Source organism: Orussus abietinus, unplaced genomic scaffold, assembly GCF_000612105.2.
Source record: "Orussus abietinus isolate OABI.00-Male unplaced genomic scaffold, Oabi_2.0 scaffold81, whole genome shotgun sequence".
NCBI lineage: Eukaryota > Metazoa > Arthropoda > Insecta > Hymenoptera > Orussidae > Orussus > Orussus abietinus.
Window position 1 is genome coordinate 385,266 of NW_019394962.1, and position 72,089 is coordinate 457,354.

The following is a 72,089-nucleotide window of genomic DNA, read 5'->3' on the forward strand; positions in this document are numbered from 1 at the left end:
GATATAAACGAAGAAAATTTACAATCGCAAGATATCTTACCCGAGAATAGTAGTAGGTGGTATCACGGTAGTTGCAGGTGCTATTGCTGGTGCCGGTGCCGGAAATACCGGTGGGCCAGGAGGTGGTCGACCACCTCCAACGGGGCTGCAGAAAACATGTAAAATTTTAATACACTTCTAAAATGACGATTTAACATCCATTAAAACGGTAAGATACTACGTAGAAATATATTCAAGAGGTCGACCAAAGCACTTCTCTCGAATAAACGGTAAAAAATTCTGGCGGTAAAATGAAAAAGAATAGTAGAGGACGTTTAATCCCTTTAAGATCAACGATAGTCACCTCGTTAGGATCGGATCGTCGTTACCTTGAGCTTAAAGGGATTAAGCGGTCCAATTGAGAAATATGAAACGGGGGACGGCTCAACGATCTTGAAAGACATACTGCCTCGTTAAGGGCCAAAGGAAAATTAATTGGGAAAAATGGTGAAACGCCTTACTGTAAAGGTTGCTGGTGACGCGGGTTCGGCGGCGGCGGCGCATTCTGAGGCGAGGACGCCGGGGCGTTTGCGCCGCTCACACGATGCACATGGAGTTGGTGGGCTTGAAGTTGCGCCGCGTCTTCCCCGAGGAAGGAGCACCGCGAGCATTGCCTCCTGTTGTGGACCTTTAGCACGTGCGTAGCGAGGCGTTCCGCTCTCGCTGCTTTGTACTCACAGAGAGCGCAAGCGAAAGGTTTAAGGTGTGTGTTCAAGTGTCGCTTCAGGCACCAATTGTCGACCCCGCTCCACGAGCAGTAACAGCAAGTGTACCTATCCCACGAACAGTCCATGATTATACATTGAAGCACAATGATAGGCGAGGTATAAACATTATGATCCTAAGACGCCGGTTATACCGAGCACATCAAATAGCCGCAATACAACGGTTACACTACGCGCTAAGAAATTCTCCACGGCCATCACAAGCATCGGATCGGAATTCATGCGATGAACTCCTAGATTCATACACTCAACAATACTAAACTAGCAGGACAGAAATAATAAATGAAGAATCGGGAATAAATCACTGTAAATAAATGACCGCGTTATTTTGCAAGCTACTTCATAAATCGCAGTATCCTGCAATTGACATTCGGATTTACATAAAAATCCATATACTCGAAAATGCTAATGTTCCATTCCGATGCAGGTAATGTGCCATTTTATATGATATCCGCCGATCCGAAAGTTCACCTTCTTTCTTGGGCTCCTTTCGAACCACCTTTCAGATGACTTTTGCTGTTACATCCGCCATTCTGTATCCTCCGGCCGCATGCCGCTTCCGGTTGCATGATCCCCGGGGCCGGCATCGCCGTCGGCTGGTACAGTCCTCCTCCGTTTCCGGGACTCTGTTGGATCTGGTATCCCTTGTTATTGTTATACCCCGGCGGATAGGTTGTCTGGTGTGTCGCGTTCGTATTGGCATTGGTGCCAGAACCGGAGTCCTGCGGAAGCGGCTTGGGCGTACCTCCGGATCCGGCAGGCCTTCGTATCCTGGAGAGCTCGTAGCCGTGTTCCCGGTGCATCCTGAGGAAGTGCTTCTTCACGTGATCCGCCCGATTAAAGGGCTTATAGCAGATGTAGCAATGGAAAGGTTTCTCCTCGCGGTGGATGTTCTCGTGCCGCGTATAAAGGTCTCTCCGGTCGGTCCCGTACGGGCAGTAAGGACACGTGTAGCGTTTTCCGCTACCGGAAGCGGCCGCGGAGGACGGCATTGCTGCGGCACTCTGAACAGAAAAATAATAATCGTTAAATATGACATGCCGATCTCTTCGCGTGCATAATTTACTCGGAATTAACTATTTCGAAAAGTTTCAGTGGCCCCAAAAAAACCTATTTCATGGAACGAAGAAATTAATGACTCCTCATTGAAGTCATACTCGCATTAAAAAAAAATAAAATTCTTCGTTCAGTCCATGGTACGGTTTTGGGATTTTTAAAAGAAACGTGTATTATTTGAAAATAAACGATACGCATAATCTGCCATTCTTGGAGGGTTACTAGCGACGTAGTAAATTTATGGTTTATTAATAATTTATGGAATCCCCATTATACTAAAATTAGAAAAGTCGCTCCATCCAACCGTTGCGAGTAACGATTCAATGGTAATTACGAACTTTTAAAAGATATACAGCATAACAAATTTGAACGTTCATATGCTCCGATGCGTCATTCGCGCCTACTACAGAAGACGATATACGCTCAGTGGCGTAACCGACCTAGTCGGCTGTGGAATTATCGCTCCTCCAATATGAATACGGAAAAGTTCTGAGTAATTTGCCATCTATAACGCAGAATAAACAATAGAGATAAAATAAGTACTAGCCTTGAGGTGACAGTTGTCACATGTTTAAACTATCAATTTTTGTTTGCCACTCCGAGCAGAGATTTAAATTTCATATAATAATTTTGCAGATAATCAGAAAATAATTAAGCAGATGTTTCAATGAATTCATAAGAGAGAAGCAGATGATTCATTAATCTTGACCGATCGAAAAGAATTGCTAACGAAGGTAAGATTTTTTGAGGTGACAGTTGTCACATATTTAAACTATCAATTTTTGTTTGCCACTCCGAGCAGAGAATTAAATTGCATTTAATAATTTTGCAGATAATCAGAAGATAATTAAGCAGATGTTTCAATGAATTCATAAGAGAGAAGCAGATGATTCATTAATCTTGACTAATCGAAAAGAATTGCTAACGAAGGTAAGATTTTTTGAGGTGACAGTTGTCACGTGTTTAAACTATCAATTTTTGTTTGCCACTCCGAGCAGAGAATTAAATTTCATTTAATAATTTTGCAGACAATCAGAAAATAATTAAGCAGATGTTTCAATGAATTCATAAGAGAGAAGCAGATGATTCATTAATCTTGACCAATCGAAAAGAATCGCTAACGAAGGTATGATTTTTTATCAATTCGTCCCACCAGCGGGATAAAGCCAAAAACCATGCGAAAGGTTTCTCAAAGAAAGTTCGCGCGCGATCGACCCACCCAACCTTCCGCTTCCGGCTCCCCGCTCGACCGAGTCTACGCCACTGAGCCCATCTCCCTCTGTTTACATCAGCTGACCGAACCATCCGACCATCGAACCGGCGTCGCGTATCGAGCGAGAAGCGCGACAGACGGACCAGGAAGAGCCGACTTGCCGTCCTCGTGGCCGGGGTACGGGGATACCTGGTGCAGGTGCTGCGGAGCCGGGGCCGAGGGCAGCTCCTGGAGCAGGAACGTCGAGGTAGCCGGGAGCAATGCCGCGGGTACCGTCTGCGTCTCTTGCGTGCGACGCGACGGTGGCGCCGCCCTTTCGGCGCGGTCCCTAAGCCTCTCGAGGTAGGCGACCACGTCCTCGATCTTGAGCTCGGTCTGAAGGTAGTCCTTCCGCGGGGAGTGGTGCCGGTTCCTGGCGTCGTCCGCCACGATCCTGGAGGAGTGGAGCTCGACGAAGTGCTCGGCGACGTCGCGCGGTCCTCCGCCCATGCAGTCGCCTGCAATCAAGAGGGGCGACCGACCCCCTCCGGTCATTCTCAGGGGCCTTGACTCACCCACGGGCCGACGCCTCTGGGACGCCCCTGGACGCCTCTGGATGCCTCCAGACGCCTCGGATGCCCTTCGGGCTTCCTCGCCCGTCCGAATACGCCTAACGGCTCGTCCTTTTCCAGGACAATTGAAACTGACCGCACTCGTAGCACCTCCAGGTCGACTTCCCGGCGTGGTACGCGGCTATCCTGCTGCCCTCCGTCCCCTTCAGGGGCTCCTCCTCGCAGGTCCAATTCCCGTCGTCGCTCCCGTCGGTCCCGTTTTCCGTGTCCTCCTCGTTCTTGTACGACACCGAGGTCTCGAACTCGTTCTGCACGCTCGACGCTTCAAAGGAAAACCATTGGGGGTGGGTTAGGTCGTTCGGGGGTTGCGACTCTAATTCTCCGGAGACCGCCACTCGAGCACGATCTCTGGACGCAATCCTAACTGTCTCGAACCCACATAATCATACGTAACGATAATTATCCGCTCCAGCTCCACGTTCCCTGAATTTCACTTTTGGTCGCGATCCCTCCAGGACTTTCTTTTCTCGTTTGAGAAAAAATCGACTCGACAAAATCCCGAAATTCTTCTCGCGGTCGGCATACAGGAGTTAAATGGATTCTCCGTACCCATTGAAACCTACCGGTTGAAAAGTTCCCGGCGCCCGGAGCAGATTAATTACCCGGCGTAATCGCGTTATCGCGCGTCGCGTTATTCCACATTTTACGTCGACAGCCTTCGCGGTGCATCGGATCGGACCGGGTTAGGACGCGCCTCGCCGCCCTCTGTCAACCCCTTTTCACTGTTCCGCGCGCAAGAAGAACCCGGAACACCCCCCGGCCCCTGGGGAGCCCTCGTGGCGAGGGTACTTCGAGCTTCGAGTTCTGAGAGAAAGAGAGAGAGGCGGCAGGGCGGCCAACCCCGAATCCGCGGCTTACTTCGGTGGTCCGGATCCTCCCCGTAGAGTTTCCTGGTGATCTCTTTGAACATGTCTTCGTAGCAGTCGAGTCTGCTTATCCCCGTACCGCTACCCTCCATTTCGGTGGGCCCCGGTTGGCAGCCCTGGCTCGGTCGGGTCCCTCCTCTGCGCCGACTCGTCTACCTGAAAAGGCCCCAGGAACACCAACGGTTAGACTTTCTCGGCCACCCTTCGCTTCCCCCACCGCCCCCTGCGCGGCGAACCGTTGACCTGGCCCCGAATTTCGGACTGGGGCCCCCCATCCCCGCCCCTCCCGCTTTTGGGCCCGAAAATTCCGACTCATGCGCCCGGGGGGGCCACGCCTCCCCCTCGTTGCCGATTACGACCGTCATCCAGGTGACGTAGAACCTGCCGTGGAATCCACGGAAACCTGCATTTCGCCGGAATTTCTATTTCCATGGGCCTCGAAAGGGGCTATTACGAATTACGTTTATCAGCGGCTTCCCTTGGTTTCGATGATGCTTTCGCCTCCGATATCCACCCCTGTCCTTTGACCGTGATTACGGAGATGCGCCGAAGAGACATCATGATGAGTCTTTTAAGGGGAAGTGAAACACGTCGAGGAACTTGATCGACGTCGATAAAGACGATTTTTCTAAATGCCTACGTTGCCGACGTTGGTTTTTATATTGACAGCTGGGTCGAATTATATTGGGTATTGTACCAAATGGCATATTCCACATGTCGTTTTCGTACAATAATTATGAAGAAATCGAAGTAAAACTCCAGAAATCCTCTGGATTCATGCCTTCTGGGTCCTAATTGACTGCGGAGGGACCCCCTGCGCCATCTGTGATTTCCAGGTCAATTAAATTTTCACTCCGAGACCTCGTATTACCATCGTTTTAGCAAAGAAGCGCATACAACACTTTTTTTGCCTTTATCCCGTTCAAATGCGAGTTTATCGATTACCAGAGTGTTCTAAATTGTCGTAAAATTGTCCTGACCCTTTCGATTCTCATATCAGAGCCTTCGATAATTGTATATTGACCAAAATATGAGAGCTCGACGCCATTTTGGTTCTGGTCTGGACCGAGTTAAAAAATTTTTTTGAAAGATCCAAATTTTTAATGTGTCAGGACAATTCTTAGCTGATCAGGAGTGATGTGTCAAAGTTTTGGTGTAAACTGGTATGTCGGCCATTTCGACGCTCGGGTCTCTTTGTTAATTTAAATAACGAAGGTCGCCTTGTATTAGGCTCTATTAAATTTTTATATCCCTGCAAATCTCCGGCGGAGACTTCGCATCGCGTTAAGGGCTTTAAAGTGGCCCGGAGAAAGCTTTCACGTTTCTTAGGGGGATACTTCGTTCGGCGCTGGGATGGCGGGAAACGTGCAAAAAAAGAAGGGGCCCCGTTTCCCCACGGCGGTATGTGCCTTCTCTCCCGTAGGATGCATCCTCGAGTGCGGGGGAAAAAGGACGCGAGAGGGATGAGTACTCTCGTGGGTATGGAGTTGCGCGTCCCGGACACCTTTAACTTTTAAGCGAGAGGGTATATTCTTTTTTTTTTTCGGGATTCATCGTTTTTTACCGAGCCTTTCGGGATAGTTGCTTTTCCGGCGGTGTACGAAACAATATGTGCCAAATAACGACCGCGTTTGCCACTTATCACGCCTCTGACACTTATCGCCATCTCTTTTAGACCACCGTGGGCATCGCTCAAACACCCTTCGTCAACTTCTAAAAAAACTTCACATATTTCGACCGTATTTGATCCTGTGGGCGTATTTAAAAAAAAAACAAAAAATATGTCATATCTAAACCTCCCGACCAAACATTTCCTCTTATCGTGTACTTAGCTCAATTAATTGCCAGACCTTGTGTAATTATGAAAAGGCATGCGTAACAAGTAATTGATAACGTTGTAGAGCAAAGAGCGGGAATTGCACGATTTTGGGGAAAATGACAGTTTCACGATACCTGTGCAATGTCTCCCACGTGCTTCGCGCGAGTTAGCGGAGAAAACAGCTGATCACAGGACCTTTCCAAATATCGTCATTTTGATCGTCGATAATTCTCCCTCTAACTTCAGATTATTCTCCCTGGCTCAAAGGGATGGACATCGAAAGATGTCCCGACATTTTGGCACCGACCCATACGTTCCGGGGGGAGGGAGCGAGTGGGTGGGAAAATGATTCCTCCCGTTTCGCGGGGGGTGCAGCACCCCGGGGTACGTCCTCGGCTCAGCCCTGGGGACACGACGGCGGCAGCGCCGACTTCAAAGTAACGAGGTTCCCGTCCGAATACTAATTTCGGCACAAAGGCACCCGGGACCAGGAGGCGGCCCCCTCCCGTCAGTTCGGTAAACCGCAGTCAGCCCGACGCGGTATGCCGCTCCTCGTGGCGGAACGTTAAAGCGTCGCCGAGGAGCGGAACCGGGACCCCGAAACGGCCGGGCCGGCGCGGAACTGCCGCGGAATTGAATCGCAATTCCCCGAAACTCTCCCCCCGAAGGCGGCCGCGGGTAACGACTTTGCGATTACCTGGGGACGGGCGCGATTAGGGCCAGGTCAACGCGGCCTTCTGCCGTAGACGTCGCCGGGGGTGGCGGACGGTTTGGATCGGTTAAGGGGTGCGGAGAAGCGGATCTTATCCGTTATTAAAGCCCCTTAAGGTGAAGTGAAACACGTCGAGGAACTTGATCAACGTCGATAAAGACGATTTTTCTAAATGCCTACGTTGCCGACGTTCGTTTTTATATCGACAGCTGGGTCGAATTATATTGGGTATTGTACCAAATGGCATACTCCACCTGTCGTTTTCGTACAATAATTATAAAGAAATCGAAGTAAAACTCCAGAAATCCTCTGGATTCATGCTTTCTGGGGCCCTAATTGACTGCAGAGGGACCCCCTGCGCCATCTGTGATTTCCAGGTCAATTAAATTTTCACTCCGAGACCTCGTATTACCATCGTTTTGGCAAAGAAGCGCATACAACACTTTTTTTGCCTTTATCCCGTTCAAATGCGAGTTTATCGATTACCAGAGTGTTCTAAATTGTCGTAAAATTGTCCTGACCCTTTCGATTCTCATATCAGAGCCTTCGATAATTGTATATTGATCAAAATATGAGAGCTCGACGCCATTTTGGTTCTGGTCTGGACTGAGTTAAAAAATTTCTTTGAAAGATCCAAATTTTTAATGTGTCGGGACAACTCTTAGCTGATCAGGAGTGATGTGTCAAAGTTTTGGACAGTTTGGCCTAATACCCTTTAAAAAAGTGTTGTATTCGAATCGACTGATTTGAAGGATGTTTCACTGCACCTTAACAGGGATCGCGGAAATCCTGGACGGAGGGAAGGGCGTCGGTCATCCCAACGAGGGTTGTAAACGCGGAGATTCGCGTACTCGTACCTATGTACACTCTCGCTTCCTATACCACTCGTCCCCGAAACCGATTCGGTAGTTTCCATGAAACAATATTTCAATTTCATACGCGACGACGTCCCACATCATGCGCCCTCGCTCGAGACAATGTGACACATTGAAACGAGAAAGAAAGTCGGTGGGTCGTTCTCGCATCCCCATCCCTTAAATTCATTAATTCCCTCTCCCGAGGCGCATTGTGCATCTAACAGCATCAGTGATCAACGCCACAGGAGCGGTAAACAATGTCTAACCGTATGCGACATATCCCTACAGCCCCAGCTAACGAGTCAACATTGTCCATTCCGTTACCGTGGTAATAATTAACAATCAGCTATCGGTTCGAGGTAGGGGGTGGGGAGGGGAGGGCATCTGCAGCCGCAACGTCCCCGTTGTACCTCTGATCGTCCATAAGACGACGGAAGACGGGGACCGGAAATCGATCGCCAATATGGGAGGCTCCTCGGTCTCGCTCCCTCCAGTGGGAGTCCCCGCGAGGGCGAGAGAGACGGTTAAGGTGAAGTGAAACATCCTTCAAATCAGTCGATTCGAATACAACACTTTTTTTCAAGGGTATTAGGCCAAACTGTCCAAAACTTTGACACATCACTCCTGATCAGCTAAGAATTGTCCCGACACATTAAAAATTTGGATCTTTCAAACAAATTTTTTAACTCGGTCCAGACCAGAACCAAAATGGCGTCGAGGTCTCATATTTTGATCAATATACAATTATCGAAGGCTCTGATATGAGAATCGAAAGGGGCAGGATAATTTTACGAGAATTTAGTGGTCTGGACCGAGTTAAAAAATTTTTTTGAAAGATCGATAAACTCGCATTTGAACGGGATAAAGGCAAAAAAAGTGTTGTATGCGCTTCTTTGCTAAAACGATGGTAATACGAGGTCTCGGAGTGAAAATTTAATTGACCTGGAAATCACAGATGGCGCAGGGGGTCCCTCCGCAGTCAATTAGGGCCCAGAAGGCATGAATCCAGAGGATTTCTGGAGTTTTACTTCGATTTCTTCATAATTATTGTAGGAAAACGACAGGTGGAATATGCCATTTGGTACAATACACAATATATTTCGACACAGCTGTCAATATAAAAACCAACGTCGGCAACGTAGGCATTTAGAAAAATCGTCATTATCGACGTTGATCAAGTTCCTCGACGTGTTTCACTTCACCTTAAGTCGTATGGAAAAGCCATATGGAGAAAATGCGAGGGGAGAACGGGGGGAAGGAAGAAACGGAAGGTAAAGAGGGAATAACCGAGACAGAAGCGTAGCCGCGGACGACGAGAGACGCGAAGAGTGGAAGATAGGGAGCCGAGGAGGACGGAAAGGGAAAGGGTCGCCGAGGGAGGGGGAGGGGTGTATTGATCGCTCGGGCCACGAGGGGTGGCGAGAAAGGGGAACTCCGGTGCGTCAGGCCCGCCGGGGGAGGGGAGGAATAAATCAATACCCCCTCTCCCCGAGCCGCTCTCGCCGGACGGGGGTTGCGCCGATGCGCGCGCATCCCGCCCCGGCTCTCGCCCTTGAGAACCCCTGGCGGTCTTACGCTCCGTACGCCATTCAAATTTATCGGGACGTTATTCGTACCTTTGCCGGGCGCCCATCTCGGCGCCGAATCAAATGCGAGCTGAGTACACTTGTCGAAAAAGTGCATTTATTCGAGGTGTTAGGTTCTCAAGTAAGGTTAGAAGGTGGAGGTTCTCAAAGGACCTCGCGCCACGAGGTATTCAACGTTACTCCTTTCCCCGGGAGATATTTACCTTTTCCTACGAGTTAATCGGATTGCGAAGTAACGAGAAACAGTTACCGGGACGCGCGTCGACTTTCGATAACGCGGCCTGCGAGAGTTATGGGTTTCCTCGTTTACGATTAGGATTAACCCGGGATAGGCTTAGCGCGTCCCTTCCTTCGGGACGATTACTCCACCGTGAGTCATGGCGAGGCACAGGTGGCCTGGCGTTCGAAGGTTCCAAGAGAAAGTACGATGAGGACTTATCAGGAATAATTACTTGACCACGTGTACCCTTGAATACGGCTCGAAAAAAAAAACCGATATCGGAATTCCTCCTATCGATATATGCCACATTTTATGTACATTTAACAGTTTCTGAGCTATTTACCGTTCCTCGATCTCACTGTCACTACCCTCCTGACGACTCGGCATATCACTAGTCCTCGGTCACGTGCCTCGTCGAAAATAAAAAAAAAATAAAGGAAAACTACGTTAGGAGTTACGAGACGAACGAGACACCGTGTTAATCATCGTTGGAAACATCCCCCGGTGCGCGAGGAATGATGGAGTTCGAAATTCCTGGTCTCAACGATGCACGTGGAATTAACACTGCACCAAATCCCAGATAATGAACGGTGATAAACATCGACGACATCGTGACGCGAGCGGTACACCCCATAGAAATGTTACCCGCCGTAGATAAGGTAAATCTACCCCGACAATAAAGATGCCTCGGTTAAAAGTTTGACCCACGTGTGGCCCAACCCCGGTCCTCCCTTCTCTCTTTATCTCTACGCGTACCTCAATGGCCATCTCTCTCCAATCGCAAGCGGCGACTCGGTCGCGCTCGCCGCTCCAGCAAGGGCCGCACGTCTCGGTGACCGTCGGGGCGATGCGCGCGCAGCGCCGCCAGGCGGCGCCCGTTGAGAACCTCTGTCCCGCCTCCCATGCGCCATTCAAATTCGTCCGGAAATTATAGCCGCGGTAGAGCCCAAGGACGCCGAGAGCAGCAGGCCCGGCATAACCGTAAACCCGGGATCCTCCCCTCCCCGTTGTCTCTCTCCCTCTCAGGTCTCGCTCTCTCGCCCACTCGGCGGCGGCGCGCGCACGCACGCGGCGTCTCTCTCTCTCGCGCTCCCAGGGGCACCCACGCGTAGTAACGCGCTCGCTCGGCGGTCCTCCGTTCCGTCTATATCCCGCGTCCTCCTCTCTAGATACTTTTTCCCCGCGGAGAGACTCGATCCGCAAGCGCGCCACGGAGCGGCGCTGCGGCGCTTCCGAATTAACCCCGCAACGCGCGCGCAAGAGAGAGGAAGAGGCAGAGCTAGAGAGAGAGAGAGAGAGAGAGAGAGAGAGGAAGAGAGAGTTCGGCTCAGGGCGCGCTGTCGGCCCGCCCGCCCACTAGGGCGCCCCTCGCCGCGGACTCTGGAACTCGGGCGCGTCCACGCACCGGCACGCACGAACACGCCCGAGCGCGCCCGCCACCCCACGCCGCCGCGCCGTCGGGCACGGACCAACGGGCATGAGAGAGGCGCCGAGAACCCGGAGAAACGAGACGCGGGGCCCTCGAGGACGCGGCGACCTCGAGGAAGAGGTCGGCACGACGCGCGTCGCGGCGCGGCGCGGCGGGGCCGGGCGCGCGTTCACTAGGTGGCGTGTCAGTACTCACCCGGACGGCGGCGACGTCGGCGTCGGAAGAGCGCGAGCCTTTTCCACCGGGGAACGTTATGCTGGCTTCGGTTGCAGGTTGTTTCCTCGGCGGCAGTCGGGTGGCGAGTGGGTGGGCAGGCGGGGTGGCCCGGTGGGTGGGTGGGCGAGAGCGTGTGGGTGGAGTGGGGTGAGGGGTCCCGATACCACCCCCTCGCCCATTCAATCCCGCGCCATCGGGGGAGTCGGCTCTTTGTGTGCCGGGATCGGTCGCTCCGTCCCCTCCCCCCTCCTCCCTCCCCCTCTCCCCTGCCGCCGGCTCCCCCTCTGTCTCTCTCCCTCGCTCCGCCGACGCCGGGACGCGCGCTCCCTCGCTCCCGTCGAGCCGCCCTCCGCGCCTCTCCCTCGCGCTCACGGACAGGCGCGCACCCCGCCCCACCCCCTCCCCGCCCGCGCTCCCTACGCGCGCGCGGGCGCTGCGTGTGCGGTGCGTGAGCGGCCGGCCGCGTGTGGGCGCGCCGAGCTCCGCCGGCCCACGCCCGCATCCGTGTGCGGCCGAGCCGGCCGAGACCCGAGCGAGACCGCCGGACTGAGAGAGGTGCCCCGGTGGTGCCGGTTAAATCCTAGGCGCGGGCTAGGCCGACGCTTACTCGCGTACGAGGCGGCCAGCCTTCGATTCTCTTGACGGGCACTCGACGAATGCGAAATAAGCGGTGTCCCTTGCCGATGAATATTCCATTCCCGGTGTACAGACATCGACGTCGCCGTGCGCACCGGACGGCTACGTCTTGCGGATATGCCGTAGAACCGTTATGCAATAAATTGTAAAAATGTGGATTTACGTTAAGGTGAAGTGAAACATCCTTCAAATCAGTCGATTCGAAAATAACAATTTTTTTTAAGGGTATTAGGACAAACTGTCCAAAACTTTGACACATCACTCCTGATCAGCTAAGAATTGTCCTGACACATTCAAAATTTGGATCTTTCAAAAAATTTTTTAACTCGGTCCAGACCAGAACCAAAATGGCGTCGAGCTCTCATATTTTGATCAATATACAATTATCGAAGGCTCTGATGTGAGAATCGAAAGGGTCAGGACAATTTTACGACAATTTAGAACACTCTGGTAATCGATAAACTCGCATTTGAACGGGATAAAGGCAAAAAAAGTGTTGTATGCGCTTCTTTGCTAAAACGATGGTAATACGAGGTCTCGGAGTGAAAATTTAATTGACCTGGAAATCACAGATGGCGCAGGGGGTCCCTCCGCAGTCAATTAGGGCCCAGAAGGCATGAATCCAGAGGATTTCTGGAGTTTTACTTCGATTTCTTCATAATTATTGTACGCAAACGACAGGTGGAATATGCCATTTGGTACAATACACAATATAATTCGACACAGCTGTCAATATAAAAACCAACGTCGGCAACGTAGGCATTTAGAAAAATCGTCTATATCGACGTTGATCAAGTTCCTCGACGTGTTTCACTTCACCTTAAACCGTGGTGGAGATCACTGGAATTACTCTCGCAATGTCTAGAACGAATTTACTTCCTACCGAGTGGCATTGTTTATCGTATGAAATCAAAGACAGTGGATTCAGAATGAAGGATATCGTTTTCACCGATTTCCATGTTGGGGAAGCTCTTGATATGCGTACTTCGATCAGGTGGAGCGGGTGGTTTATTTATATTTGTCGTCGCAGGGTGAACACCCTGAGCGGTTTTTAACCAAATCGGTTTCGTTCGAAGAAGTTGGCAATCCCTTTCACTGCCGACGCACAATGCCTGGCGCCCTTCTAACGACCGCCCCCCACCCCGTGGGTGAACCTCCTGCTTCAAAATGAAAGAGGGTGCATCCCGAGTATCACGGGGTGGGGGAGACTCGAGTACTCTCGAAAAAATGGTAGGCAGAATGGTATATTCCGTGCGATTACGCGATGCAGATTGTAGATCTCCTCGTAGGACTTTTCGGTGCAACTCGTCCTACGTTTCGATTCGATAAGGTCCCGGTTTCGAGTCCATTGCACTTGAAGTATACTTTAAGTATTTGCAGACAAAAGGTCAAAACCGCGCAGTACTAGGAACTGCTAACATGTAACGTAACATGGTCTGAAAATGATTAGGATAACTTTTTTCATGAGACTCTTACTCGTGACACATTCGTATATAACATATCAATAATTCAACCGTTTTGCCCATTAATTAGTCGAAGTCGCTTTTGAGAGAGTAATTCCCTTTATACAAAATGCCACTACAATTATGATATAACCGTAACATGTTACCGATGCATTTGTCGTTAATAGATTTTTATTGCGGTACTTGGGATTTTCTAAATTTCATCGCTTATGCCCCTGGTTAGTCTAACTTGCCTCCTGGCGTTGCAGGTAAGTCGATCCAATAATTATGGGATCTCGGAAATAAATGATATATTCACCATTTTGAACGTCGGTCCTCCAGTGGTACTTCCGGCGTTGTTACGGAACACGTTACAACGTCTCGTTTCCGTTGTCGAGCGTTTCCGAGAGGGCGGGATTTACGGTGGACCTCGTGGTGGGTTCGACACCGCGCGTTTACATTTTTGTCCTCGCGTTTACACCGGAAATGATTTACTGCATAGCGAAGGAGTGTAAGGATGCGAGGATAAAATGCGGGGCGTTGTACCGGCGACTGGCGTCGGCAGGCGGAGGTAGGCGGAGGTAGGCGGCTGCCTAGGCGAGGGCCCTCTGCGGCCTTCAACTCCGAGCCCGGCTTCCTACAGGCTGGTGCACTCTTACCAACCACTGCTTTCCCATCGGACCTACCACCGCCCGCCCAAAAAGGGGTGCATTTCGACCCTCCGAGGGAAAGGGGGGCCCGGGCGCCCCCAGGTTCGGAACCAGGACGACGCTGACTCGCCCAAGGCCGGAAGAGGATCTCGGCTTCCGTTGAAAGCGGATTTATCCTCAAAGACGCGGATGTTACCTCGCAGTAATCGTATCAGATTTACAGAGTGGGCACGATTTCGGGCACTAGGGGTAAAACCGCGCCACGCAGAGGACGACGGTCCAGGAGGCGGAGAAGAGCGACGCATATCTTTTGCTCTTCAATATTACCCACAAACCAGCTTAATTTATTTCCTCGAGTCAGTAACATACGAGCTACGATCTGATTATATGTGCCCATAATTATGAAAGTGGTCCAAGTCAAAATTAAAAAAAAAAAAATGAGTTTATCAGTTATTTCACGCCATATTATCTCAAACGAAATTAATTCAATGTAATTTCGAAACAAAAAATATATGACAGACCACTTTCATAATTATGGGCACATATTTCCATTCTGTGCGCCGTGGCATTGTCTGGAAATTTAGAATTATTGTTTTCGTTATATGGGCTTGTACATCTGTGCATCTAAATCACTGTTTCTGTTGCTATATTAACCCAGTTATGTCTAATATGATTTTCATTCGTTTGCATTCATATATTTTTTTTTTTCTGATTTTCCATGCGCGAGTCATTTCTCCGATTTAAATATTCAATAAATACTGACTAGCGTTATTTTTGGAAATAAACATTAGAACTAAATGTTGTGATAATAGATACTTAAACCTCGTAACGCTAGTGATGTACTATAATAGGATTGCAGTACATATTAGTAGTAATATGCATTATGATTTTTTACCGTATCACTTTTTGACACGATACGGTGAATACTAGATCTCCTACAGAGATTTCTCTGGAAAAGGTGTAAAGTTCGGCGTTGTAACGATGCGAGAAACTGGAGACCATGAGGAAAAGGATACGGTGGATCGAGGAGGTAGAGCGGTCCGCGTCTTTTCCGCGACGCGTTGGAAAGGAGAGACTGGCCGAACGGGCTACGATAGGCGGTGATAAGCGGCGATAGGCCGTGTAGCCTAAGCAAAGGCTTTTCGCGGCCTTCGCCGCAATGCCTCGTCCGCTTCTCCGGCTGCTAGACCCGCACTAACGACCACTCCCCTCCAGGCAGACCTTCGCAACGAGACGCATACCCTCCGGCTGGAAGAGGGTGCATCCCGGATTTATGGGGGAAAAGGAGCCCGGACGCCTCTCGGAAACGGGAAGTCGTCTCCCAGACTGCCGAACCATAGAAACCGCTGGGACTCGGCGAGCGGGGATCTGTTCCGGATGCGGAATTGACGTTGTTCGGCATTACCTTCCGCCGAGAGGAGACCCTCGCTCGTTACATGGGATGCACGAATGGCGCAACGAGTTCGGGGTGCTAAATTGCGGCTACGTATAGAATATGGCCGCCAGGGAGGCGTCGGTGGGCGACACTCTGGCTTGGAATCCGTTATGGATGCGGAATCTCCGTCACGGCATGAGGCTTCCCACTAGGACGGGTCTCTTGCAACTTCCTCGGTGAAAGATGCAAGAGTTGCCCTCGCGGGGTGCAGGTGGACGATATCAAGGGAGTCTTAAGGTGAAGTGAAACACGTCGAGGAACTTGATCAACGTCGATAAAGACGATTCTTCTAAATGCCTACGTTGCCGACGTTGGTTTTTATATTGACAGCTGGGTCGAATTATATTGGGTATTGTACCAAATGGCATATTCCACCTGTCGTTTTCGTACAATAATTATGAAGAAATCGAAGTAAAACTCCAGAAATCCTCTGGATTCATGCTTTCTGAAGCCCTAATTGACTGCGGAGGGACCCCCTGCGCCATCTGTGATTTCCAGGTCAATTAAATTTTCACTCCGAGACCTCGTATTACCATCGTTTTAGCAAAGAAGCGCATACAACACTTTTTTTGCCTTTATCCCGTTCAAATGCGAGTTTATCGATTACCAGAGTGTTCTAAATTGTCGTAAATTGTCCTGACCCTTTCGATTCTCATATCAGAGCCTTCGATAATTGTATATTGATCAAAATATGAGAGCTCGACGCCATTTTGGTTCTGGTCTGGACCGAGTTAAAAAATTTCTTTGAAAGATCCAAATTTTTAATGTGTCAGGACAATTCTTAGCTGATCAGGAGTGGTGTCAAAGTTTAGGACAGTTTGGCCTAATACCTTTAAAAAAAAGTGTTGTATTCGAATTGACTGATTTGAAGGATGTTTCACTTCACCTTAAGGCTTGCTGGGATTTTTAGCTGGAGAGACATTCCGTGGGGTATTCTTTTCCACGCCCCGAAGGCTCTATCATGGGTCGAAAGTGCTCTCATCCGCAGAGAGAAATGCCGAAGGCGCAGGCCAGGATTTTCCGTTTATCAAACTTAAAGTGGACCCCTTTCCGAAGTTTCTCTCTGAAAGATTCTGATTATCTTTCTTTCTCGCTTTTTGTAGATGGAATTACCAGGGTACAGGGGTGGATTAGATGGAAGTTACCCGACTAAGAGTCCGCCCTGGAATTAAGGCGGCTTACTGGTACAAGATTGTGGTGTCTTCTCCTTGGGTACATGTTCCTTGCGCTGCTTGGACTTGTAGTTCCTTCGGCTTGTGGAGATGGCGGTAGAGGACGGGACGGTTGCTGTTCGAGGAAGGGTGTTCCACAAGTTTCTCTGCCTTGCGACTCGATGTCTCTATGTTTGCCTGTATGGTGCGCTGCTAACGAGCTCTGTCTTCCTTTAAATGACCCTCCCATCCCAGCCGCAAACCCTCGGCTTGGGAGAGGGTGCATCCTGGATCTACGAGGGAAAAAGGAACGCAGACTACCCGAGTCCGGCCTCCCAGGCGGGGACGATTAGGGCACAGCTAAAAATAGCTCGAAAAAAGAAACTCCACAAGTTTGGGGAGGAAACACGCTTATTTTCCCCCCATTACCTTTAAGAGGCATGGGGGAATTTCCGAATTCGAATCGTGAACGTTTTAAACGAGCGTTAAATTAAATGTCCTCGGATTAATATTATTCGTCAAGAGCAACGTATATGCGGATGGAACGAGGATATTTTTGTGTAAGACAGACACTTCGTTATTAATGGTGAAAATAATGTTTGATTTTTCCTGCGACATTTTACAGGCGTGCAGCGAATGGACGAGATTCCAAAAAAGGAACTCCACAAGTTTGGAGAGGAAACACGCTTATTTTTCCCCCCATTACCTTTAAGAGGCATGGGGGAATTTCGGAATTCGAATCGTGAACGTTTTGAACGAGCGTTAAATTAAATGTTCTCGGATTAATATTATTCGTCAAGAGCAACGTATATGCGGATGGAACCAGAATATTTTTGTGTAAGACAGACACTTCGTTACTAATGGTGAAAATAATGTTTGATTTTACCTGCGACATTTTACAGGCGTGCAGCGAATGGACGAGATTCCAAAAGGACTACTCGAAATCAGCTTCTTAGAATTTACCGCAACTAAAGGTCTGAAGGCAGAGTGAATAATGGAGATTCTCCTCCCAGAGGAGAGCCTTTTCTTTAGTGGATGTGGGAGAAGAGAAATTGCTTTGGAAACGATACATTTTTGCGCGGTACTGTAGCTGTGACCTGATTAAGGAATGATTAAAAATGAGATATGTCGTGTGGTACTATAAAATAAGCTGGTTATACATTTTATTTAATCAAGTAGTGAAATATGGGGTATTGTTGAATTTGATAGTACAAACCTATTTACAGGATAGTTTCATAGAAATCCTGTATATCCATAGGATTTTTAGGATCAGCATTAAATGACAAACTAAATTTAAAAATGATCCAGTGATTTGTCAGAATTATTAATTTCCTACATTTTTATTTTTCAATACTGTCCTGTCGAGTAGCGAGTTCTACTATACCGACTCTAGACATCTACGTTTTCTTCCACGGCTAATACATACAGCGCACTCTGTCGACTGTTTCAAGTACTAATCGAAGGTTCATACTTGCTGTTTTCAATCTTTGCTGGGTAAATCATGTATTAGAGATTAGCAGAGCTCGTTCTCTAGGATGAACCACAAAAGTTGTTCCCTAAAAAAGGAAAAAAAGAAGATTAATGAAAAACGAAAAATAAGAGAGGAAGATTTAACGTTATATATGATTCCCAGGGCAGGATTTGGTGTATCCTATCTCTGTCGGTATCGGATGAGTTACCTTATGTGATCAACGAGACCGGAGTTGCATTCTGTAACTGGAAGGGATACAATATACCCTACGGCCATTAAAGTAGGATTTGTACCACTGTAGGAGAAGATTTAGTCTATCTCATGTCTATTAGGGTAGGATTTGCTGCATTCTACGACTGCTAGAGTGCGATTCGTTGTTACCTACGACTGTCTGAGTAGATTTTTACGCATTTTACTAGTATGACTGTAGAAAATGTAGAAAGTACCACACGACTGTCGGTCGATCCTATTCTTGTTTCCAGGCAGTATTACCCTATTCAAATATTTTCAATTACGCTAGAATTTTGCGTCTTACTACTATTAGGAATTTTTATTTTAACCGTGTTCTATCCCCGTTTTAACTCCACTCCCTCGATTATACTTACGGCTATATTTATAGTTATAACTTTAAATTCCTACTCATTAGGCTCGACTCAGGTAGAAATGAAAAACGTTTTGAATTTATATATATCGTCTGGACCTAACACTTTAGAAACTTGTCCATGCTAGGCCTGAAATAGTTTCGCCGTTTGGCCGCTAGGCGTCGACAATTCGCCGATACTTGTAAACATTCAAAAGTCAAAAATAGTTAAAAAAAAATAATAAAACAGATTCTAAAGTGAGAAAAGTAACCGAACGAATTTTTGAAACGTTTTATATACTCTTGTGCGCATTTAAAATGTTCGTGATTGAACAGAAAAAAAAAAGACAATGAAACCCGTTACTGAGCGTGGTAGCAATTATTTTTTGTACATTGAAGGATCAATTTATCAATTTACGGGGTCCTTGGTTATTTTGCCTTCGATCATTTCTCATCCGAGGACATTACATGTCCGATATAAATTGGAGAGCGATCGCAATCGATCTTTAACCGGTGGTCTGCGATTTTGCGTCCTTGGAAACAATTGTTCAAGCTCTTATCGCGATCGCTGTAAGTTTCCTTTTCTCGAGTCTTGGCATATGTTTAACATCGTTATAGTGCTACGTTCAAGTTCTCCTTTCTATGCTCATTGATCCATTCGCGGAGTCTTTGAACTCGTACAGTCTATAACCTTCAGCTGCAATAGTACCAGTACCTGTTAGTGCATACGTGCTGTACGCTTATGCTTACGTAACTAGCGGTTCCATGTCGAAGCAACAGATACTGAAAACCGCATCTAACGACGCTAAAACTTTTTTAATATTACTTTCCATTTTACTAAAGCATTCAGATACATCGGGGGTCTACTTTACGATACAGTAAGAGAGAGAGCATATTTTAGTTGTCGAGTACATCGTTTCCGTAGATATTACATGTTTCAGTATTTGAAGTGGTCCATGATGCGATAATTCGACGTGGTATCGAGATTTTTAATCGAGAAAGCAACTAGGTATACATATGTATATTTACATATTCTACCGAGATGACGATCGCAAGCAACGCATCGATAGAGTTTGGGACTTTAGTGTCTTCAAATTTGCATAAAGCGTCATATAAGTAATCGTTATCTATATCGCCAATCTCTTTCCAGACTAAAAGCTTCGCTCGAGTAAGCAGTCATCCGACATGGCCAAGAGCGAACTAATCTGATCGGAAAGTCACGGAGGTGTTAATTAATTTGAACGAAACCCGTAGGCAAGTAAAGCCGGCCAAATCATTGAGAAAGTGGTCGCACCTTATTTGAACGTCTATATTTCATGATTTTAAAAAGAGAAATCGGTCCCCGAGCGTCTCGACGAGGCGAAAGACTAAAAACTGCAACTAGCGAGGGAGGCAAAAATTTCTGCGCAATTTTCGAGTGGAGCAATTTTCAAAAATGAATATCGGGAGCTCGTTCCAACCCATGGCTCTGGGTTCGATAAGTCCTCGAAAGGGCATATCGCGCCTTGCCAATCGCCTAGGCAAATCCAATCCGAAATAAGGAAGAAACGGAGGAAGTCCTTTCGAGGTTATCGATTCCTCCCGATTTCCGCTCTTCCCCCCGGAAGCGAAGTCGATTTTCCGCGATCGGTCCCTCCCGATCTCGGAGGAGGCTCGCCGTTAAATTTTCACGCCTCCGCGCCACATATGGTCCGTAGATCGACATTCGTCCCAATTTGTTCCAGGGCGAATATTCGTCAAGCCCCGAGGGCCGTGCCTCCCACGGGAAAATAAACAAGGATCGATCAACCCGACCGAGGTCGTCGATCTCTTCCGGTCCGCGAACCTCGACCCCGGAAGCGACGGTCGCGCCGGGCGCAAGCTCGGGCCGCGCACGCGCCCCCTCGCGCCTTACTCCGCAGGCGTGCTCGCGGTCCCGCCTGACGTCGGCGGCTTGGCGCGCCGCGACGCCCGCGTCGGCGTGGGCGAGCCGGCAGTGGTGGCCGGGTATCCCCGGAGAGAGAGACGGCCATATTGGCCGAAGTTTGGGAGTTTCGCGCGGCGGCATCGGACCTCGCGGGGCGCGCGGAGCCTCGCCACCCTCGGGAACCGCGACCTCCGGCGGTGTCGTCGGACCCAGTGCGCGGCGCGGCTGCCGCGAGTCGACCTGGCCCTCGGGACCGACGCCCGGGCGAGCCTCGGCGTGCGTCGCGGCCCGCGGTTGCGCGCCCCGCCGCCCAGGTGGCGCCAGCGCGGCGGCCGCCGCGTCCGCCAGGAGAGAGCTCTCTCTCCCGCGGGTGCGGGAGCCGTGGGCCCGCGAAAGCTCGGCTCGCCTCCCCCTCCGCCCGCGTCCCGCGGCCGCCCGGCTCCTGCCAATCGATACGCTCGCGCCCGGTCCCTCGGCCCCTCTCCCTTCCGGGCTCGGCCGCGCGCCGCGAGCTCTCTCTCCGCGCCTGTCACCACCGAGCGGCGGCGGCGGCGGCGCACCCCGCGCGGCCGAGGGACTATTTTTACTCCTCCTCCAGCGCCGTCTCCACCACCACCTCCACCACCGGCAGAGCGCGCGGCGTCCTCCTCGCGAGGTGCGTTTAAGGTTAGACCGGGACCGGAAGATCGGCTCGCCCTCGGATGGGCCTGGCTGCTCGACCGCGCGGGGGGCCCTCCCCCTCGCGGGCCCCGCGATCCTTGAGCTAGAGGGCCCGCAGGGCCCGCACCACCGTGCCCCCCTCTCGCCCCGGTCGGGACTCCCCGCCGGACCCCGGCGCACCCCCGGCGCACCCCGGCGCCGATGGCGGAAGGATGCGCGCCAAGGGTGGAATAACCCGGGCCGAGGGGTGCACCTGCCGCCCGGACCGCGCGAGAGCCTGACTTCGTCCGCACCGCCTCCTCGTCGCCGCGCGGACCAAGGGCATGTGGCCCCGGGCCCAGGCGCCCCAGGTCGACCCTCGAGGTCGGGATAAACATCGCACCCGCTCCTCCACCTGCTAGCCTGACGAGCGACGTGCAGCGACTTCGCCCGGGCTTGAGCGAGCTTGACTCGCCGTCGATCGTATGGAACATGATAGAGGTGAGACGCCGTGGATTGCTCCTCTCCCCGGAAGTGGGTTCACCCTCCTACGGGATTTACACCCCCGTGCCTTGCTCCTTTGTCGCCCTGGCGGGCCTCTCCGGTTTCGAGCCGAATCGGACCTGGACGTAAACACGATTCTTGCAGAGGGGTGGACGGCGGGACAGTTCTTCGTTTCTTATTTTTTTTTTCTTTCGTGGGGAGGGACGGGAGCCTGATTAAGGTAATGGCAATTATTTATTCGGTTCTTCTTTTGTTACGATACGTCCTATGAGATGGGCGAGCTAAGGCAGGTCGGAGGGGTATCGAGCGAATTGGATCTCGGGCAGCCCAATTTTATTTATCAAGGTACTTGGTGCCGTTTATTAATTCATAAATTGAACTTAAGGTTATGAGAATCGCCAGATTTATTGACTTTTCCGTTGCATTATTTCGGGTTTTGTTGATACTTCGCTGGTGGGCGTTTATGCAATGATGTAGAAGCTGGTTAGGTGTTATAATTGATAAGATGTTGCTTTTTCGATATCTCAGCTTTTTGTGTGAAAAGATGCGAGTACTTTATTGATTATCGCGAGAGAAAGTGGAAGTTGCATGTATTGAACTTCATTTTCGATTGGGCACTTCTTGGGAACTCGAGCTATCTGGGGTCTAGAAGTGCGAGATTCCCGCGATCGGTCTAGGGAATATGACCTTTAATGTAAGGTGGATTAAAAACACTTTAGAAGCAGATTCTGGTGCAGCGCGCCGGGCAAAGTATGAGTCTTATCGTCGTGTTGATTGATTAGTACGCAGTGCCGAGTCGTAACAGCCAGGATTGATAAAAATGTCCTGTTTATGTACTTTACATGAAAAGGAGATAATTTGGTTTGTTGGATTACTCCCTTCCTTGCAGTTTATTAATTTCTTCCCTTGCATACATTGAGATCATTGTTAAACTGCAAGATCGGCTTACAAATACACCACGGTTTATCAAATTAATTTATATTTCTGTACCACAGAACCTGTTAAAAAATCTCGGAGTTCACTTTCTAGAAATTTTGGCAGCTTCGAGAGACATTAACCGATTGCTCTGAAGTGAAAGTTCGTTTACTCGGTGCTATATCCAAGTTCTGGAAGTTCGATTTATAGGAAAGGCCAAGTAACGTCCTCCGCTTCGAGGGAGATGTTAATTTATACAAAGACCCTCCTGACGCTGTTAGTTTGATTTTAGAGAGAGAGAGATAGTCGACGTATGTCCAAATTGATATTACGTCTCTATAGGGACTTGGCCGATATGTTCGGAAATATTACATACCAATATCGAGCCGACGAGTCCATGTCGTGGACGAGTTCCAATTTAATTCCAAGGCTGCTTTTCGCGTATTTCGGGGCCGATGGTCCGGTCTTGCCTCAAAGTGGAGTACTTTTCTTCGGTACGTGGGATTAGCTCCCTGTATCGGAGTAATGGTATTCCCTACTAAGATCGAGCGGACACATCCGCTTCGCGTGGCAAGCCCGAGTTTAATCCGGAGCGACATTGTTCCGGAATCCATTCTCTAATCTGTCTGGTTCGTTGATTCGATTTCGCACCTAGTCAGGAAAGTTTTCCAAATTTGTTTAACCGTACTCTCCTGCCGGAGACTTACTCGGTTAGAAAGGCGTTTATACAAAATTTAAGAGAATCTTGTTAAGCGCCCTAGTAACGCAATCCTTGAATTTCATGCCACTTCTCGAAAGGAATTAAGGTGAAGTGAAACACGCCGAGGAACTTGATCAACGTCGATAAAGACGATTTTTCAAAATGCCTACGTTGCCGACGTTCGTTTTTATATCGACAGCTGTGTCGAATTATATTGTGTATTGTACCAAATGGCATATTCCACATGTCACTTTCGTACAATAATTATGAAGAAATCGAAGTAAAACTCCAGAAATCCTCTGGATTCATGCCTTCTGGGCCCTAATTGACTGCGGAGGGACCCCCTGCGCCATCTGTGATTTCCAGGTCAATTAAATTTTCACTCCGAGACCTCGTATTCCCATCGTTTTAGCATAGAAGCGCATACAACACTTTTTTTGCCTTTATCCCGTTCAAATGCGAGTTTATCGATTACCAGAGTGTTCTAAATTGTCGTAAAATTGTCCTGACCCTTTCGATTCTCATATCAGAGCCTTCGATAATTGTATATTGATCAAAATATGAGAGCTCGACGCCATTTTGATTCTGGTCTGGACCGAGTTAAAAAATTTTTTTGAAAGATCCAATTTTGAATGTGTCAGGACAATTCTTAGCTGATCAGGAGTGATGTGTCAAAGTTTTGGACAGTTTGGCCTAATACCCTTAAAAAAAAGTGTTGTATTCGAATCGACTTATTTGAAGGATGTTTCACTTCACCTTAAACAATGAAATTCTATTAGCAAAATTCCATACAAGCGTAGTCCTCTGCTCAAAGATTGAGAAAAGACAGGTACGGGTAGATTTGCACAGTTTATGTTATTTTTATTCCGAACTGGAGCGGAACCGCAGAAAGCACCAAATTTTTTTTTTATAGTTTCTTAACGTAATGATAAAATGAAGAGGGCTTATTTTTTATGCACGTAAAATTATTGCGAAAATGTATCGCACGGGATTCGCGATTTTTCACAGTTTATGTTGGTAAAATGATGTTTAGCGATCGTTTCGCCGTTTTTTTTTTCTTTTCTGGCAAGAGTGCCAGGCACTTGAGAAGTGCTTACCCCGTGCTCTCGTGCACGAGGAATGGAAGGAGGAGGACGTTTTTGCGAAATTTATAGAATTTTTCGAGATTCGTAGAATGAAGTAAGTGCTCTCAGTGTACGTGGAAAGTAGGGTTGAGCACTCTTGCCGGCAAAACGGCGGAGCAATTGCCGGTCATTATTTCGCCGGCATGAACGGCAAAACGGCAAATACGGCAAAACGGCTTAAAAAGAAAAAGGTCTGATAATTCACGAGCCCCTTCTCTTTTTACGATTCTTTTCGGTCTAATCGGATTTTCCGGTTCCCTGATTTTAATTCATCCCTGGAAATTGATATTCACCGATAGTTACGTAATTTAGATCCGTAGGGGATGCTAATTAAACGAAAAGAAGTGTGAAACGTAATTTTGCACTTACCATACTTCTTTTTTCAATAATCGATACGGTATAACTTTTGCAGTATTTGGCAACAGAAATCGATACTTCAATTTTACGTGTCATATATTTTTTCTATTACGGTTGAATTAGAAGAGGTGAAGTGTATCTGTATAATATAAAACCATATTATTAGAACGTATGATCGCAAGAACATGGAATATATTCATGCAGATCATTTTATAATTGATTTTATTAATACCAAGCTGATTTCATTTGATATCTGGGCAATGTATTATTATGCAAAATATTTATAACTTAAAATAACTCTTAGTGGAAATAGTGAAAGCGCATTGTCAAATGTCGGTGGTAAAAATTCTTAAAGAGATTTCGGGAGAAGTTTTAACGAGACGCGAAACTTATGAAAACGGAGACAAGTACTTCTGTCCAAATTTCATTTAAAAAGTGCTTCCGGTGCACCGTCAAAACGACACGACAGCCCCCGGTTCTCTTTGTTAAAAAGCAACAGTGTTGAACAGTCAGTGGACAATTTTTCCGTCCGTCTCAAAGAAGAGATTTTAACAAAGCAATGAAACTTTGAGAGAGTTTCTTTCGGCATAAACAAAACAAAATTCTTTTCGCAAATCTAGTTAGAGCGTGTCTTCTAGCCAGAGAATACTGCAAAGTATACGAGAGACAACTTGGAGAAATAAAAAGTAAAATCACAGAATTGTTGCACGAGACGTTGCTGTAACTTGTTTTTCTTTTTTGTTTGCCAATTTAAAGTAAAGAAGAAATTCGAAAGGAGTAAATCAGTTTCGATGCACCTTTTCGTATTCCAGAGCGTGGACAAACGAGATACTCGATCCTCAACTAGTAAATGTAGGAAAAATAATAGTTAGCTTTCGGTAAATTAAAAGGAACCGTAATTAAGATTTTGAGGTTTAAGTATCAATGATAACTTTAGTAGGATTCATTCCGACATAATTACCGAAACATCGCACGATGTTTTTGAGTAAAAAAAGTGCACGGCGAAACGGAAAAGCAAGTTCCACAAAGGAAGTAAAACAGCTTTTTAGCTTTCGTCCACCACCCGCGTATCCGAATCGCAAGACCATCCAACTCAGAACCAGTCAGTGATAACAGTCAGTCCCTTATTCCAAGTAGTAAACCCATTTAACGGCCAGACACTATCGCGAGCCATAAGTCTTCCCGCCAATAAATACAAGACGGTCTTCCAGACTACAAAACTCCTGGAACCCGAAGAGACACAAATTTTCCTCGACCTCCTACAAAAGGAGCCACACTGAACCTAGCAACTCCGCAGGAATACGAAACTTCCCCCATTAAAAAAAAAAAAAAAAAAATGCGCTATCCCAATAAAACAAAGACAAATCCCAGTATCAAAAGATTCCATGCAAGTACCTCGAAAATCTTGTACTTATTTCCCCTACAACCATTTAATCCAACACAAAGTCAATCGAAGCAAAATAACATGCGTTCCAAAATAAATCGATAAACATTTCGAATAACATGTACCAAAAATTACGAATAATTACAACTCCTGTCTCGTACTCGGAGCAGGACGTTCGTTTAAGGTGAAGTGAAACACGTCGAGGAACTTGATCGACGTCGATAAAGAAGATTTTTCTAAACGCCTACGTTGCCGACGTTCGTTTTTATATCGACAGCTGTGTCGAATTATATTGGGTATTGTACCAAATGGCATACTCCACCTGTGGTTTTCGTACAATAATTATAATGAAATCGAAGTAAAACTCCAGAAATCTGTGATTTCCAGGTCAATTAAATTTTCACTCCGAGACCTCGCATTCCCATCGTTTTAGCATAGAAGCGCATACAACACTTTTTTTGCCTTTATCCCGTTCAAATGCGAGTTTATCGATTACCAGAGTGTTCTAAATTGTCGTAAAATTGTCCTGACCCTTTCGGTTCTCATATCAGAGCCTTTCTATAATTGTATATTGATCGAAATATGAGAGCTCGATGCCATTTTGGTTCTGGTCTGGGGTGAGTTAAAAAATGTTTTCCAAAGATCCAAATTTTGAATGTGTCAGGACAATTCTTAGATGATTAGGAGTGACGTGTCAAAGTTTCGGACAGTTTGGCCTAATACCTTAAAAAAAAGTGTTGTATTCGAATCGACTGATTTGAAGGACGTTTCACTTCACCTTAAAGCTTTACCGTCACGTCCAACCGAAATAGCTAGCCTCTTTTGGGATAGTCCGTGAGAGAACAAAAAGGGGCTTAAACATACGGATGTACGTATGCACGTGAAAAAAAAAAAAACCAGAAGGAGAATCGTTTACGAGGGTGAGTTAAAAAATTATTTCCAAAAATCCAAATTTTCAATGTGTCAGGACAATTCTTAGATGATCAGGAGTGACGTGTCAATGTTTCGGACAGTTTGGCCTGATACCCTTAAAAAAAAGTGTTGTATTCGAATCGACTGATTTGAAGGAGGTTTCACTTCACCTTAAAGCTTTACCGTCACGTCCAACCGAAATAGCTACCCTCTTTTGGGATAGTCCGTGAGAGAACAAAAAGGGGCTTAAACATACGGATGTACGTATGCACGTGAAAAAAAAAAAAAAAGAACCAGAAGGAGAATCGTTTACGAGGACCAGGGCAGCCTGGACGAACCGCGCGTTCGTGTGTCCGACGTACTCGGGGGCGAGGTATGGGTTCGTGCAGGCCGTCGGTGTCTGAAGGGTGCGATTATGCTGGAAAATACTGGCTCTCGTACTTGGAGCCCGATCGATAGACGCGTGTCACACGTTATTGTTCGCTCGCGCGAAACCGGTGTCGCCCGGAATAAAAAAGGCGGCCAAGAGTTTTATTTCGCTCGCGCCTCAACGGATCTCCTAGGTGGAGGCGCAATCGATAAGCGCCTGGGTTGCACCGATGCATTTAACGGCAGCCGGATGCACCGACGCACCAATCCCGGGCATAATTCGGTAAAAGCGCCGGAGTTTGTCAAATAGTCCCTTCCCCGGCCTCCAGGCGCAGTAATGGATGCACCCCGACCTGGCCGACGAGTCGGATTCGATCCAGAAAACGGATAGCCTCGATGCGAAAGGGGATTTCGTGTCACGCGAAGATCCTTCACCGCGATTCCCGTCTGCATCCCCGATTCCACCCCTTTCGCTCTCCGTTCTCTCCACGGCCGGGAAAGCTCGCGTTTGGGGAGGTCTTGTACATAGGTCCGCTCGATCTGGGTCATTGTAACGAGTTTTCAGTTCAAGCTTCTCCGTAAGTCGGTTAGATCGAGCACGCTTCCGAATTACGGGGCTGGTTGCTCTTCCGCCGGGGAATTTTACTCCCCCCTCGGTGCGGATTGTCCCTAGAAGCTACCTCGTCCGAGGTGAATGCAGAACTTTCCGCGCTTTCGGGAAATCCTCAGCTCTAGTATATGGAGATGGTCCATTCAATTCGGATATATGTGCCCATAATTATGAAAGTGGTCTAAGTCAAAATTAAAAAAAAATGAGTTTATCAGTTATTTCACGCCATACTATTTCAAACGAAATTAATGCAATGTAATTTCGAAACAAAAAATATGTGACTTAGACCACTTTCATAATTATGGGCACAATTATCCCATGCGGATAAATCATCTGACAATTTCAGGCGCTATGGGAGATGTTACGGTACGTTTTAGAAGATCGGCTGTCCGAAGGGTCGGTTGAGAAATTCAGGAAAGAGATATCATCCTCGAGGGTTTGATACGTCAGGTCGGGATCTGATCGTTTGGAAAAGACAGGAGGTGCAAAGTAAAGCGTCGGAGCTAGACAAATGGAATGAACGAGAGAATGAAAGAAGGGTTGCCACGATACCAAAGTATCCTAGGAGGTGTCGAAAAGTCGTTACTCCACGAGGACAAGATGGCGTCGAGTCCCTTGCTCCAGATTTCATACACGCCGCTTACTTCATACGTGCCCGAGTCCTCTGAATTCTCTCTCCATCAGGAAATCCCTTTTCCTCGGGTATCTTCGGTGCTCGAGAAATGGGTGGCAGGAAACGTCGAAACGTCGAGGTCGATACTCCGAAAAACGAGTCCGCCTCTCGTCTGCGAGGGACATTACGGTCGGGCCTATCGGGGATCGCTTTTCGCGATCTATGCCGCCAGGCACTCGAGGGAAATTGAATAAATTTCTAAAATTTACGGGCATTAAGGTGAAGTGAAACACGTCGAGGAACTTGATCAACGTCGATAAAGAAGATTTTTCTAAATGCCTACGTTGCCGACGTTCGTTTTTATATTGAGAGCTGGGTCGAATTATATTGTGTATTGTACCAAATGGCATATTCCACCTGTCGTTTTCGTACAATAATTATAAAGAAATCGAAGTAAAACTCCAGAAATCCTCTGGATTCGTGCCTTCTGGGGCCCTAATTGACTGCGGAGGGACCCCCTGCGCCATCTGTGATTTCCAGGTCAATTAAATTTTCACTCCGAGACCTCGTATTCCCATCGTCTTAGCAAAGAAGCGCGTACAACACTTTTTTTGCCTTTATCCCGTTCAAATGCGAGTTTATCGATTACCAGAGTGTTCTAAATTCTCGTAAAATTGTCCTGACCCTTTCGATTCTCATATCAGAGCCTTCGATAATTGTATATTGATCGAAATATGAGAGCTCGACGCCATTTTGGTTCTGGTCTGGACTGAGTTAAAAAATGTGTTCCAAAGATCCAAATTTTGAATGTATCAGGACAATTCTTAGATGATCAGGAGTGACGTGTCAAAGTTTCGGACAGTTTGGTCTAATACCCTTAAGAAAAAAGTGTTGTATTCGAATCGACTGATTTGAAGGGGGTTTCACTTCACCTTAACGTCGCGACCTGTACACACAATAAATGGGTCAAGCGAGGCCGAAGTGTGCCGCTACTCTCGCAATTCGCAATATCAATAAATCGCCACTCGAGGAACCCCTTGGCAATGATAACGAGATTTACTCGGCCGAGGTAGCGACGTCTTCTCCCGGTGTACTTTGCCGGAGGAGAAGTCGCAAAGAGAGGCCTCCTCGCCCCCTGGGCGGAGAAACTCCGTTTTTCCTGGCCAATTCGCGAGATCTAACCGCTTCCCGTTCCGGGACACCTAACTATTTTGGTTTCGATTGCAGATGTCGAGTGGACTCGGTGCAACTGCAATGGGCATCGGTGTTAGTCACGGGCCTGGCGGCGGTGAAGCTGTCGCAGGAGGTTGTCGCCTAAGAGCCCAGGGCCAGAGCCAGACCTCCGGGAACGCCTCCCAGCACGGGAACCAGCAACAGTCCTCCCAACAGCAGCAGCAGCAACAACAACAGCAGCAGCAGCAGCAGCAACAGCGACCGGGCCTGATGGGGCGGTCCAGGAGGGACAACTGTTGCCTCTGGTGGTGCTGCTGCTGTAGTTGCTCGTGGTACTACCGCTCCTATCTATTCTCGTACTTTTGTTTGCCTTACGCCGTTTTTTAGGCCGCCTCGCTGCGCACGTGTACTACTGACAGCTGGCCTCGTGTGCTTCGCTCGTTCCTGCCCGTGTGTCGAATCATTCTGCCCTAGTTGCCGATGTAGTAAAATCCCGAAACCTGCATCGTGGGTGCATTTCTAGGAGAAATATTCTCCCTGTCGATCCAAGGTGCATCTTGGATATTATTGATCTCGGGAATTATTTCTAGAACCCTAGCCACCGTGATAGCGTTAAGTGTTAATTGCATGCAATACGATGTAACATCTTGGACATAGATACAATTTTGTTTTCGCGATATGTCCCGGTTACGAGGTACTGTAGCTGGGGGAAATTGGTAACCGAGGAGCGATATAGTGCTGTTCGAGAAGAGACTTTGCGTTCTGATTCGGCACTTAGGAGGGAATGATGCACCTTTCCACTTGTCTCGTTCAATTAGCAAGATTGCTTGCTTTTTTTTTCGCTTCATAATTTTTTTTTTCCTTTTTTTTCCGCGTGCCGCGTTTACCTTTTATCAATGGCAATCGCTGCGAGCAATCGTTTTGCTCGTGTTCTAGGAAAAGCACTTCGCCTCGGTAGAGACTGCGTGTCTGTTCTGCCTTCCTGTTGGAAGGGAAAATACTTACTTGGTAATCATTTGTAACTGCCATATGCAGAACCAGGTCGGCAGCATTATTCCATTTGATTGCAAACTATTACGCGTAAAACGTTACCTGGGTATTTAATGCACACATAGGCAAATATGTATGTATACATCCCTTTTTTATGTTTCATGCTGCAAGCAGGAATAAATGGTGAGCAATGAACGCTCGACTGATATTCATCTTTCATAACTTTAACGCGGCTCGAGACATGTTTAGAACGCTGAAACGTTATTAATTAATTGCCATGATAGAAGCGGAAAATTATTCTCATGACGTGTCATAGAGAAAATATTTTTCGAACCCTGATATACATTCCTGCAGGCATTACGAGTAACTTTACGTACGATGGACTCGTACAATTGCCTATCCAATAGCAAGCAAATTTGCGGCAATGAAAAAGCTATATGCACGACATAAGCTATGCACAACACAAAAAATTGCTCGTACGTGCACAGTCGGAGATATACAAAAGCATTGCATTGCATTTAATTTATAGTGCATATTGCATATAACCATCTCATACATATATTGCTTCTGAATTTGAACCCATACTTTAAAGAATCTCTCAGTCATGAATTTCATACATTAATAATCATCTACTAATCAGCTACTTATCCTAACACGGGGTATAATTGACCCGAAGCATAAAACATTACATATTGTCCAGATTACGTTCTCCGATATTTATTAGCAATAAAATTTGTACGATGGAGATTTTGACACCGACATACGATCGTATGTTCTCTTATTCTGATTTTTATATCTTCCGTATTATAAATAATTAATAAAGGGTCGTACGAGTACTTGAACAAAATGTTCAGGCAGCAAGTGTAGTACGCTACCAATATTTATTAGCAATAAAATTTGTACGATGGAGATTCTGACACTGACATACGATTGTATGTTCTCTTATTCTGATTTTTATATCTTCCGTATTATAAATAATTAATAAAGGGTCGTACGAGTACTCGAACAAAATGTTCTGGCAGCAAGTGTAGTACGCTACCAATATTTATTAGCAATAAAATTTGTACGATGAAGATTCTGACACTGACATACGATCGTATGTTCTCTTATCCTGATTTTTATATCTTCCGTGTTATAAATAATTAATAAAGGGTCGTACGAGTACTCGAACAAAATGTTCAGGCAACAAGTGTAGTACGCAACTAGTAGTACGATAACGATTTCGAGGACCTTCCTAACGAGATATTAAAATATCGAGTTCTCTTGTTCACAGTTTGGCGGCAGTCGGCCGAAATTCAGGTGGACTCGGAGGTACCGGTGAACGTGGGGGTGTCGGCGATGACGGTGGCGTCACTGAACTCGCGATTGCAGGTGCGGAGAATGGTTTCGACAGCCTGGACGGCTTCGACGGCGGCACCGAGTGTTGCAGCCTGGAGGAGATCAGATCCTGGGGCACGTCCTTCGACCGGCTGATGAAGAGCGCCGCCGGCAGGAAGCTGTTCCGGGAGTTCCTCCTGCGGGAGTTCAGCGAGGAGAATATCGCCTTTTGGCTGGCCTGCGAGCAGCTCAAAAGGGAGAACGATCCCGAGAGGATCGAGGAGAAGGCCCGCCACATCTACGACGTCTACATATCGATATTCTCGTCGAAAGAAGTAAGTTCCCCCGCGGGCCGTGGAAAAGCGCACCTCGGGAGGGCTCCAGCCTTTCATCCCCGGGATATTAGCATCGCGCATCTCCCCGGGTCCTTTCACGGGGTCTGCAGTCCCGAGTTAACGTTTCATATCCCGCCGAATTCCGTAGGGCGTAACAAATTGCGCCATTTGTCTCGCCCAGGGTAAAAGAAGAAGGGTTTCTTACCTCCCGAAAGCGGGGGCGATTCGTCGCCGTCTTCCAAGTCATTTTACGCCGAGTTACTTCTCCGTACCTTCCTTCCTGGTTCCGCTGCAAGTCCTGGAGTGCCACGAAACACGGAATTTCGAAAAACGAGACGGTTCGACCTTATTCCCGTATCACGGTGTGCATTAGAAATCGCATCACCGTTCCCAAGATCCGATGCACGCATTTCAGCGATAGCATGCACTTCGGATCGAATCCCGTCGTTCCTCGCGACCAACGTGGCATAAAGTCAACCTCACCCGTGATAAAGGATTCCCACGAATGCGCGAAGTAACGAGGAAGTAAGGCGGTTTTATTATTCACCCCGTACGGCCCGTCCTTACGCTTTCTTGTCTCTCTCAGGTGAGCCTGGATTCGAGGGTGCGCGAGATCGTAAATCAGAACATGGTGCAGCCGACGCCGCACACGTTCGACGAGGCGCAGCTCCAGATCTACACGCTGATGCACCGGGACTCGTACCCGCGCTTCGTGAACAGTCCGATCTACCGGAAGGTCGCGAGGCTAGGGAACGGCTCGTCGAACCCCAGCGGAGGCGACCAGGAGCACGGCAGCGGGAAGTCCAAGTCCAAAGAGTCCAAAGCCAAGTCCACGGCGACGTAATCGCGGACAGGGTGCCACCGGCGAGGTCGATCGGCGGAGTCGCAGCCTCCCATCCGAGTCCTGGACCGACCCGATCTCGATCCAACGATCGGGCCCGAGGAGTCGCGGGACGCGTCGCCCTCGTCGAGGGGAGCGCGACAACCCGGAGGAGCCACGCCGGCGTCGTCGCATTCGTCGAGGATAACCGCTCTTCCATGCCAAGTCGGGGCCACGTCAACTGCAAACGTGATATAACAATGGACGCATACTCACGAGCACAGGGACGCGCGGAGGCACGCCACGGGGTGTCGCGGGAGTACCCCCGGGGCCGCTCCTCGAGGTCCCCGGAGGTCGCCGCGGAGGAGGCGTCCCGGAACCTCGACGTTCCAGCGGGACTCCTCGACGACCACCCGTCGAGCCTCTCTCCCTCGGGGCTTCCCGCGTCGCTCCGGACTCCTACCAATGGCCAGGTCACCTCGAGGGCGACCTCGCCGGCGGGATGGAACGTCCGGGGGGACGGCGGTCGCCGGAGGAGCAGATTCAGTCCGGTCTGCGGAACGAACGCGCGTCTTCTGTGATAAGCTTCTCCGTGCTTGGGCCCGCTCTCGCGCGAACGATCCGCCGCTCCCCGGACCGTGGCGTCGCCGACGGGCGGTCCCCGCTCCGCGTCTCGACGCTGCTACTGCCACTAACCACCCCAATCGGCCACCCGTGCCGGGCGGCCGCGCGACCGCACACCTACACTCGCACACCCCCGCTCGGGCGCACCCTGGCGTCGCGACGCCGCGCGTGGGCCCGAGCCAAGGCCTAAGAAGCTTCGCTCTCGCGGTGACCGCTGCGACCGAGACGTCCGCCGATTTCGGAGCTCGACCGGGCACCGAGCGAGAGCCGAGAGGGTGGCGTTCCCCGGGCGCCTGCCGAGACCAGGGGCCGGCAAATCTCCGCGCGCGTCCTCGGAACGATACCAAAGATAGGGGATGAAACTCACTCGTCGAACGGCGAAGACCCACTCGCGCACAGTCGGCCGAATGCGTTGCCGACTACTGCCCGTTGTAGATATAGATACGTATACACCGCCGTAACGGGATGAACAAATAATAAATTAATATATAAATATATATATATATTATACATATATACATACATACGTATAAATGTACCGTTCTACGTAGGTGCAGGGTGCGAATCGTGAGAGCCGCGCGTACCTCGGTGGTGGCGTTACGTTTTCTCTCTCTCTTCCTCTATCTCTTGCTCTGTTTCTCTGTCTCTCTTTCTGTATCCGGGTCTTTTTCTATCCGTCTGCCCTTTTCCTTTGCCCGAGGGCGACCGATCGGCCTTTATGTGCCCCGACGTGCCGCGGTTTGGAGAACCATCGGTACGCGGTTCTCCAAGATGGCCGATCGGACCTCCTCGCGCTTCTCCGCGTTTTTGCGCGCACACGACGGAGGACGAGGTGGAGAACGAGGAGGATCGAAAGTATACGTGCCCGGTCGCTCGGTGACGTATCTTCTCGCCTGCATCTTTCGTTATAATAAACGCACAATTTTTCTCAACCTTCAATAGCTCCGGTTCTTTCTTCTGACCCGATCCGCCTTGGCCTTGGTTGCGTTTCCGCGTCCTTTATCGGCGACTCGGCTTCGCTCGCGGTAAGGTAAGTCTCGACTTTCCTCTCTCTCTCTCTCTTTCTTTCTACCTTTCTACCTCTCTCTTGGCTCCGGGTGGCGTCCTCTGTGTTTACCACCGTTTTATTACGCCCTCCTGGGTCTCTCGCTCCGGGTGACCCGACACCCTTAGGAACTCGCGATATCGAGAATCCGTTAGGGGGAGAACATGTATGGGGAGTCGTCCATGCGATGGGGTTACGACGGTCGTTTGGAAAATGCGGATCGTTCTCTCTCTGTTTTAGGACTCTTCGGAGAGACGATGGCCCTTCAGTTCTTTTTTTTTATCGCCTCCAACTCCACAATGCGTCACAGGGACGAACGCCTCTCTTCGCGTTGACAATTGAATGAGCTGTTACCAACGAGTACTCGACGTCCTGTGTAGAGTCCTTCGCTTTGGGGTATTCAATTTCATTTTTGTGAAAAAATAACCCGAGATAGGAATTCTTCAGATATGAACGTATTTCAATTAGCGCTTAAAAGGGAGCGCTTAGGAAATCTATTTAAGGGGAATTTACGATACGTATTAATTTATTATGACCATCGTCCCGTATATACGTGCAATTTAATAGAAATATTATACGATCGGCTTCGAGAGCAAAGCGACGGATATGAAACTTCACCAATGACCTTACGACATGAAGGCGGCAACGATAGAGTTCAATGTCTCGTGGTGGGTGTACTAAGGCTCGGTATGTAAAACTTCCAAAGGTGTCTGCGTGAACGCGCTTAACACCTTTCGAAACTCCTGCTTCGGGAGACCCAACGAACTTCGTAGACTTAAAAGAACTTCTAAAAGTTTCTTCTCAATACCGATCAGGTCGGTCGAAACCGGAGGACGTTCACTCATCTTTTGAGCGAATGAAAATCTTCTCGCCTGGGTTATTTAAACCTATTAATCGGAATCATTGTTCGCACCCTGCATATAGGGGAATACTTTCGTTATGGATCCGCGTGCGTTTCGCGGGTTGGAAATGGCGACGAATCGTTAAAGAGACTCGCTTTAGGCATGAAGTGTGGGTGTATCAGTTCAGACCTTCGATAGTCATAAGAGGACACAAAACCATTACCGTGGATATTAAGCGAGAACCAATGGACAGCTTAATGAATATCAGTGTAATTACGCAAAATGATCCTTTGTAAAAGGCGATACTCGTTCGGTAGACTTACCTGTACGATTATAGTTGAGCGCGTCCGCACTTTGACGGCACAAACCCCTCACGGACATTCTGTGACAATTTCGGCAGTTTCTCCGCAAACGGGAATTTCCATGTGCACAATTCATATATACAATGGGAAGCTCGAAGTGATGCGGCTAAAGAGTATCAAACGTCTAAAGTGACGGAATCATTTGAATATATATATATGATTAAAATATGATTATTAATCGCGGATCTATACATCCTCGAAGTGGGGTCGATTTAGCACCGTTCGAGATACATATACATCCACCCTGTGATTCACATATAAAATCACCCCTAGCTCGTTTCTTTTCATTTCCGGGCGGATTGATTGTAATTATCATTTATCGAAAATGTCAGTGGAAAGTTTGTGCCCTCGGAGGGTTTTCTCAAGTTGCACCCTCGGAATTCGCACCGACGCACCCTCTCGCCTCGAAATGCGCACAATCGCGAGCTGCGCTCGAAAGTCGCCTAATCGCACGCGACTGACATTAGAATGACAAGTCTAATCGCGCGTACAGGCCAAATTACGCGCACTACACATTCATGTACCCTGTGTATCGGTGATATATAAGGTGGTATACGGGTATGTGGGCCATTAAGAGCGCCTACACTTTTCCAGTGAGAATAGAGAATAAAGAAGAAACCTAGCCGTTGTGCGTCGGAATGCAGATTTGTCCTAGGATGAAAATCGGCCGCGCCGTGTCGCCCTCGACTCGCATTTAAAAGAAGCGCTTTGACGAGAGACCATCGAACGAAAAAGAGCGCGTTCGAGTAATTACGAAAAGTGAAGAGTATCCAGAGGCCAAGTAACCTTTCAAGAGGTTGAATAGTCAAACGGTGGAAGAACGAATTTTTATTTCGACCTTTTGTTCACCTACATTTTCGTATATTTCTTATTATTTTTTTTTTTTTTTTAAGCATTTGGTAAAGTATCTTTGCTGATCTCTTGCTGAAGGAACTCTGGCGGGAACTTAGACCCGCTGCACGTTAAACGTAAGGAGGACCAACATGGTCGACATTAAGGACACCTGAGGTTTCTGTAAGATATGTAGTACTTATCGATATACTATTACATTCTATAACACGTTATATTGACACTTTTGCTGAATAAAATGGCAGGGATAACGAGGAGAAACTCGCCTTGTTGACTTTTACACGTTCCTTGTCAAGGAATCCTACAACTTCTTTGTCATTAAGGTATCCCGGTACGGTCGTAAAATAATGATTACGCATTTCGCAGGAATATCTCGATAGGTCAAGACAGTCTCCTCTGGGAGATCTACATCTTTCCGACACCTTTATAAAACGGCATTTCATTTATTCTACTCCTGTTTGTTTCTATCAATATTATTTATATAGAGGAATTCCTCGTTGATTAGAGCGTATTACAGAATCCTCGGTTGCCCTGCGTTAGATTGCGCTTGCACCAATAATTAACCATCTTAGAGAGTTCGCCAATTAATGGACGTTTTTAAGAGGCTTCGTATGGAAATTAGTATATTTACAACTTACTGGAAATGTTGGTTTAATTTATTCGTGCATTGTTATGAATTTAATGTGTAGCGGACGTCTTGGTATTCGTGGGAAAAAGAGAGGTCCTTGTTGGGAGAATCTCTTGTTGGTCCTCGATAGGTAACATCTCAAAATCGTTGGTGACCCGATGCCCAAAAGCCGTAGGAATTGAACGCTATCGCGACGCTCGTTTACTCGTCTTATAAGAATTACGTTTACTGCGGGCAAAATCGAGCGGAACGGCGCGAAGTCAGTGTTGAGCCCATCGCACAATCAATGGTATCCAAAATAACCAAAAGCGACGTTTATATTGTAGTCACGAGTGATTTTCGAGATAACACACTAACCGATACCATGATTAGATATTGTAAAGACATTAATAGATGCATTGTTACCCGGGATGTACTACACAGCAGGTAATTTATGCAACTGATAGTAGATAGATACATTTCCACTGAGAATTACGTTTTCATCCGAAAGTGTTTTGCTCTCAGATCTGAATTTCGAAAATTTTCTCTTTAATAAATTGTCAGAGCGAGAGCACACTTTTAACACACTTGAACGGAAACATTGTCAACGAATTTTGAAATAAGCCTTCCTAAATAAAGAAGTGTGAAATCGGAGGATTGGTCGTTACCAAAGTGAAAGTCGGACTTTCGAAAGTCTGATTTGCAATTGAGCTCTACCGAAACGGTTTATGATAGGACACAACCACCCGAGATTAAATTTCGCCTGCACCCATCAAGCACACTATGTAACAGTTACATAACACAGAAGTAACATAATATGTAACGAAAGTCATTCAAAAGATACGTTGATGTCATATAATGTTGAATTATTCCGTTCCGTGACATTGTTACCAATTTGTCAGCAATGCAGTTACATATTATTAACATATCACATAATATGGTACCGATATGTTAGTGTACATTACACCATTCGTTATATAACTGTGTAGGAAATAGTACCATAAATTTTACGTGCATGTAACATGTTTCATTACATGTTACAAAGACATCTAACGGTTATATATTGTTGTTACCGTGATTGGTGGGCAGTTTGTGAGTTTTTAATTTTTCAACTTGGACAAAATGTTGCCATCTTGCGAAATCAAATCCTATATGCTGTACACGCGTGCTTTTGACTTTACTAGTATGTAAGAGGATCTGGAATTTCGAGAAGAAAAAGTTGTGGACTGTAATGGCTCGGTAATTAATTTCGAATCTTAATCGAAGACTGCATTTTTTATCCTGGAATGAATTTCACTCGTGACTGCTTCGCTTTGGCACTGAGTCTCGCTACACGGGTTCTTCCTTTCGAGAAACTACGTTGATGCGATTTTTTGTATATGTACCGGTTTATTTATAACCGACATAAGCCGACTGTCCAATCGAGGACTCTACGTAATTTCCTAAGATATTCATTATCGGACGATTCTTACGTACTGGTTAAGATTAATCGGTATCACAGTCGTCCGTAACACTTCGGAAGGTGAGCGATAATCCTTCAAAAGAAGCGCGATTGCATATAAATTTTAGGATTGGTCGCGTCGAAACGAGTCAAACAATATCCGAACTATATTTTCATCCCGGGATAATTTCTCGCACCTTACAAAAACTGGCACAAAAGAAACAGGATCAATACCGACCGTGCCAATTAATTCCATTCGGGATATACATTACCATTTTAAATTCACTCTTACCTGATTGCATTAAATTAATCCGTGGATTTAAGGTGAAGTGAAACATCCTTCAAATCAGTCGATTCGAATACAACACTTTTTTTTAAGGGTATTAGGCCAAACTGTCCAAAACTTTGACACGTCACTCCTGATCAGCTAAGAATTCTCCTGACACATTAAAAATTTGGATCTTTCAAAAAAATTGTTTAACTCAGTCCAGACCAGAACCAAAATGGCGTCGAGCTCTCATATTTTGATCAATATACAATTATCGAAGTCTCTGATATGAGAATCGAAAGGGTCAGGACAATTTTACGAGAATTTAGAACACTCTGGTAATCGATAAACTCGCATTTGAACGGGATAAAGGCAAAAAAAGTGTTGTATGCGCTTCTTTGCTAAAACTGGAGTTTTACTTCGATTTCTTCATAATTATTGTACGAAAACGACAGGTGGAATATGCCATTTGGTACAATACCCAATATAATTCGACACAGCTATCAATATAAAAACCAACGTCGGCAACGTAGGCATTTAGAAAAATCGTCTTTATCGACGTTGATCAAGTTCCTCGACGTGTTTCACTTCACCTTAAATCCCTTCAATTAAAACTATGCAAAATACATCTCTTCCTTTCGATAAAAGTACTTCTCCGAGGGAGCGGAATTACGTACACGAGCTACTTTTACAAGACAGCGTTGCTTAATTAACACTTTCTGTGAAAGAAATCGTCACCGGTGAAGATGGATGTATGCGAGGACAATTAAAAAGCCTATATACAAATTAACGCAATATGGGAACAAATCGGGGCGAACCAAGGGAACCAAACGTGATAACGTTACAGCTGGTCATCGCCGATCCAGCGGAACGATCGATTGATCTCCACCCCGTGATAAGCTGACTCGAATCGATGCGACCGGAAGTTGGAGATCGTCGGGCACGTCGCCGGGGCGTTCCTCGGCCGGCGAGCGACAATCGGAAAGATACGATCCTCGAGGACTCGCATCACCTAAGTTAAGGGAAGCTAGTAATAATTAACGGTTACGACAAGGTACTTGTATGCATTTAATAATACTTATATATAAATATATTAACGACGATAGGCTTAAGAGCGATAGTAACAAAACATACGGAGAGGAAGGAGCACAAGGCTGTCGTCTCGATTCCGGTCCTCCGTATCCTCTCTGGAGATGAAACGCGTCCAGACGAGGTTCGGGGAGAAGTGAATAAAGCCGAAGGCACGACGTTTTAAGGTGAAGTGAAACCCCCTTCAAATCAGTCGATTCGAATACAACACTTTTTTTTGAAGGTATTAGACCAAACTGTCCGAAACTTTGACACATCACTCCTGATCATCTAAGAATTGTCCTGACACATTGAAAATTTGGATTTTTTAAAAGAAATTTTTTAACTCAACCCAGACCAGAACCAAAATGGCGTCGAGCTCTGATATTTCGATCAATATACAATTATCGAAGGCTCTGATATGAGAATCGAAAGGGTCAGGACAATTTTACTGCAATTTAGAACACTCTGGTAATCCATAAACTCGCATTTGAACGGGATAAAGGCAAAGAAAGTATTGTATGCGCTTCTATGCTAAAACGATGGGAATACGAGGTCTCAGAGGGAAAATTTAATTGACCTGAAAATCACAGATGGCGCAGGGGGTCCCTCTGCAATCAATTAGGGCCCCAGAAAGCACGAATCCAGAGGATTTCTGGAGGTTTACTTCGATTTCTTTATAATTATTGTACGAAAACGACAGGTGGAGTATGCCATTTGGTACAATACTCAATATAATTCGACACAGCTGTCGATAGAAAAAAGAACGTCGGCAACGTAGGCATTTAGATACATCATCTTTATCGACGTCGATCAAGTTCCTCGACGTGTTTCACTTCACCTTAATCCACGTTAATATGGTAATCTCTGATAAAGGAGGCGACAAGGAAGGAGGCCGAGAAGGAAAGGATAACCGGCCGAAAACTGGAGCTCGACTTCGTCGGACTCTTCCTCGTGGTCCAGTCATCCTGTACATCGTCATGCATTAATTAATCGAATTTCGAAGTCGGATTTTGAACTGCGGTTCATCTCATCGATTAGCCAGTATCTTAAGGGAAGTGCAGGGTGAAACGTGAAATTACTTTCCCTTCGGCGTTACTTTCCGGTCTCGGAACTCTACGATATATATAAATATATATATAGTGTCATGTGGATTAACGTACGAGGATAGGAGTTGGTATTATTTATACCCAAGTTATTACGAGCAATCGTGTTCACGAGGGACCCAGCTTTGACTTACTCCTGGATAACGTCGTAGTAGCTTGGATACAAATTGTATGTCTTTTAAATATACTGCGTCAGTATGAGTGCAAGATTTTCAAAAGGGATCTCTGGTTCGAAGGTCGACCGCTTAATGTATTTCACCGAGAACCATTTGCATCTTGTGTTAACAATGAGCGACTTTTATCACGTAAATAATTGTTTCTATATAGAGCTCGAGGTGGCGTTATTGAATTCGTTGAGTACGATTCTCCGAATAGGAAATTAATAAATGACTGCTGATATTTCATAGGTTAGCGTGGTTATTGATTCTCCTCATTTCCTTTCTTAACGTATCTCTTCCAGAATCCTTGGGAAACTTATATCAAAAATTTGAATAACCTTGCGGTACGTTTTCCGATCGTATACACGCTGTTAACCCTTGCGAAACATTCATTCTTTTACCTAATCATGGTTTTTTAAGCGGGACATCTTCAAAGCAGTGGCAGCTGTAAGAAATATGAGAAAGTCACTATTTTACATAAATGTTTAGATACTTAGTCACGTAATAGGATAAAATTAAAATCTAGGAAATTATGATATCGGTATATTTAGCCTCGGAAAACAGTATCAGTTCGAGGGGAATTCTCAGTTATTGATCCCGGTATTGAGAACGTGGGCCCTTATGGGCGCCTATTTTACCAGCGTAGACTACGATGACGGATTCCTGCGTTACCGACCACGCAGAGTCTCGCGCGCTTCCGCGTCTCGACGCGCGGAGCGTGGGCGACGAATTTCCGAGACGAGACGTTTCGCCACCGGTAAGCGTAGGACTCTGCCTTACCGCGGCCCACTTGCGACCACGCTTGCGGCTACAGCTGCAAATCCCGGCGGGAAAGAGACCGTGGAGAGGCGAGCCTTCGCGACCGTAACCGAGTATCCGTTCCGGAGGAACCACAACCCCGGCTGAAATTCGATGCGATCCCCTTGTCCACGGCTCTCCGAGGAAGCCCTTGTTTGTCCGTCCAACGTAAGTCATGAATCTTCGAGCAGTTACCGGCTCGACGACGGCCATTCGTTCCCCTGACTAATGCTTTTTGCCAGATGGATTGATTCCTCGGTTAACTGGGATTAAAAATAGAAAATATCTCTTAAATGACAACTGGACATATAAACCGAGAAATTTAGTAACTGAAATGACATGCCGAACATTGTCTCGGTACTCATCGACGTCTGTTGTCATCGGACGATTAAGGTGAAGTGAAACACGTCGAGGAACTTGATCAACGTTGATAAAGCCGATTTTTCTAACTGCCTACGTTGCCGACGTTCGTTTTTATATTGATAGCTGTGTCGAATTATATTGTGTATTGTACCAAATGGCATATTCCACCTGTCGTTTTCGTACAATAATTATGAAGAAATCGAAGTAAAACTCCAGAAATCCTCTGGATTCATGCCTTCTGGGCCCTAATTGACTGCGGAGGGACCCCCTGCGCCATCTGTGATTTCCAGGTCAATTAAATTTTTACTCCGAGACCTCGTATTCCCATCGTTTTAGCACAGAAGCGCATACAACGCTTTTTTTGCCTTTATCCCGTTCAAATGCGAGTTTATCGATTACCAGAGTGTTCTAAATTCTCGTAAAATTGTCCTGACCCTTTCGATTCTCATATCAGAGCCTTCGATAATTGTATATTGATCAAAATATGAGAGCTCGACGCCATTTTGGTTCTGGTCTGGACCGAGTTAAAAAATTTCTTTGAAAGATCCAAATTTTTAATGTGTCAGGACAATTCTTAGCTGATCAGGAGTGATGTGTCAAAGGTTTGGACAATTTGGCCTAATGACCCTTAAAAAAAGTGTTGTATTCAAATCGACTGATTTGAAGGATGTTTCACTTCACCTTAATATTTGGAAGAAAGGAATTGTTTTACACGGATTAAAGTAATTAGACAGAATATCGTAATTCATGTTAGGATTAAAAATCCAATCGATCGTGATTTTTCACGGTCATTGAAGAATCGTCGTTAGGGTGACTCACATTGGAACTTTCTCATTCGGGATCTTAACTGACATTCCCAAGTTCTAATGCTCGTTCGTTCAATGAAATCCTCACTGATCAACCATTCATGAAGTGGAACACTAATTTGTCGAGAAAACCCGATATTGTCTCTGGGCTAACACAGTGCACACGGTCCTATATCACGGTGCAACGTGCAACCGTAAAATCACTCATTACAGGAGTAGGCTGTTCCACCGGGTTTTAATGACCCAGACATTGCGGACAACGATAAAGTTTCTACCAGAGAGAAATATCTTACCGACGTTTCTCCCGATACACCTCGTCCGATCGGCGAATTCGTGATAAATGTTGTGAAAGCATCCGCGGTTAAGTTTCTTTAGCTGCACCGAGGCGCATTCAAGCGCACCCATACGTCCTCGACCTCTGCATCCGCGTATAAGTGCACGTAGAATGCACGTAGAATGCACGTCTATGACGCGTATACACGTAAACGGGTAAACACGTGAACGCACCGGGGATAAAAATCCGATCGACGTTGGAATTCTTCTCTCGGCGATACGGCGCGGAAATGATGTTGCAGTGACCGAGAGAAAACCGAATCCGGTCGTGCAGTTTTTCTGCGAGAGCGAGGCATTTTGCGAGGAAATCCCCCCGACGAAGCAGGTGACATCGTTTCCACCTGGTTGCACCTCCCTGGTACTCGCTGCACCTTGTTACGTCTCAGTAGTGCGCATTGTTGCACCTTGTTCCACCTTATTGGACACTAAAACGAGTGGCGGTATTTGATTATAGTCGCTTGGCCAGTTCGCATCTTCACGGTTACGTGCATGGAACTTCTGCAAAGTGGGTCCGTTGGTTAGTCCCCCGTTTTTTTATTTTTTTTTGCAGAAAATACCCGCCGACCGGGGTGTTCTCAAACAATTTCGTCCAATTATGTAAATCCATTGAATAAATCGTGCAATTTGTTTAGGGGGTTTTTCTCTTCTTCTTTCGCTGCGCAGGTAATTTTGTTGGAATTTTCACGGGAAAAAGACTCCAATCGTTTCGATCGATTCGATTTATAGATAGGATGCTGCAATTTAGTCCGTACGAGGCGAGGCCATTATAAGTGCCCGTAATTATGAGTAAGTAATCTATCGCAAAAATCTAAAACAAAAAGGGGAAATTTATTCCATACTTTGTGCTATAGCCGTTTAAATTACAACAACGTTAAATCAATTTCGTAGGTGAGAGGAATTACTTAAGCTATTTTTATAATCATCGGCATGTGTCTTAATGAATTTCTTAAATGCACAGAAGTTAATTCGCATACTTGGGGAGGTTCTATATTAACTGTGAAACAAGGTTAAGCGTTTAAATTTAATTTAGAAACGAATCCTTTTACAGAATAGATTTACTAGTGAAAGAGTTTAAATGTAAAAGAAATGATTTTCATTCCTTGGATTTGCATTCTGCGTATGTGTACAAGTTAATACTAATGAAACCGTTAGTATGAAAATACTTATAAGGGTGCATTTAAATTTCTTCGCGTTCCTTGTTCGGTCCCTATGAGAGGAGGAAAAGCTTTGGCAAAATTAGTGTCGTCCTCGCCGATTACAGGGCGCATTTTACAGAAAGCCGAAGTAATGACCTGAAATGTGGGTAATTTTGAGAAATTTCAACGAAACTACCGTAAGGACGCCTTCATCGCGAGAGAGGATCCGTATACGCAATATAGAGTGTTACTATACCAAATTATTCGGGCTCTCGTCTTCGAACCTTTCGGCCGTTCTCTCCTGGCTATCGTTTTCTTTCTGCCTTATCCTGGATCCGCTCTCCCCATCTCGGTTATTTTTCTCCCTCTCTCTTTTTTAACCTTAACCTTTTCCTTTTGATCCTTTTCTCTCGTTCGACCCATTTACCTGCTTTTCACGAAACCTGCCAAACCAGGAAGCGAAGCTACCTTCGAAATGTCATCGGGGATTTTCTCTGGAAACCGTAATTTTCGGAAATTACAGTGTTGTCATTGCTGTACCGTCTTCATCGAAGAAATTAACCATGCGTGTTCGCCGACGCGTGCAAATTATAATTTTCAAAAGTCCCAAAGCTTTCCAACGAGGGCCCGCTTATTGGATCGTTTCTTTCGAAGCAATTTACTGTAACCACTTGCCATTAACATCGGATATAACTTCAACCATCCGACATATAAAAAAAATTGCACGCAACGACTCAACGGAAATTTCAATACTACCTACAAGACCGAATGCAATTAATAACTCGGCTGAACTTCCGTCGAATTGGTTACATTCATCACATAGAAATCCACTTAACCCACGTAAATGTATTCCGATTTGCATCTGCACGGGTTATAAAATCCGAGATCCGAGAAAATGATATTCATTCCCTCGAAATAATCCTCCTGGTACAAAAGAATTAAATTTTGTCGTGCACCGTGAAGCATCGAATCCATCTTTCGCCTATCAGTTTATCGGTAAGAAATGTCAGCTGACCGGCAAATCTTTTTCTTTCCGCCCTTCGGCACCTTTATACTTTCTTTCAAATCCCGTCCCTCTATTATGGCTCGTTTACCCAAATCTGGAGAATGCCCCGGGAAAGGAAGTTTCCTTGTAGCTGTAGCCGAGTACCTCAGAAATCTGAGCCTGATTTTCGATTTGGGATTCGAGTAGGGTCCCACCTTTCGTGCTCGCCTGTGCCGGTGACTTCAACCGGGCGTTCCAGTCCCTCGATCGAAGATCGAGATAGTAATGGCGGCGACGGCGGCGGCGGCCGAAGAATCGGGGTCATTTTGACCTGAAGGAGGGTCCCCAGGACCGGCTACCAACCCGAGGATGGCCGAGAACATCCAGGTAGGGCAGGCCACTCTCATGAACGAAAAGACACAATGATATCCGATCGTCATTTACTCATCGATCCGCAAATGGCGATTCTCCCCAAGCTAGTGAATTAACTCCTAATCGTTCTAACTTTCCACCCATAATCTTAAGGATTTTTCATTTGTGTCGCACCCCCTTTTCATAACATACTCAACATCGATGCAAACTCATTAGTGACATTCCAATTACTATGCGCTGTAAAAGTTGGAATTATTTCAGAGGTCTGAAAATTAAACTGGAATTGAACTGCGCGTTTCCATCCCATCAGAAACATGTGCAAGATCGGTTACGTTCATGTACTTACTAAAATTAATTAATGAAGTAATTAGTTAATGAATTAAGGCAAACTCTTCGCCGTTTCGTCGGCGCCGCGAAGCGCAGCTTCGCTCCCAAGATGGCATCGATGAAAGATGAAGGGCAAAGCGGGATCGCTTTGCATTCAAGCGTGAATTTCCTAGTCGCGGATTCAGGCTCCCGCGTACGTAGGTAATCCCGACAGACACCGAGATCTTCTCACGATTCCACCTTTCCTTTTGTCGAGCCGCTCCTCGTCGCTCGACATCTTTCGGACAGTACCCGGAGAAAAGTGGCTCGTATTAATGGCGTGCCGGATGATACAAACAAACAAAAAGAAAAACGAGGATGTTAAGCGGAAATGTATTAACGTTCGAGGAGATGGAGTTAAAGACAACACTTTTTTTCCCTGCCGGATTTACATGAAGCCCACGCGCGCCCCGGACGGCGAGCGAAGCCTCCACCCGAAGATAGTTTGTACACCGAAGAGAAAGAAAGAACATCGAGCCATCCCCCCGCGGTTAAACGAGCTAAGCTTGCGAACTCAACGAACCTTTATCTGATTCGAATGGACTTGGCTTAATTCGAATAAACTCCACCGCAACATTGTCCGCCCGATAATATCTCATTTTAATCCCATACACGGTAACACATCGACAGGAAGCGGGAAGCATCATTATCAAGAGAATTTAAATCCCCGCAATTGCCGCTAACTCCGATACGGGGTAGTTTACAATACCGTGTTTAACAAATTAACAAATAAAAAAATTATTAGGTTATGTGTGGTTTCGTTGAAAACGGAGTAGCTGGAAAACACTCCAGTTTCCATCCGCGAAGGCTGTCGGCCCCCGGGGTCGCCGGGGATGAGGGTGGGAAGAGAGTGGTTTTTGCCCCCTTCCGTTCTCCGGCGATCGGGCCGGCGGTGCGCATGCGCGGTTCGGCTGCGCGCGCGCTCGCCGGCGAACGAGCGCGGCGCGTGACGCGCCTCCCGATGCGACGCGACACACGTTCGGCGGCGGCGCGCGCGCGAGCACGCGGCCACGTACGCGGGACCGGAGCGACGCACACGCGCTCACCGCGTCGCCGATTGGAAACCAAGGAACGAGAAGAAGGAAAAAAAGGTGGGTGGTGAGAGAGAGAGAGAGAGACGGCGCGATCCCTCGATGCGGAGAAAGAGCGAGGCAGGGGAGGCGACGGTCGCGGGAGCGGGGCGAGGGGGGATCGCGACGGAAGGGGGGAGGGAAAGATCGACCAAATAAACGCGTCTCGCGGCGCGGGAGATCGCGGCCACGCCCTGCGTCCTCTCCCCCTGCCTCCCTTCCTATCCGCGGCACTCACGGCCGCGTACCTACACACGCTTTACCCGCTTTATACGGGATACGGACTCTGTGGAGTTTAACGCCACGCCGTGACGAGGCGGCCGCGGGGATGTGTTAGGTCCCTACCTAACATTTTATTTTAAGTAATATTAAGAAAGAGACTAAGCAACGGGTCTCGCGCTCCAAAACGCTCCTGGAGACATGCTCTCCCTCGTTTCTTATCTCCCCTTTGTTTATCCGAGTACTTCCGCACCCCAAACTAGATGACAGCCCTGGGAAACGTCAAACATTCAGATTCTCTGGAAAAAGACGCTTTCCACCTGTTTTCCCTTCGACCTGTCCCCAAGCCAATCACATGAGACATTTCCCTCCTCAATCTTAAAAACCCACCAATAAGCATCCTCCTCCACTCCTAGGACCATCCTAGGTCAGTATAAAAAGGCTCGCTCTCTGATCTATCGAAGTTTGAACTGTCTCCATTTCTGTAACCTGTGTGCGAGGCACCTGTAACTCTCGGCGAAAGATAGTCCACTTGAGTTGACCGAGTCTACGAGTCGTTCCTGTAAACCAAGAGACATTGAAAATAAATCGTTACTTTGCTCGACGAGGTCTTTGGCTGGTTTCAACCATCTGGAAGCGAGTCCCAAAAACAAACCCGTGAGGCTTGGTCCGATCGACATCCTCGGGTATTCGCTATCACCGCTCCCGAGTAAACGGTCCCCGACCTAACAGATGCCGGAACGTGGAGAAAGACGGAGAAAGTCGACTACCGGGGAGGATGGCGCGCGAAATAATGCGAGGGATTAGAGACCCCTATGGGAGGGGTGGGCGCGCGGTCGGCGCGAGGCCGCTCGTGGCGCGCGAACGGCTCCGGAATTAACCGGAATCGCCCGAGGGCTTCGCTCGGCTCGCTGACCCGGAAAACTCCTTCGGGGTTGCGGGATTTATTTTCGGGGTCGGAGAACCTTGACGTATTCGCGGAGATGGCAACGTTGGAAGGAGAAGATGGAAAAAAAATGAGGGCGCATAATGTTGCGCTGGTTGAGATATCGTTTAGAGATGAATTAAGGACGAGGGAGATGCGGAAGAACGTGGTTATTTGTAAGAATTTCCATTTTTTTTATGGATAATTAATGCTAATACGCGGCCGCGACCGGATGTACTAGGGAACGCTATCTCGTCTTTCCCGCAAGTTTGATACCTCGATATTTATTATCATTGACATCTCCGTTACGGGAGCTTGCAATTCATGGTCGGGAATTAAAGAGGATTATTTTCGCTCTTGATCAAATAATTATTTAGGTAATAAGAATTCAGGTACCCTCGAGAGCGCGTTCCTCCCGTAGGGCATATTTCAGCGCGGCCAACGTCACGTCGGTACACGTTTTGCGCACTTTATACAAAGATTACGTACTTTACCACCGCGACGTCGGGCCGATGCATGTTTCGCGCACTTTATACAGACATTACGTCCCCTAACGGGCCGACGTCACGCCGACGCGGGCATTATATTTTTTAACACTGCCGTTAGGTGCCTTAACGTTGCGACTTCGGTCCGATACACATTTCACGAAGTTTAAGCGCACTCCACCGTGGCGGCGCGAGTCGGAGGGAGACGGAGAAAGTCGGAGAGAGACGGCGCGACGGGGGAGGACGAGGAGAGTCCAGGGCGCGTCGCCGGATTCGAAGGTGCGCGCATGCGCGGCGAGAAAATTCGAGGAGCCCGCACGGACCGCCGGAGGCGGAGAGGCGCGCACTCGCGAGAGAGACGGAGAGATTTACATGCCTGCCGACCCTGGAGAGAAAGAGACGGAGAGCGCGCGTCTCCTCGCCCTGGACAACGACCCACTCCGCCACGGTCGCCTCCTCGCGCTCGCCATTTGTTAGAATGAAAACGTCATTACCGACCGGCCGTAACTAATGCGCCGGTCTCGTTGCCACTTAGCGGTTGTCCGGCCAGGGTGCGACTTCGGACCGCTCCGGGCCGACCTGGACCTGGAGGACCGGCATCGATAAGGCAGCTCGTAAAGATAACGACGGTGGGACCAAAGGGTACTCCAGGACCTCTCGAGAGTTGCTCATGTCGATGAATTTATAATTAATTGGCTCCAGTTGGTAAATTAATGACAAATCACTCGAGCAACCGCGTCTCGAGGATGGGCACGGCGATAGGGTTAGTTAAGGTGAAGTGAAACCTCCTTCAAATCAGTCGATTCGAATACAACACTTTTTTTTAAGGGTATTAGGCCAAACTATCCAAAACTTTGACACATCACTCCTGATCAGCTAAGAATTGTCCTGACACATTAAAAATTTGGATCTTTCAAAAAAATTGTTTAACTCAGTCCAGACCAGAACCAAAATGGCGTCGAGCTCTCATATTTTGATCAATATACAATTATCGAAGGCTCTGATATGAGAATCGAAAGGGTCAGGACAATTTTACGAGAATTTAGAACACTCTGGTAATCGATAAACTCGCATTTGAACGGGATAAAGGCAAAAAAAGTGTTGTATGCGCTTCTTTGCTAAAACGATGGTAATACGAGATCTCAGAGTGAAAATTTAATTGACCTAAAAATCACAGATGGCGCAGGAGGTCCCTCCGCAGTCAAGTAGGGCCCAGAAGGCATGAATCCAGAGGATTTCTGGAGTTTTACTTCGATTTCTTCATAATTATTGTACGAAAACGACAGGTGGAATATGCCATTTGGTACAATACACAATATAATTCGACACAGCTGTTAATATGAAAACGAACGTCGGCAACGTAGGCATTTAGAAAAATCGTCTTTATCGACGTTGATCAAGTTCGTCGACGTGTTTCACTTCACCTTAACTCGGAAAATCTGATATTTAAGCGTAATCCAGGTTCGGAGGTGTCGTTCACTTCCGTACGTTCGTAGTTCCTCCTGGACGTCCCAGCCTGGACCGAGAGAGCCGAGATGGCACCGATAAGGAAGGTCGTAAAGACAGCTACAAGGTACTAAAGAGTACTTTGTAGAAAGCACCCTCCTTTCGAATGTTACGCACGGATGAGTCCACCGGTCCCGTCTCATCGACATAAATCCCGACGGTTAAGAATCCACCCTGTTGACGACGTTACCAGGGATCTTTTGCGCGGTGATTTAATCAAAGTTAACCTCGGTGAGTAACCGGCGGCCGATGTCTCCGACCGAAAAACCAACGGCTCGAAAATAGTTCGGTACGAGTTACAACATTGTAATTAATTGCAGGGGGAAACCATCGATCGACTGCCGTCTACGTTCATCCGTCCGCGGGAGCATTCCTCGCGTCGCCGGCCTTTGATCGATTCGCCAAGGTTCCTGAAAGTTTCATCGCGTCGATCCCTGCCGCGTGCCATAATTGGTAGGGAAATGTCTGCCGATGGTAGGAACTCCAAGTGGAGACAGCCAATTCGCCGAACTGGTATCTCGCGGCCGTTGCCGAGCGGCATTACCGGGGCGCAACTCTCGAATGCCTAAGTCTGAGGAGTTTTTCCTCACCAGGCCGAGTCAAGAACCCTCGTGTCCCGTGTGCCGTGTGCCGTGTGCTCCGGCACTACGGCGCGCGAGTACCAAAGCGTATCACTACCGAGCAAGACCAAATCGACGCATATGGTGCACGTACACATGCGTCGCCTAGATCGGACGCGCCGTAAGGCTCCTCGATCGAGTCGATGTACTCGATCTGGGATGTGGGCATTTTTTTCCGATTCGCTCATACGGGTCGTCTCATACCCGCAAGTGACCCTTAGCGAAGTTCCTTCGAGGAAAAAAAAAATGAAAAGTGGATTTACCCTCTCGGCATTGCTGCTCCGATGTGTGCATCGAGGAGAAAAACTGCAACCGCGGAGAACGTAGAACGGCAATCAACACTTTTTTTAGAAACTAGCAATGGATGTTTAGTGTCTGGAAAAAAAGATCCCTACGGTCAACGATTTGTATTTTTAACACTAGGTTTACGAGACCTGTCAATTTGACGGAATTCAAACTTCGAAAAGAAATACCGAAAAAACCATAGCATTGATTTTAACCACTTTTGTATCGTAAATTAATCATTTCATCCAAAGAATTTGTACACACAATTACTTTTTCCTAAGCCTTCTAATTATTAAAATCTGTATGTGGTATACCTATCTCTACGAAACCCGTCAAATTGACGGACTAGCTAATTTCATAAACAATCCACATATATCTGCTTCGTTGCAGGGAGTGTAAGGCGAAGATGAGAGTGAAAGTTTGCATTGAAAGTGGAGAAATAGAAGGATTTTCGGATAGTAAAGAGGAAAACTTCTTGAAAGGGTGTCGTAGCAAGAAAAGGATGCGCATTCTTTCTAGTTCCGATTCCGAGGATGAGAGGACGAGCATTCCAATCATTTCCGTGATAATTTTTAAAAAAGGACTTTTTACTTAGTAATAATTTATTTAAAGAAAGCCTAGTGTTATTTAATACAGACTTAATTTGAGTAAATCGATTTTTGAAAGAAAATGTGTGTTTTCGTTTACCCGTCAATTTGATGGGTGCTCGTAGAAACAGGTATATAAAAAACGCCCGTAAACCTAGTATTAAAGAAGTATTTCGAATATTATGGTATTGATTGTCCTAAAATTTGTCTAGTGAATCGATTATTAAGTGGATTTACCTTCTCGGCATTGCTGCTCCGATAATATGTGCATCGAGGAGAAAAATGCAACCGCGGTGAACGTAGAACGGCAATCAACACTTTTTTTAGAAACTAGCAATGGATGTTTAGTATCTGAAAAAAAAAAGATCCCTACGGTTAAGGATTTATATTTTTAAAGAGGTATTTCGAATATTATGGTATTGATTTTCCTAAGATTTGCCTAGTGAATCGGTTGTTAAGTGAATTTATTGGAATAAGAAATTCAGATGCAAATGTACGCTTAAATGGCCGTAGACCCGAAATGAACCTAGTGATTCGATAACCATCGAGGTTTTGAATCATAACACGCTCTCGATGCTATTACATTTGTAGATGCTTATCAGGTATCTTATAGAGTTCTCGATACCTATCAGGTCCGTAGATAATATCGACTTCCTGAACGCGACAAGTACCTACGTACTTCTGATGGTTACATAAATAAACCAAGTTTCTCCTTTCAAAGTTCCCAGTTTACCGTGTACATATTTGCCGTAAGGCAATAATTATCAAATATTAAGAAGGTAGAACAAAGCTACGAGGTCTTTCATAATTCTGGATATCATTAAATAGTCAGATATCATCGACGTGGAATCCGCGCAATCGCGGAAGTAAACAGTTCTCTTTTTTTTTGCAAAATTCCCATTTCGCCAGATATCGGAAAAGAAAATTGCAACGTAATATCCGTACTTAAGGGGACACGATGAGCAGCCAATTAAGAAGATGACACGCAGTGATCAAACCCTTATTAAAGGAATCCTAGACGTGACGAGAGTATCAAACCTGGGTTAGGTATGCAGGGCATGCACGTATTTATCTCGCGCATGTACCTCCTATCGCGGGCAGACCTTCACTCGCATAGACGCGTGCGTGACACGCGTTACACGGCGCGAGGTAACGATCGAGATCCGATCGATTGATCGGCGGTAAATGGAAGTAGGAAGCGCTAAAATCGGGCGCGGCTTCCACGTAGAGCATTCAATTTATACGCGCGCACCTAGATCTGTCGGGGGGGGGGAAAAAAGAGTCCCAATTAGACGTGTAGAGATTTCTATACGCTTTCTACGTCGCCACCGGAAAGATTTTCCCCGATCGACGGTGCCGATCTCGTCGATCCCGTCGATCCCGAGAGCCGAAGCCGCTCCGCCAACTCGCGGCTCCTTTCATCCGGAATCGCGAGATCGACGATCCCCCTGTCGATAAGATTCGAGATCTTGACTTTCACGGCCTAGGCATGCCAAAATGTTTTAATCCTACGTCTCTTGGTCTGAAGTCATTCGCGAGGATCCGTTTCCATCTTGGTATGGGAATTCAATCAGAGATTTTCTTAAGGTGAAGTGAAACACGTCGAGTAACTTGATCAACGTCGATAAAGACGATTTTTCTAAATGCCTACGTTGCCGACGTTGGTTTTTATATTGACAGCTGGGTCGAATTATATTGTGTATTGTACCAAATGGCATATTCCACCTGTCGTTTTCGTACAATAATTATGAAGAAATCGAAGTAAAACTCCAGAAATCCTCTGGATTCATGCCTTCTGGGCCCTAATTGACTGCGGAGGGACCTCCTGCGCCATCTGTGATTTTTAGGTCAATTAAATTTTCACTCTGAGATCTCGTATTACCATCGTTTTAGCAAAGAAGCGCATACAACACTTTTTTTGCCTTTATCCCGTTCAAATGCGAGTTTATCGATTACCAGAGTGTTCTAAATTATCGTAAAATTGTCCTGACCCTTTCGATTCTCATATCAGAGCCTTCGATAATTGTATATTGATCGAAATATGAGAGCTCGACGCCATTTTGGTTCTGGTCTGGACTGAGTTAAAAAATTTCTTTGAAAGATCCAAATTTTTAATGTGTCAGGACAATTCTTAGCTGATCAGGAGTGATGTCTCAAAGTTTTGGACAGTTTGGCCTAATACCCTTAAAAAAAAGTGTTGTATTCGAATCGACTGATTTGAAGGATGTTTCACTTCACCTTAAGCATCCTGTATTTCGGAGTACAAAGTTTCGGTCAGTGAATAAAGAGACAAGGTGATGATTATTTTTCTTTTTCTTTTCTAGCAAACAAAATGTAATCTTTAAATGGCTATACAGAATATTCAGGGACTCGACTGACCCACTTTTGCTGTTAAGGGATGGTAATAAATTCTGTCCGGCTTCTTGCGGAACCAAAGCTGAATTCTTCTTTCCAATTCATCTTCAAATGTCAAGTCTTTTTTAAAAAGCATTTTTCGTCGAAAACGGATGGCCACGTGTACCGATGTTAATCGCCTTGATATTCGTAAGAAACATGTAACTCCGGCAAAATAAAAGTCACCGGTCGGATGACTTTTCAGCCCTTCTGATTTAAACCTTTTTCATTACGGCCGCGTGATTTCTGCGCAAGCGTTAATTGCGTGTTATCATACGGTATAGTAATTCACATCATTCGAGGATGTAAGCCATTCAGGACCACTCAATTCGGCCGTGTAAGCAGAATTTGTTGGACGAGAGCCCGTTTCGCAACGGTCAAGCTCTCGTTGGTCTTACAGGCTACTTAACGCTCGATAACGTATTCCATAAATTAATTGAGTGAAGCGATATTAATCAGAAAAATCATCGTGCTACCCGTACCGATGAGCGACCCATAAATCTGGCGTTAGTTTTGTAACATGCGGTATTCCGCTCGGTTTTTTCTCCGATATTCGAGGCGAAAATTAAGCCTCGCGGCCGCGGCCGGCTAATAAGAATAAATGGTCCCGTGACTAATGTGCCTGCACCTGACTAATTGCGACGGGGTACTTGTACATAATTACCGACAAATTAAACTCACCGACACGGAGGTCCATTTGGAGGAGCCTTCTCCTTTCCATTTCTCCATCTCTAGTAGGTGATTCAGCGGTCACAGTTACAAAGTGTTTCCTGCATTTACTTTTGTGCCTAAATGCGTGCACGTAGAATGGCGGACATGAATGCCTCTCCTGCGGATACGACATCGCCTGTGCAGGACGGGAGGGCATTGATGTCTCCCAGTGTACGGGCACTCATATCCAAAGAGAAGCACGAGTGCACTCGCGGAAGGAAAGGGTAAAATCGACGTCGTAAATCCAGCGCGAGTACTCGGGCCAGATTCCCACGACGAGTCGGAAGTCGTTAGTCATTTGTCGAAACTCGGGTGGTCGATCGATCGAGCAATCGATACACTTTCGGGTCCCGAATGCTCCGATGAGCCGATCGCGACAAACGAGACGCGAAATCGAGGTCTCTGCCGATTCTTCGGGTGAAAAAGTTGAAAACGAAGAGGCCCATCCCCGATATATCGCGGTTGCGTGTCCGTGAGTACTTCGGGAACTTACGGGCTCGTGTATCACGCAGGCAGGGAACTATCGCTCGCGTATGCAGCCACTGTGACACGCACCCCACGCGTAAGTCGGGCGCAAGTCGCGCACAACTCCTGGTGGAGTGCATGTTCCCGGCAATGTTGCGAAAGTACGCCGATCGATGATCGGTACCAATTGGTTTCCGCGGCGATCAGTTGGTACCTTACATCCGAATGATTGACGCAAATTGGCCTACGCGGCGAACAATTGATACCTTCGGCAATACCTGGGTACGGGAGATCCATGCAGGACAGAAAATTTGAATAATTTCATACGTGCCGGTTGTTAAGTTTGTTAAGGCGTTGGTCTTACGGTTCACCGCGAGTTGAATAAAATACTGGCGAAAATCTTTCCAGTTGGGAATGATTGCGTGTCGGAGTACGTGGGACGGGGAAGATCGAGCTGCCGAGACTGAGAGAATTAGTCAGCAAGAAGTGGAAGCGAAATTTATCCGCGATCTTTAGATGGCCTTTGGAGCGATCCGGTAGGAAAGGTCGAGGTGAACGCTTCTCGCGACGACCTTAAGGTCTTCCACGCGATCGCGACTAATCCCAGGATGGTCCAGCGATCCGAGAGACCTGTCTCCCGATCTTACGCATCATCCAAGGAGACGAGGCTCGAAGCTAGCGTTTCTTTCTCCCATGTAACTCGATTATCTTTCTAAACCTTCCCAATCTCTTCGATGTCCTTTGAGGCTTTTCAGTATTTTTAATTATTTTTTACTTTTAGATATCCACCATTTTGCGTGGCTGTCAGTCTGGCATATTTTTACGTTGACTGTCTTCGATATTCTTGGACATCCTTGAATATTTTCAGATACTTTCCGATACTCCTCGAAGATCGTGGACATTCTTCAATCGCGGGGACGCTCATACGTAGAGCGGGCGGAGCGTCGCGTCGCTTCGCGTCGTCCCTCTCGCGAAGCGTACGTGACGACCATTCCGGATCGGCCATCCGATAAATAATTACATATATAGCTTTCAGACATCTTCCAAGGGGTGTACCTCGTTGCAGAGACTATTATTTTCCGATGTGAATTTATGTAGGGATTTACATGTACAATGTAATACGCGTCTTGAATTTCGAACACCGTACCTGAAGAGCTCCCCACGGAAGTATGATAACTTAATAGCTTTAATTAATAATTACATATTATTCTAGCCCCGATGGCTGCGCAATTGCGTTTGATTTCCCGCTATCGATTGAATTACAGTTAAGAACTTCAACCTGGGTCGAGTTTGCAAAACCGTATAAACAATGTACACAAACCTGGCAAAGGCATTGTTCAAAGTTTCCCGTCACGCAAATGGATAAAATGAAATGTTACATCTCTAGTAGAAAATTTTTCTAAAAATATTCCGTATGTCTACGGCGGAAATTAATTTTTTCTTACAGGTTTTAATAAATATATATGACATTCATAATTTTTAGCGATGGTTTGTTTTAAACGGGGAATTCATTAACGCGTTACAATGCGTGTGAATGGATAGTGTGCACTTAAGGTGGTAGCAATGTTGCAATGGGAATTACTTAACGCCTACGGTGCATGTTGACACTTCTGGCGCTTGCATTGCAAGGAATGCACTAATTAGACCTAGACGTATAATAGTGTTACGAGCACAGTTAAGAGTTACTATTGCAATATAAAGTTAACGGCTGGGCCTTACATTGCGCATTTTATAGAGGCCAATTCGTGTAAGCGCGTACCCGCGCAATCAAAAATATAATCACAGGATTTAAATGAAGCCGTTCATACCCAACACGTCATAAAACGGACGGTCTCATTTAAATCTCTTGATTACATTTTCGCAGATACATGCTCGTTCGATGCAAATTGGCCATGACGGATACGACTTACCTTTCCTGGTTGATCAAAATCTCACGAGGTAAAGCCGTGATTTTAAAAACCACATAAAATAACATTCCATGAAACTGACAGTACTTAAATCTAGCAATAGCAGTGATTTATCATTCGCCATGAAACATACATTTCACTCATGAATATTAATCTAAACTAAGTGAACAATAATTCGTCAAAGATAAACATCATGTCTGAAGTGCAATCATTTGGTCTGGCCTGAGGTTGAAAATACGTGGCATTACCGAGAGAACACTCACTGCAAACAATTTCTATTGCGTGAAATATGAATTCCGAACATTTCTCGTCAATGAATCTTATGCATGCATCGGGCCTTAGAGCATGCTAAGTATGCTAAAAATGTAATTCTAACGTTAGAATATGTTAAGGGAGAGAATATGATTAACTCGGTGATCCAAGTTTCGATTAGAATTCCACATTCGCACTATTTATTTAAAAAATTCCTTGCCCACCCTCATTTTTGCACGTGTGCTGAGACTATTACCACACTTTCTCTGTACATATTATATACGTATGCGTGTACCTACATATGTTAAAGGAAATTTTATCGGACTTACTTCTCTGCCCGTCGCGCCTTCCACCGAATGAACGTATTTATAATCCCTTACAAGTATATTTCATAGACATGTATATTAATCAAGAGGGGTGGTGGAATCCGGGGAATCTGAAGGAACGGCCCAGTGAGTTATCGGTAGCCCTGGAAAAGAAAACCATGCATACAGGTATAGAAGCGTGCATCGGTTCCAGTAAGTGTCGTAAATTCTCGTGGGGCCCCCGAGCACGGGGCCCCGGTTCGGTCGGACCCAATAAAATTATAGAGCTCGGCTCGAAGGGTTTTTTCATCCTTTTCCCTCCCCCGCTAAGTAGAGCCGCTTCTTTTCTCCTTTCCGAGGGATTTCCGCGCGGGGGAGAACCCTCGAAATTGGAGGGGACCACGAGAAATGCGGTACGTCACGAATAATTGCCGTCCCCCTGGGACCTTTACGATTGACGGATGCTCCCGTAAAAACTTGGCCCTGGGACTTTTTCGGCCTTTTTACGAGCCCGATTCGAGCGGACGTCCCGGGTCCAGGAACGCCCCGAAAATGGACCTCTGCGACTTATCGGCAGTCCTACGATGGGAAAGAAAATCTATCGACTAAACCTACCGCGACCCCTAGTCACCTGAACCACCCTACATCAGCGAGCGAACATTAATTAATTATAATAAATACGACCAAAACTGGAATTCGCATTTTCGCGCTTTTCATACCACTGGCGGACGTTTCGCATTCGACGCTGACGGCGGCTAATTTATTTACTAAAAAGTATTCGGTAGCTTCATGAGTCTTCCGAGGCGCGTGTACAATCACCAAAGTTGAAAACAGCACATTCTGAGATACGCAGATAACGGGTTGAATTAACTGGCTAGGTTGTCAGGTAAATAAATCAGCTGACAGCCTGCGTAGCCGCGGATTGAAATATCATTTGATGAATATATTTCATCGAATTATATTTTATTTTAGCTAAGCCTAATGAAATACCCCTTTGTTGGTTTTGGCAAATTCATATGATTCAATCGTAGCGGTTGGTAAGAATTTTTTTTTTTCTCCGTGCTGGAATACCTGTATGTGTGCTTCCGACGAGGCATCGCGTGTCGACGTCGTCTCCTCCGACTTTGTCGCGGTATCGTCCCCGTGGATTCTTCCTCGAGGATCGCTATCTTCGGCCATCGATCTCTTCTGCCATCCGGCCAAGATCTGCGATCACCGTCTTTGGATCGCCGGACAATTAGTCGGCGAAGCAACGTTGTACGCGTGTACAGGGGCCGTCGTTAACGGCGGCAAGGTGAGGATGCACGATCCAAAGAATCGAGTGCTTTCTCCGAGAAAGTGTACGAAAACGCGAGGAAACATCCGTATAGCATTTGGTTACAGAATTTCTTTTTCTCCCTGTCGCCACGACTGGGCACTCCAAATTACCTGTTTTCGCCCGGGTTATTCTAGGATGGTGGTAAACGATAACATCTCCGTGAATCACTTATTATATTCACTTCGGCTCAACAGGTTTACAAAGACTAACTCTAGATCTGGATAACTCTAAGCGTCCGCGGAACGATGCGAATACAACACTTTTTTTAAGGGTAAAAGACCAAACTGTCCGAAACGTTGACACGTCACTCCTGATCAGCTAAGAATTGTCCTGACACATGAAAAATTTGGATCTTTGAAGAAAATTTTTTAACTCGGTCCAGACATGAACCAAAATGGCGTCGAGTTCTCATATTTCGATGAATATACAATTATCGATGGCTCTAATATGAGAAACTAAAGGGTCAGGACAATTTTATTTAGAACACTCTGGTAATCGATAAACTTGCATTTTAACGGGATAAAGGCAAAATAAGTGTTGTATGCGCTTCTATGCCAAAACGATGATAATACGATGTCTCGGAGTGAAAATTTAATTGACCTGGAAATCACAGATGGCGCAGGGGGTTCCTCTGCAGGTTAATTAGGGCCCCAGAAAACACGAATCCAGAGGATTTCTGGAGTTTTACTTAGATTTCTTGATAAAAATTGTACAAAAACGACAGGTGGAGTATGCCATTTGGTACAATACCCAATATAATTCGACCCAGCTATCAATATAAAAACGAACGACGGCAACGTAGGCATTTAGAAAAATCTTCTTTATCGACGTCGATCAAGTTCCTCGACGTGTTTCACTTCGCTTTAATCACATAAGCGGGTCAATTGCCTTATACTGAGTTACCAATTGTCTAATAATTAGTACGTCGAAAATATCACAAGGCAAGACATTAATTAGAAGCTTAAAAGTACCTCTCAACTCTCCGCACAAATCAACGCGATACTTCTATCTCATGATTAGCAGCGTCTGAAAAGTGTAAAAAACGCATCAAACCTTTCGTACAATAAAACGAAGAAACCTAATACCTAAGGGTGACTAAAACTCAATCGATTCGACCCAGCCACGTGCACTTAATCCCAAATACCCTGCAAGTCCACGAGTGAATATAAAAAAAGAAAAGCTTAACAGTAATGAAAATCCGTACGGAGACCATCTTTAGCGGTTCCGCTTCCCACCGCGAAGTCAACCTCAACCTCGAGTCCTCCACTTTCGACTGCGGCATTTCTCTCTCTCTCCCGCACCATTATTATTATAATAGAACGGTCTCATTTCGGAGGAGAGGAATCCAAGGGCGTTATTACGGTCACGTCTGCGGCCGCCATATAAGGCGGCACTAAATGTCCGAAAGTTCCGCGCGCAGGTGCAATAAAAGAGTCGAGGAATTGCAGGACTATAAAACGCGCGGACCGCCGATACGAATCTTGGGTTTCGCAAGTCCTAGCTAGGAATCGACTAAACGCCGAGGACGCGTCGACGGTATCTCGGGACGGTGTACATACGTACGTGGGGTACGCACCGAGCCGCATGCGGCCCTCGAGACGCACCCGTTCGGTCTCGCGAAAGAGAGAGAGAGACTCTCTGAAAAGTCACGAACGTACTTAGACGAGGGCTCGCGTGGCGTGCATATCGAGTGCGCTATCACGGCGCAATAACAGTTTTTTGCGCGGCCTAACAATTACCGCGACGTTTATCTCGTACTCGGGCGTAATGGCGGAGAGTCAGGGCCGCGGCGAAGAACGCGGCCGAGCCTGGCCGGGATGGCCGGCTTTATCGGGCCGGGCGTTTACGCCCGATGCCACCGCCTAAAGAGACGGCCGATTCTTCGAATGTCACTTTTTCTCCTTTCCCTTCCTTTTACTCGCCTTTCCCTCCTTTTTCTCCTAAGAGGCCGCCCGATGCGTCGGCCGCACTCACGGCCGGACCTCCTCTCGTGCGCGTATAGTCGCGGTCATTAATAACCATCGAAGTATCCAGGTGAGACGGTCGTTCGCGGTAACCTTTCTTTTTTAACCTACCCTGGAGTGATACCAACCAGGCTGAGGAATTAAGGTGAAGTGAAACCCCCTTCAGATCAGTCGATTCGAATACAACACTTTTTTTTAAAGGTATTAGACCAAACTGTCCGAAACTTTGACACATCGCTCCTGATCAGCTAAGAATTGTCCTGATACATTGAAAATTTGGATTTTTGGAAAAAATTTTTTAACTCAACCCAGACCAGAACCAAAATGGCGTCGAGCTCTCATATTTCGATCAATGTATAATTATCGAAGGCTCTGATATGAGAATCGAAAGGGTCAGGACAATTTTACGAGAATTTAGAACACTCTGGTAATCCATAAACTCGCATTTGAACGGGATAAAGGCAAAGAAAGTGTTGTATGCGCTTCTATGCTAAAACGATGGGAATACGAGGTCTCAGAGGGAAAATTTAATTGACCTGAAAATCACAGATGGCGCAGGGGGTCCCTCTGCAATCAATTAGAGCCCCAGAAAGCATGAATCCAGAGGATTTCTGGAGTTTTACTTCGATTTCCTTATAATTATTGTACGAAAACGACAGGTGGAGTATGCCATTTGGTACAATACTCAATATTATTCGACACAGCTGTCGATAGAAAAAAGAACGTCGGCAACGTAGGCATTTAGAAACATCATCTTTATCGACGTCGATCAAGTTCCTCGATGTGTTTCACTTCACCTTAATGTCTCGGGTAAAAGAATCGCACTTAAGCATTTTCGACTCGGTTGAAGGATAACGCGTGCTTTTCCTTGCTTTTTATACACAAGGAGAAATAATGTGTTACGAGGGTATGGTTATGGTCTTTAGGCTTTTGCAGATGTTCCAAATGTACGGTGAAGGATAACACGGTACCAAATGGTCGCAAATGTTACCGTGTACCGCGACATTTACCGTACAACCGGGAATAAATTGCTATGAGTATAATATTCAAACACGTGGCGGCTGTAATTGGTATCGAAAAAATTGGGATTACGTATAAATTTTAATATTTCCCCAACTGACAGCGCACCACCTCGAAAAAAGAGGAGGGACTCTTCGAACTAAGCCTTTCCTTTTTCCCTAAAAGACCACCGAGACATTCGCCACCGGATGCATCGATCCGTAATCGCGAAACGAGACCTCGTCGCATACGCGCGGTTGTAATCATTAATAACCATTTCGACGTGGCAGAGTCCTCGGGTTATACGAAACGTGCACGAAGGTTGATAGCGCTGATGGCGACGCCGGGCATTGCGGACATACCTTTATCGAAAAAAGGAACAGCACTCATGCACGCGCGTATGCATACGCACGCCGGGACAGCGGTCAAGATATTCCCGATCATTTTTCACCCGGCCGATTAAGCTAAATCTCTTAAAACGCGATTACATTTTTCCCTCGTGTCTGAGATTTGCACCGAGTCAACGTATGCCCTCGACACTTACACGTGGCAGAGGCCATGGCCGCCGCATAAGAAGACTTACACGTGGTTCCGCAAAAAACAATGAACTATTCTCAGCATTCCTCGAGTATTGAAACAATCTTACGCGTCTATCCGTGCAAAGAGGTATGCCGCGACGTTAATTTCGAGTGCAATAAGTCGCGCACGGAATGGCGTCCATTTGGGTTTCTTTCGGGCTGTCGCGCTCTTCTGCGCGACGCCATTCGCAAGAGAGGGGAAGATTTTCGAGCGGCAGTTTTTCGTCCGAGTCGATACCATCACCGGATACATCGATCGGCGATCGCGAAACTAAGCCCCTCGGGCACGCACAGGTGTAATCATGAATAACCATCGGGACGTCGTAAAGTCATCGAGTTATGGGGTGTGCCAGCAATGGTCGCGACGCATCGGGCATCGTGGGCACGCCGCCCTCGAACGGACGTGGCTCGTAACATTTTAGACCATTTTCTGATTCGCGTCTTATGAAAAAAATAACCTGACGTTTATCCACGCCCGATATATTTTACCGTGCCCGTAATGCCGGCGAATCAGGGACGCTCGCGTTGGCGGAGATCGCGGGCGCAATGGCCGCCTTTATCGCGGCATACTTCCATAAGAGAAAACCCAATTGCGAGCTGGCCAGGTTTTTCGCCATTTTCCGATGCATATATTATACAAAGGCCACAACGTACCGACCCGATGGCGTTTGCACGTGCTCGGTGATACCGTTTCCTCCAACGATTTAACATCCGATGGCGTCGCGCAGAGGATCGGAGTCTGTCATTAAAGTCCCATGGGAAAGGATTTCAGATAATTAAAATTAAATTCAACGCATCCATAAGTTTAAAGGTATCAATGTACGTGGATTTGGAAATATCCCAGTACATCCGGTTACCATCCCGTTCGCCAGATATGAGATCCACGGTGGAAGGATCACGTATCGCGGCGGTCTCGCCATCAAAGCTTCCGGCATGGGGGGTACACCTCCCCCCGTGTTCCACGATGACAAAAACCGACCCGGTAACGAGCATCGTGCAGCACGTGTCAAAGTTTGTCGGCCGTTTTATGGTCTATGCGTCATCGGCGGTGGTTCCCCTCAAAAACGTGCGTTCGCCGTCGACGGTTAAGGAACGCGTAATGCCCCCGTCAACGGCTGGTCTTCTGGCGTAGCTTCTCATGAGTGGCCTCAAAATTGACCTCGAAAGACCAAACTGCCGTTTTTCCCCTTAACGAGCGTCGAACGCGTGTCCGGTACCGCGGCGATGCGTCCAAGTGCGACGCGCGTCGGCACGCACACGCATTGAAGTCTCTCCCGGGTTCCTTCTCCTCCTGGCAGGACCCACCCCTTGCGGAACCCTGACAATGGCGTCTTCGCCGATTCCGCGACACGCGCCCTGCTGACCGGTCAGAATCCATCCCGAAAAACTGCACGTCCCTTCGTCCTCTCGCGTCGGCAAATCCCGTAGTCGTTAAACCTCTCCACGCGTCCGGGCCAGAAACGCGGGCAATGGCGACTTTCGGTTGCGTCTTCAAAGGAGTTCCGTTGGCCGGTCCGGTCCTTCCGGTTTCCCATGGTCCCGGTGCGGCCTCCGCCACCCGGCTTCGTTAATTTCGGCGAATAATCCCGGGGGTCCGGCGATTCGGCCATTATCTGGCGGCGCATCCACGTCCAGGGCGCGACTTCTCCGAGGGTGCGGAGGGGGTAGGAGACGCTCTTCTCACCACCCCGAGGCCGGCCAATGGGCAGCGGACTCCCCCGATCAGGTTTTGGTTCCCACCGGACGAGCTCGCACCCCGGTGTCGTCGGTGGTCATCGGTGGTCATCCCTCGGCGGACCCGTCCACCCCTCTCCGTCTCACGGGCGCAGGTTGGCTCCGGGTCGCCGTGGGTCGGCCGCGTTATATTATCGGAAACCGGATTCTCCTAAGCGATAATGCATGCGGATGGACGCATCCTCCCGGGACGCGGCCGAAAGGGTGAGCAGGAGGGACAGGTCGCCGGCTGACCGCGCGGGCCCCGCTGGGGGGCAGGGGATGTCCGCACGAGGGAGGAGGGCCCGGGCCCCGGAATCCGGAAACCCGCTAAACCGGATCTATCGGTCAGCGTTTCACGTGTCTCGGGGGGTCTCTTCGGGCACCCCCCGACCCGGGCCCCGGGCGGCGCAAGGTGGCCAGGGCCCGGGTGCGTCGCGGTATTTATCTTCGCAAGGTAGTGCCGGTGCTCGGTGAGAACTGGACGGTAACTGCACTCTCAAGACCCTCGCGGATTCGCATTGTCGCTTGCTCTTTTTCCTCTTGGGCTCCGCTTCCCCCGGCCCTTCTCGTTTCCCTCGTTCCTCGTTCCTCCCCGTGTCCGGTTCTCCCGGGGCTTGCGTCATACCCTGGACGGCCGCCACTTCCGCCCGGTGGCCGGCTCGCAGAAACGCTCGCGGGATTCCCCCGATCTTTACGATCGTCCCTCAAACCTCGCCGGACCGGTGCCCGGTCTTTGTGTCGCGACTCTTGCCACCGTCTAACGTGCCGTTTATTTAAATCAACGGCCGCTCTTTCCGGGGGACGAGAGATGCTTTCTAACTCCTCGGAGGAAGAGAGCTAGGCCTTGCAACGAATCTTTACGACGGCCGGCTGGACTTTCTTCGGACCTAGATAAGCTGCCGAATCTTTCCTCGATGGAACTTTGTACCGCTTGGACCCTCTAGAGCTTATCACGGTATAAGCCTAATTGGTGATCACGCTTTGCTCTTCACTTAGGTGCTTTCTAATCCTTCGGTCTCGCAACGACTCCCTTTACCTTCCGGAATCCCTTGATTTTCTCTAAGGTGAGGTTTCGAGTCTTGCATCGACGAAACTTTGCGAGCTGTGGACACTTTTGGATGTCATGGTTGCAATTTGTTGTGGCGGTGGAGAACTGTCCTACTCTTCGCCGATTTTAATACGGAATAAGAATGCACCTGTCTAAAGATTCGGCGTAACTTGATTTTTTTTCTAACCACATCTTCTAGTTAAACAAAATTTCTAACCACTTCTACCGTACTCGTTGAATGATAGGGCAGTCCTCGTTGAAGGAAGCTCACTTAGTCCTTACATAACCCGATCATTCCCATTCCAAGGTGCATTCGGATTATAACAGGTATCGCGATCTACTTTTCTTGCTTATTATTCGTTTTAACGGCCAATAAACATCAGTGACGTAAATCTAAGTTCTCGGTGAGTCATTTAACGAGCACTAAAATTACGAACCATTAGATTGTCGCACCGTAAATTAGAACGATGAAACAAATCGGACGCGTCGCGCTCTTCGATCGTCGACGATCGAATGATCCTTCGGGAAGAGGATACGTTATGTGGAAACGCGAAACGATATTTCGAGACGAGAGGGGTTATTTACATATTCGCCGTTTGATCCGGCGAGCCTCATCTCTCCGTTCGCGATTAGAGTAAATTGGCCCCTAAATGTGGCCGTTATCGCGTAAAATCGTAAAAGAGAAGGTCCCCTCCGAGAAAGAAAAGGCAAATGACACGAGTCTGAAATCCTTATCCTGAGCGGCTAAAGAATCGCAGCCGAGGACCGTAAAAGGTGCATTAAATCGCAGCTTAGAGAGGTTTTGCGGTGGAACCGTGAAAAAAAGAAAAGAAAGGAGGAATTTCATCGAGCGACCGCAAACGCGCCATCTCCATCTGAGGCCGCCATATTCGTTCTAGTACGTTAAGCTAGTATCGATACGATTTCGAGCTTATTTATGAGCCGGATATGCATTTTTTGAGCGACTCCGTCCTTGAGAATAAGGCCGAAGGAAAGCATAAACGGTGGCAGGGTTTCGCGCGTCGCGCTTTACTACGCGTATGTGCGTATGACTTATTTCTGACCCTGAGATATCGGTACCAACTGGGATATCGCGACAATCATAGTACCTGCAATAATCCCAATAATTACATATTACAATGTTACCTCTTAAGGAATATTTTTTCAGCGGGTCGTATGAAATGAATTGATGAAACTTCGATTCGTCAAAAGTGACGCCAATGAATCATGGGATATTCCGCATAAATGAAGAAGTTGTAACTTCATGACGGCCATAACTCGCTACCGGCAGTTGCGTGATGAATGCTTCCGTAAAACGGGATAATTAATTCTCGAGACCTGGCATTGTCTGGCGGGCTTAATAGATTACTGTTTTGGCAGAAGGGTAAACTGTGTTTAAAGAAGGAAATCATCGGAATGACTATGATGCCAGGTGAATTTAAATATACACCGCTGCGATCGGCGTACCGTTACAGACAAGATGATTCCTCCCGCTGTCATTAATTACGCATGCGGATTACCGTGGGAGGGAATTTTGACGGCTCGAAACCAGTCAAATTAACGTCACCGTGATAAATCCACGACGTCGCTGGCGAGGCTAAAACACCCTCGAAAAGGCTAACTCAACGAAAAGGCTATCGTGGCTTATCAAACACTCTGCGGAGAAAAATGACCGTCGTATCGGACACCGACAACACGCTTATCAATGCGTTACGTAATACTTTTTATAATTTCATGAATGCCCCCTATGAACATTTATAATTTTACTTCACACCGTCCTCGTCGATTGTTCGCCTAAAATGTTATCGTGACAATGGGTAAATTGATACACCGGGCCTTGATGGTTTGTCTTAGAAAATTTGAATATCACGAAAGCTTATATATCGATTTTGATAGTAATTTTAAAATGCAACACAATCGGTGAAGTCTCCACATTGGTATTCATTGCTTCTCGCGTGGGAGAGAAAACTTAACACCGAGCACCGCCCACGCAAGGAAAAGCTCGACATTGTTTCATCGACAGCTTTCACGGCGAAACTTTCAGCGAAGCTCTGGCCGGGCTCTGCATAATCACGCGACACATTAGAGCCGGCCGATTTCGCCGTCATCCCGCGAGATCGAGTCCGCCTCGCACGAGAGAGTAAAGACATTCGGGCAGGCTGGGTAATTGCAGGGGAGTTCAATTAAAATTAAGAAGGGGCCCGTTGTGCAACCCGCGCGAGGTCCGCGCGATTCTCGGACTTAACGACACTTTCGAATCGGCGGAGCGTTTTATTATCTCTCTCCGAGCAGCGTCCAGCGAGGCGGCTCGTCGCGTCCTCGTCGCTCCCGCGGCCGCCGGCTAGCGCCGTCTCGCTCGCTCTCCCACTCGCCTTGGCGCTTCGCGGGCGCTCGCGAGAGGCGGATTTCACGGAAATCGGAATGGCGCCCGTGGGTAGGAGAGAGACGCCGCGAGGGCGCGCACTCGGGAGGGAGCGAGAGGGCGCTAGGCGAAGATTTGTCGCGGTTTTGAGGTTTTAGTGGTGCGTTAAGTCAGGTCATGTTATGGCCTTATCTCGGCCCGGCGACGAGGTAGAAACTCAAGAAGGCCCCAAAACGGTCCGCCGGCCTTTCCGACGCCCCTCGCCGCCCCCGATCGGCCTCTCCCGCGGCGGAGGATTTAATTTATGGACCGATTTCAATGGCTAAAAATACCGGGCAACGCGCCTCCACCTTCGGGATTATTCCGAGGCGGCTTCGGTCCGATCCGGGCCCGAGTCCTCCTCGACTCCTCCGGGCCCGCCGAGCGAGATATCGGCCTCTCGGCTCGGTATCGATTTCGGCGAGCGGTAATCGCCGATCGAACGAGATCGTCTCTCTCGCTAAGGAGGCTGCCTCGAAAATCCGGGCCCCCTCTCCTCCTGTCCTCCTCTCTTGGCCTGGATCTCGCGCTCTGACTAATGGCGCCCTGGCCCGGACGCGTCTTCTTCAGCGAGCCTGAAAATCATCGACCGACGGCGAATCTAAGATGTTCGAGGAATCTAACTCTTGTGATTTAGGGCCCCTTAGAGGGTAATTCCCCTTTGGGAATTTCCCCGGAGATGCCCGTTTGGGGAAACGGGAACGCCCACGGGGATGTATGTAGAGCGTGGAAATAATTCCGTCGAACAATCACGGTCGAATCGATTAAAGCCCGCAAATTCAACAGCGGTTCGTTCGATCGTAGGAGCCAATTCATTTCTTCTCTCCCGCAATCAGGCCCTCGTAATTCTATCGAGCTCGTAACTCTCAGGATAACGATAATTCACGATACTCGAATCGTGGCGAATTGGTACACCCGCGCGCGCGTTCTGAATATGCTCGACGGAGCAAATCGCGAGCATGGATTTTCATTAATTAAGTCCCTTTCGTGAAATCGCGAAATGAATCGCGTCATCATATTAATGGAAAGGTCACCCATACGTTAAATAATCACCCATTCTCTTGTCCATGGAACGTAGTCCTTTTCTTTCCCTCTTATAGTTCTCAGATGGTAATGGCGAAATAGTCCGATATTAATCCCCGGAAAAAATCCAAAAGTTTTGCGGAAAAATATTGAAACTCGTTGCACTTTGCTTTCGTAGACATAATTAATCTGACCATTCGATTGAAATGACGGGGGTTTTTAGTACTATCGAACCCGCGGACTTATTTGATAACCTTAATACGCTGTCGCATTGGAAATTCTTGAGATTGCGACAATTAAGGAATGTCGAATCGTGGCGAATCGGCATTCCCGTGCGCAATGCCAAATAGTCGCAATGAAAGCGAAACGCGCGTGAAAATGTTAAAGCTAGGCACGGCTGTTAAGATAACATTGAAACGTGGAGTGCGAGCACGAAGGTGGACGTAGCCGATAATGGTAACAGAAGTACAAAATCCACGAGAAGGTGGAGCTCGATTAAAATACGACCATGAACAAACCATATCAATTAGAGGTAATTAAATCCCCTGAAATGATACCTGCACCTAACTTCATTAAATCGGATAATAATCACCTCTCGCGTTCCAACAAACCTAACAAAGTTTCAACCAAAACGATACAAGTTTCCTTTTTTATCCAGGAAATGAATTTTCTCCTGTTGTAACAAAAACAATGTAAATTCACCCTCATGCAAATTTTCGAAATTAGGCCTAAAAGACGTAGAATTCTTTTTGATCACCCTTCTTGGATCCTCCGCCCTCATAATTCGCCCTAAATTTCAACCAAAACGATCCAACTGATTTTTTATCCAGGAAATGAATTTTCTCCCGTTGTAACAAAAACTACGTAAATTCACCCTCATGCAAATTTTCGATATTAGGCCTAAGAGACGTGGATTTCTTTTCGATCACCCTTTTTGGATCCGCCGCCACCATAACTCGCCCTACATTTCAACCAAAACGATCCAATTGATTTTTTGCCCAGGAAATGAATTTTCTCCCGTTGTAACAAAAACTACGTAAATTCACCCTCATGCAAATTTTCGATATTAGGCCTAAAAGACGTAGATTTCTTTTCGATCACCCTTTTTGGATCCTCCGCCCTAAATTTCAACCAAAACGATCCAACTGATTTTTTATCCAGAAAATCAATTTCCTCCCGTTGTAACAAAAACTACGTAACTTCACCCTCATGTAAATTTTCAATATTAGGCCTAAAAGACGTAGATTTCTTTTGGATCCTCCGTCCCCATAACTCGGCCATTCGCGACAATTACCGCCCATCGAATCTCGAGGAATCGGCATGCGAGGTTTAGCGATCCCAAATAGTCATAATGGAGCGCTCGCTCGGGCGAAAATGGTTAAGCCGAGCAGGGCCGTTAAGATAGCGCGGAAATGTACAGTGCGCGTTCGGAGGGCGGACGTAGGTGATAATGGTAACAGAAGCACGAAGTGTATCGGAAGGTGGAGCCTGCTCGAGAAATGGTTATGTATTATGATTTACGTTCGTGCGCATTGGCCACAGTGCTGCCCACCGGCGGAGCGAGCGAGTGTTGGCGCGTGTGCGCCTGCGCGCGGGCGCATATACGCGGCCGGCCGCTCGGCGGTAACGTCCGCTTGGATATTGCGGTAAGTTGTCACTGAACTTAGCTACCAGCGAGATATACTCGGGCGAGCATATATACGGGGTGTCTCCCGCTATTAAATCCCCGTTAGTATCTCACTCGCCCTTGGGTTATCCGGCCTCGGCGAGCTCGGGCCTATCCGATCCGATCCGCGGAGTTTCTCGAGGCCGATTTCGAATCGGAGAGACGGACGCGGAGAAACCCTTATCGCGGGCGTTACTCGAGTAGGAGCAAGTTATGCGACTAGGAACTTGCTAAACTTAGGCGCACGACCCGAGATACCGGGTGAGCACTCTCTCTCTCTCTCTCTATGGGAAAACCGAGGCAGAAGCTTATTGGTCGATCGCCTCGAGTTTCAGCCCGAGTTAAGGTGAAGTGAAACCCCCTTCAAATCAGTCAATTCGAGTACAATCCTTTTTTTTAAGGGTATCGGACCAAACTGTCCGAAACTTTGACACATCTAAGAATTGTCCTGACACATTCAAAATTTGGATTTTTCGAAAAAATTTTTTAACTTAGCCCAGACCAAAACCAAAATGGCGTCGAGTTCTCATATTTCGTACAATATACAATTATCGAAGGCTCTGATATGAGAAATTAAAGGGTTAGGACAATTTTACGAGAATTTAGAACACTCTGGTAATCGATAAACTCGCATTTGAACGGGATAAAGGCAAAATAAGTGTTGTATGCGCTTCTTTGCTAAAACGATGGTAATACGAGGTCTCGGAGTGAAAATTTAATTGACCTGGAAATCA

The 72,089-nt window shown here is 47.2% G+C and overlaps 2 protein-coding genes across 2 annotated transcripts in view; one reads left to right on the top strand and one right to left on the bottom strand.

Moving 5' to 3' along the window:
• Nucleotides 1–11,397, bottom strand: part of LOC105695409 — a 13,984-nt gene extending 2,587 nt beyond the window's left edge. The window contains exons 1-7 of the mRNA XM_012416947.1: nucleotides 11,329–11,397; nucleotides 4,503–4,666; nucleotides 3,721–3,906; nucleotides 3,223–3,530; nucleotides 1,236–1,768; nucleotides 501–812; nucleotides 41–145 (exon numbers count right to left, since the gene is read on the bottom strand). Coding sequence (XP_012272370.1) covers nucleotides 41–145; nucleotides 501–812; nucleotides 1,236–1,768; nucleotides 3,223–3,530; nucleotides 3,721–3,906; nucleotides 4,503–4,602 — 1,544 coding nt within the window. The 5' untranslated portion in view covers nucleotides 4,603–4,666; nucleotides 11,329–11,397. The remainder of the gene's footprint in view (nucleotides 1–40; nucleotides 146–500; nucleotides 813–1,235; nucleotides 1,769–3,222; nucleotides 3,531–3,720; nucleotides 3,907–4,502; nucleotides 4,667–11,328) is intronic.
• Nucleotides 11,398–21,654: 10,257 nt separating this feature from the next.
• On the top strand, nucleotides 21,655–33,632 carry LOC105695208 (regulator of G-protein signaling 17). The gene is made up of 5 exons (XM_023433561.1): nucleotides 21,655–21,760; nucleotides 29,975–30,252; nucleotides 31,085–31,093; nucleotides 32,184–32,562; nucleotides 33,149–33,632. The coding sequence occupies exons 1-5, from the start codon at nucleotides 21,752–21,754 to the stop codon at nucleotides 33,404–33,406; spliced, it is 933 nt and encodes a 310-aa protein (XP_023289329.1). The 5' UTR covers nucleotides 21,655–21,751; the 3' UTR covers nucleotides 33,407–33,632.
• The last annotated feature ends 38,457 nt before the right edge of the window (nucleotides 33,633–72,089 follow it).

Excerpts from the sequence above, each read along its gene's own strand:
- LOC105695208 (XM_023433561.1), top strand. Across the intron at positions 32,563-33,148 it reads CGATATTCTCGTCGAAAGAA|GTGAGCCTGGATTCGAGGGT; the intron begins GTAAGTTCCCCC and ends TGTCTCTCTCAG.